Source organism: Eretmochelys imbricata, chromosome 1 (assembly GCF_965152235.1).
Source record: "Eretmochelys imbricata isolate rEreImb1 chromosome 1, rEreImb1.hap1, whole genome shotgun sequence".
In the NCBI taxonomy this organism is placed as follows: domain Eukaryota; kingdom Metazoa; phylum Chordata; order Testudines; family Cheloniidae; genus Eretmochelys; species Eretmochelys imbricata.
The window spans coordinates 360,179,346-360,250,283 of NC_135572.1; the positions used below are offsets into that span (position 1 = coordinate 360,179,346).

Consider the following 70,938-nt stretch of genomic DNA (forward strand, 5'->3'; position numbering starts at 1 on the left):
TACTCCAGCCCCCACTGTCAGGGCAGTGTGGCCCAATGGCCAGAGTCAATACTGTAGCCCTGCTGTCAGAGCAGTGCGGCCCAATGGCCAATGTCCATACTACTGGCGAGCTGGGCCACCACCCTGGGGTGGGTGGTGGCCAGGATAGGGGGATCCGGGCCCTCCCTCTCCACGGGTCCTGACCCAGGAGCCTGTCGGTGGCAGGTTTGCCCACCACCAGCTCAGCGGGGTCCGACCAAAACATGCCGAGCCTTGGTCAGGTTCTATCCCATTTCCCCACAAAACCCCACTGGGTCACTTCCTACCCGAGTCCCTGGAGTCCTCCATCTCTGGGGATCTCCAGTCTCGCCCTTCTCTGTGACATCCCGTGCCGGTGTGTTGGGGTCCATCTCCGACTGGCTGGCCTTCGTGTCTTTGAGTGCAGGCGGTCCTCCCTCGGGAGCCGGCGACACACCTCCTTCCCCACCAGTGGTCAGCCCAGACCAAGCTGCTCTGCTGGCTTTTATATCCTGCTTCCAGCTGGAGCACGCCCAGCAGAGCTGGGGTGTGTGTGGCCTCCTCAGCTAAAAGAGAAGGGTTAACCCCTGCTGTACCAGTGCGGGGCTGATACAGCCTGTCACAGGTCTCTCGGAATAAACATTTTAAAATCAGCAAGGCCAGATAATTTGTTCTAAAAGAGTTGGCCGAGGAGATCTCTGGCTTGTTGATGTTAATGTTTACTACATCTTGGAATATCATGGAAGTTCCAGAAGACTGGATGCTAATGTTGTGCCAATATTTGAAAAGGGCAAGCAAGATGACCTGGGTAACTACAGGCCAATTAATCTGACAGGAGTCCCAGGTGAAATTATGGAAAAGCTGATACGGGATTCAACTGATAAAGAATTATAGGATGGGAATATAATCAACAGCAGTCAACATGGTTTTATACGTAACCCCCTGCTTGCTTGGAATAGTGTGGTGTCCCCCTGTAGTGGTGGCTAGGCCAGCTAGAGATTGATGAGCCTGCTACGGCCTTGGCTAACAGAGACGTGTCTTTTAGTTAATGAAGGAGCAGCTTATGCCTTTAGTTCCAGAAGTCCCAGGTTTGACCTTGCTGCTGATGCCCCGTGTGGGTCGGCGTTGCAAGTTGGAAATTTCTCTCTTACATTCAGAATTAATTGGGATGTGAGATTCATTTCACTTTGCTTTCTGGATATTTTACAGAACTAGTATCCTACCTGGGACTACCTCTGGAGCTAGAGAGTGATGTTCTTGGCTAATGGAAATGTGTCTTTTATCTCAGGCAGTAGCCAGCTCATCAATCTCTGTGTCCAGGTGAGCAAAGCCAGATCTGCCTTGCTCCTCCCACCAGAAGTGGAAAGGCAGGACAGGAAGTATAAAAGGTGGAGCCTACAGCTCAGTTGGGGCCAAGACAGTGAGGGAGACAGAAATATCCTGCTCACTCCAGGCTGCTGACTTCGCTGCCAAGCCAAGAGACACCTTGCTCCTGGAGGAACCTACATCTGCAGGGGAGCTTCTGGGACTGCCACTGGCCACCTACCCTGGGGAGACAGAGGCCACCCACTGATCCAGCTACACCCCGAGGGGAGGGCCCAGGGACAGCCGGCTCCAGGCTGGCTGCATTGCTGCCTGAACCCAGGTGAGTGTGTTGTGGCTGGATTCCCCGCTGACCCAGTGGCGGGACACTCTGCCATTGTTAGGGCCCTGGGCTGGGATCTGGTGGAGTTGGGTGGGTAGAGATCCCCCTACCCCCTGCTACCCCACCCTAGGTGGCAGTCTCCCCACTGTAGCCCAGGAGGCTGGGGTTAGCCTACCATCTGATCTCCTTCTTTGAGAAAGTAACAGATTTTTTAGATAAAGGAAACGCAGTGGATCTAATTTACTTAGATTTTAGTAAGGCGTTTGATACGGTGCCACATGGGGAATTATTAGTTAAATTGGATAAGATGGGCATCAATAGGAATATTGAAAGGTGGATAGGGAATTGGTTAAAGGGGAGACTACAACGGGTCCTACTGAAAGGTGAACTGTCAAGTTGGAGGGAGGTTACCAGTGGAGTTCCTCAGGGATCGGTTTTGGGACCAATCTTATTTAATCTTTTTATTACTGACCTGGGCACAAAAAGTGGGAGTGTGCTACTAAAGTTTGCAGATGATACAAAGCTGGGAGGTATTGCTAATTTAGAGAAGGACAGGGATACCCTACAGGAGGATCTGGATGACCTTGTAAACTGGAGTAATAGGAATAGGATGAAATTTAATAGTGAGAAGTGTAAGGTCATGCATTTAGGGATTAATAACAAGAATTTTAGTTATAAGCTAGGGACGCATCAACTAGAAGTAACGGAGGAGGAAAAGGACCTTGGAGTATTGGTTGATCATAGGATGACTATGAGCTGCCAATGTGATATGGCTGTGAAAAAAGCTAATGTCGTCTTGGGATGCATCAGGAGAGGTATTTCCAGTAGGGATAAGGAGGTTTTAGTACCGTTATATAAGGCACTGGTGAGACCTCACCTGGAGTACTGTGTGCAGTTCTGGTCTCCCATGTTTAAGAAGGATGAATTCAAACTGGAACAGGTACAGAGAAGGGCTACTAGGATGATCCGAGGAATGGAAAACTTGTCTTATGAAAGGAGACTCAGGGAGCTTGGCTTGTTTAGCCTAACTAAAAGAAGGCTGAGGGGAGATATGATTGCTCTCTATAAATATATCAGAGGGATAAATACCAGAGAGGGAGAGGAATTATTTAAACTCAGTACCAATGTGGACACAAGAACAAATGGATATAAACTGGCCACTAGGAAATTTAGATTAGAAATTAGACGAAGGTTTCTAACCATCAGAGGAGTGAAGTTTTGGAATAGCCTTCCGAGGGAAGTAGTGGGGGCAAAAGATCTATCTTGCTTTAAGATTAAACTCGATAAGTTTATGGAGGAGATGGTATGATGGGATAACATGGTTTTGGTAATTAAATATTCATGGTAAATAGGCCCAATGGCCTGTGATGGGTTTTAGATGGGGTAAGATCCAAGTTACCTGGGAAAGAATTTTCTGTAGTATCTGGCTGATGAATCTTGCCCATATGCTCAGGGTTTAGCTGATCGCCATATTTGGGGTCGGGAAGGAATTTTCCTCCAGGGCAGATTGGAAGAGGCCCTGGAGGTTTTTCGCCTTCCTCTGTAGCATGGGGCACGGGTCACTTGCTGGAGGATTCTCTGCTCCTTGAGGTCTTTAAACTACAATTTGAGGACTTCAATAGCACAGATATAGGTGTGAGGTTTTTTTTTGTAGGAGTGGTGGGTGAAATTCTGTGGCCTGCGTTGTGCAGGAGGTCAGACTAGATGATCATAATGGTCCCTTCTGACCTAAATATCTATGAATCTATGAATCTGCCGAAGCTAGGACAGTAGCCTATTCACTGGTCTGCCCTGCCTTAGGACTGGAGCCCTAGGCTGTTTGGTGCCCTGCCCTGCCTAAGTGACTAAACCATCCACTGCTCTGCCCCTACCTGAGGGCCAGAGCCTATAGACTGTTTGGGGTTTGGCACGTTAGGGCAGTTGGGACACTAGTACCAGGGTTGATAATTCTCCTGAGACTAGGCAGTGACCCCAACAGCATAGTGAGAAAGTGTGGCCCTCCTCCGACCCAGAATGGGAGGGATGACCACAAGACCACTACATACCACTACAGGGGGACACAGCACCACTCTGAGAAAGCAGGATGTTACATATAAAAAATAGGTCCTGTCAATAAAACTGATTTCAAATTCAGGTTTGGTAGATACAAGTAACTGTTTCTAGATATAATATACTTAGAGAGACTTGACACGGCTACAGCAACCCTGCATATAATATACTAAGACCTTTGTGAGGCCTTTGACTTAATACCATATGAAATTCTGATTTAAAAATTAGCACTATACAGTATCAATAGAGTTCCTGTTAAGTGGATTAGAACTGGCTAACTGACAGATCTCAGAAAGCAGTTGTCAATGCAAAACCATCACTGAATGGGGTTCCAGAGTGGTAGCCATGTTAGTCTGTATCAGCAAAAACAACGAGGCATCCTTTTGGCACCTTAGAGACTAACAAATTTATTTGGGCATAAGCTTTCGTGGGCTAAAACCGACTTCATCAGATGCATGGAGTGGAAAATACAGTAGCAGATATATGTACACAGTACATGAAAAGATGGGAGTTGCGTTACCAAGTGGGGGGTCAGTGCTAACGAGACAATTCAATTAACAGTAGAATACCAATGGAGGAAAAATCACTTTTGTAGTGGTAATGAGGGTGACCCATTTCAAACAGTTGACAAGAAGGTGTGAGTAACAGTAGGGGGGGAATTATTATGGGGAAATTACTTTTTGTAATGACTCATCCACTCCCAATCTTTATTCAGGCCTAATTTGATGGTGTCCAGTTTACAAATTAATTCCAGTTCTGCAGTTTCTGAATGGGGTGTTTCTATAAGAGTCTGCAGGGATCAGTACTAGGCACAAAGCTGTTCAACGTTTTCACCAATGATCTCGGAGTGAAACATGAAATCACAGCTGATAAAACTTGTGAATGACACGGAGATTGTCCGTGTGGTGAATATTGATGAGGACATGGCAGTCATACAAAATGATCTGGATTGTTTGGTAAGCTGGGCCCATTCAAACAAAATGGGTCAAATGCAAATTCATATATCTAGGTATAAGAACTGCCAGCCACACCTAAAGCATGTGGGCCTGTGTCCTGGAAAGCAGAGACTCTAAAGGGATTTAGGGGCCATAGCAGACAAGCAACTCAACTCAAGCTGTGGCAAAAGGGGCTAAGGCAACCCTTAGGTGTATAAACAGGGGAGTAGTGGGTAGAAGCAAGGAGAGTGTTTTACTCTCTATATGGCACTGGTGAGGCTGATATTGCAACCAGTCCTGTGTTCCGTATGTTTAAAAGGATGTTGAAAAATTGGAGAGGGTGCAGAAAAGTCATGGGCCCCACAGGCACACCCCCCTCTTACCCTCAGTGGCCCCTCTCTGCAGCTCCCAGCTGTTTCCTGCTGCCTCTCCCCATAGTCACAACTCCCAGCTTGTCAGCTCCAGCAGCTGCTGTGCGGGGAGGGGGCCCAGCCACACCATGTGACCAAGAGGGGACAGCAAACCCTGGCAAAAATCTGGGGGGAATGTGACCCCATGCGTCACCTCTAACTGGCTGCTTTATGGAAGATGTTTTAGCCAAACACAAGTTGTTGGGTTCAGTCTGGGGGTAGCTACATTAAGTCACCTGGTGTGTGATATACAAGAGTTCAGACTAGATGATTAGGTGATTATCTGGCCTCATATGCTATGAGTCTCTTGACCTTAGTAAGGTAGCTAAGCATCATTTGTGACAGGTTGTCATCCTTGGGATGCAGTCTGGGAGCTGTTGGAACCACTGTGCCCCCTAACAATTCAGCTGGGTTAGCCTTTCTTATGCTGCTCCGCTGATGATACACAGCCAGCCTCTCCAGGGACTGTTATCACCCAACATGACAGCAGGTGGTGCCATACACCCAACTGAGTTACCTGAGTGCTTTACCTAAGCCACTTATGGACAAACAGAAGACACCAGCCAATTTCCCAGCTCCCCAGCCTTGCACCCCTACTGGAGTATAGACCCAGAATTATACCGTCTTGCACTGCACAGGGATCTATTCGGTGGAAGCTTATTAATATAGTTTGCTCCCCCCTTGATGTGGGGAAGATATGCAGCAAGTCTATGTTAACCAAGCTGAGATTTTCCCATACACTTCACTCAAAACACATTGGTTAAGATAAAACATAAAACAAGTAGATAGATTAGATTTTAAGTGATACAAACAGATCAAAGCAGATTACCTAGCAAATAAACAAAAACGCACGCTACTCCTAATATACTAGATAGATGGGGTTTGAATTAGCAATAGTTCATCCTGACTGATGATACAAGCAAGCTTGCATATTCTTAAGGCACAAGCTGCATCAGCCTTGCAGCTTGGGTTCCCCTCCCCTATTTCAAGTCCTTTGTCTTCCAGAGCTTCTTTCAGGTGTTGAATCATGGGGGAATGAAGACAAATCATGATGTCACTCCCCACCTTATATACTGTCTCCATATGGCAGGAACCCTTTGTTTCAGCAAGCCAGGTTCCCAGCCCAGTTTATGGAAAAATACAGGTACCAAAATGGAGTTCAGTGTCATGTGGTCTGGTCACATGCCCTGGCATGTCTTGCTGAGTCATAGCAGCTGTTATCCACAGGCTGTCTGAAGCATTCCCAGGAAGGCTACGTTCTTCCATGGTCCATTGTTGATGGCCCATCAGCACTGTCTAGCTCGGGGTGGGCAAACTTGTTGGCCCCAGGGCCACGTGGGTGTTGTGAAATGGTACAAAGGGCCAGGTCAGGAAGGCTGTGCCTCCCAAAACAGCCTGGTCCCTGCTCCCTCCCACTTCCCACACCCTGACTGCCCCCCTCAGAGCCCTCAACCTATCCAACCCCCCCTGCTCTTTGTCCCCTGACTGCCCCCTGCTGGGACCCCCCCACCCCGACTGCCCCCCGGGACCCCGCCTCCAATCCAACTCCCCCCCTGCTCCCTGTCCCCTGACTGCCCCGACCCCTATCCACACCCCTGCCCCCTGACAGGCCCCCCAGGACCCCCACATCCAACCCCCCGTTCCCCATCCCCTGACAGCCCCCCCAAAACTCCACCCTGTCCAACCGCTCCCTGTCCCCTGACTGCCCCCCAGGATTCCCTGCCCCCTTACCAGGCCACTCAGAGCGGCAGGACAGGCTTATTGGAAAGCCTGGGAGGTGGGCAGGCACAAGCCATGCTGCCCGGCAGGAGCGCCAGAGTGCTCCCTGCACGGTGGCATGGCTGCAGGGGAGAGGCGGGGGCTAGCCTCCCCGGCTGGGAGCTCAGGGGCCGGGCAGGATGGTTCCACAGGCCGGATGTGGCCCTTGGGCCATAGTTTGCCCATCTCTGGTCTAGCTTCTTCATTGTTGAACCTGAAAGGCTCATTGTGGGTGTTATGCAGAGTAAGCTCATTTGAAATACAGACACATAGTCAATATTCATAACTTCAGATACAAAAATGATACATGCATGCAAATAGGATAATCACATATAGCAAATCATCACTTTTCCATAAACACCTCACAGGGCACATTTTGTACAAGATGCATCATAACTTTGTAATAATCAGATCATAATGATACCAGTATGATGAATATGGGGTATAGTGTCACATCATTATCCCCATTTTACAGCTGGTTTGGGAAAGCACAGAGCCTGGCACAGCTGGATGAAGGGCCCCGTGGTCTGGTGGCTGAAACATGGGTCTGCCATGTCGGAGATCAGGGTCCTGTTCCCAGGTCCACCCCGACCTTCCTGAACAATGTTTAGCGAGCTCTCTGGCTCCGTGCCTCTGCTACTGACAGTGTCTGTACAGGGCTGGGTAGGAGGAGCTTGTGGGCGGAGAGGCAATTTCACCCCAGAATTTCCTTTGCGAAGTAGCCCTGGCCAGTTTAGAAGTTGACAATGAAAATCTTCTGCAGATTCTTAGCTCCATAAGCGTCCCGGAAAGATAATTGTGTCAGGGGTTCAGATAATATCAGTTCCTTAAGTGGTTTACTGGTTCTGCCCTTTAAAACTTCCTCTTACCTAAATCAATGTCAGAAATGGACCCGTTTCAAAGTGCCTGGTGTAATGGGACCTGAGGGCAGCTGGAAGGGTGAAAGGGAAACATTAGCCACTTTGCAAACATTCCGAGGAAGCCTCCTTTAAATATCCTTTAATCTCCAAGTATTTATTGCCATGCAAACATCCAGAAGACGTGCTAGAATCGATGAGGAAGAGCCCTCAACTTTCAAAATCAGCAGGATCCCAATTTGCAAATTGTTCCAATGCTTTTCTTAGCTCCTCTTGGCTCCATCGTGACTTGGACTCCAAACCCCAAACTTGTTTGATTATCTAGACCTGGCCAGGGAGCGTTTGGGTCTTTCTGGAGGTTAAACCTCAGTTTCCAAATCACTGCAGAGCCCTGCAGGGCTGAAAAGGCATAACCCCGCCTGTAATAATGTCCATGATTATCATGAAAACAAACTGATCTGTGTTTGTTATGGTTTGTGATGACTGATTATACTTCCAGCCCCACCTCCCTGGGTCAGGGCAGCCAATCCCGCTGGCTCCTGAGGGAGCTGGGGACAAAGAAGTGGGGAGCACTTGCCTCTGGGCATGGCTGGGGCCAGCACCGGCTGAGCAGAGTCCAAGGAACCTGCTCCTGGCACTAACCCCCACCCCACCCTGTGCCCAGCTCAGGGCCCACCGCATTCTCCCCACCCCACCCCTGTCGGGCAGGGGCTCTGTCTTTCTTCTTTCGTGCCTCCTGCCAGCACGATTGGCTGCTCTCCTTGGCAGGCAGGCCCAGGCGGGGAGTGGGACACAGCCACTTCTCGCAGGGCTGAAGCTGACGCCTGAGAGAGCCCGGCTGGAGAGGTGCCAATGGCAGACCACGGTCTCTGCTTCCCCCTCAGGCCCCGCTGCTGGGGACAGAGGTCGAGGGAGACAGAGGGCAGGTGTGGCGGGAGAATGGAGCCCCTCTCTCTCCCCCCGGCAGGCCGAGCACAAATCTCGGGTGCAATTGACCCTGCATGCCCCCGCAGATGCCTCACCTAGGTTGTGACCAGCCAGACCTGCTGTCAGTCCCAGGAGGTGACCGTGGTGCTAGGCAGCCTTTGCCCTGCTAAGCTGGTCCCTCTGCCTTTTGTCGACAGCGGTTACACGCCAGTGGTTGGACACAAAGTTGGTGGCATCCTTTGGTTAGCTTTCTGCCACCCCCTTTGGCATTCCAGTCCAACACACAGGGGAAGACACAGAAGAGAGACGACAACCAGCGCTCACACTCAGAACAGAGATTGCAGCTTGGCGAATATACATCCAAAGCGTTCGTCACTTACTATAGAACTCATTGACGGCACAGACAGACTCCCTGGCTCCTCACCCAGGCTCCTGGCCCAGCCCTAATGAAGGTGGGTGGCCTTGGGGTGAGGGCAAAGTATTGTCAGGATCAGGCACTGGCTAAGGGATGGGAAACCCAGAACAGGGTTAACTGGGCAACGTTCACCATGACAGCAGGGCCTCAGGGTTCCCGACTAGGTCCTGTGTTGTTTCCTACATTTCTTAATGATCTGGAAAGGGGGGTGCGCAGCAAGGCAGGAAAACGTGCAGACAGCACAGAGTTATCGCGGTTAGTCAGGAGAAGAGACTCAATGTGCAGCTGTGGCCAAAAAAGCAAAGGCTGCTGGGATGCACGAGGGATGGGATGGAAAATACTACGGAAACATTACAGTGCTGCTCTGTAGATCAATGGCGTAGCCTCGTCTGGACGCTGTGCGCAGTCTGGGTCAGCCCCGAGGGTGGAGCAACGTCCACATGGAGAGAGATTGACAGATTACCTGACAGAGGTGACGCATGACAGGAGACATGCAAAATATACAGAATAACAACAGCTCTAGAGAAGGGAGATTGGGAATGTCTGTTCAGCCCGTCTCCTAACACAAGCACACGGGGACAGGCCAGTACTGAAAAGCACCAGAAAGGAAATACTTTTCTCACACAGCATGTAATTAGACTGTGGAACTCACTGCCACAGTATATTATTGAGGTCAATAGCTTAGCAGGGTTCAGAAAATGTCTCGATATTTACCTGGATAACAAGAACATGCAGAGTTCTAACAGTGAGGCTAAAACTATCCCAGAGCTCAGGCTGGCCTATAAACCCTCCTGCTTCAGGGCATGAGCTGGGTGCTGAGCATTGCGGGTCAGGCAGTGTCTTCACCAAAGCAGGTTATCTCCCATGAGGCAGCTGGTCCTGGCCATGGCCAGAGACAGGAGACTGGGCTACAGAGCCCCGGGATGGGAAAGAACCGGCTACAGCCTGGCCGAGGGAGACGGTAGAGATGTGGGGGGGAAGAAGTATAAGTAGGGGCATAGCGAGCAGATCGAGGGACGTGATCGTTCCCCTCTATTCGACATTGGTGAGGCCTCATCTGGAGTACTGTGTCCAGTTTTGGTCCCCACACTACAAGAAGGATGTGGATAAATTGGAGAGAGTCCAGCGAAGGGCAACAAAAATGATTAGGGGTCTAGAACACATGACTTATGAGGAGAGGCTGAGGGAGCTGGGATTGTTTAGTCTGCAGAAGAGAAGAATGAGGGGAGATTTGATAGCTGCTTTCAACTACCTGAAAGGGGGTTCCAAAGAGGATGGCTCTAGACTGTTCTCAGTGGTAGCAGATGACAGAACGAGGAGTAATGGTCTCAAGTTGCAGTGGGGGAGGTTTAGATTGGATATTAGGAAAAACTTTTTCACTAAGAGGGTGGTGAAACACTGGAATGCGTTACCTAGGGAGGTGGTAGAATCTCCTTCCTTAGAAGTTTTTAAGGTCAGGCTTGACAAAGCCCTGGCTGGGATGATTTAACTGGGAATTGGTCCTGCTTCGAGCAGGGGGTTGGACTAGATGACCTTCAGGGATCCCTTCCAACCCTGATATTCTATGATTCTATGATTGATTCTATGAAGGACTCAGGTTCCTGCAGAGGCCCAGGATGGGCCCGTTACCCAAAGCCTCTGCCTTTGATCTCACCCTAACAAAGGCTTCCTGATGGTCCCAGTTCAGCTGATGGGCGGGTCACAGAGTCTCTGTTTGCTCTGGGTTGGGATCCTTGTATTTGCCAGCTTGGCTGATTTGCATTTTCAGCATCCTGCCCCCCCTTTTCTCCCCCACACCACACCCCCAGTATGTCTATAAATACCCCTGGGAGAGAGCACCCTGTACAGGCTGAGCTCCGATCCTCATCGCTCCAGACCCGCCACCCAGACAGACAGACAGGTGAGTCCCTGCCCCTCCCGTCCCTCCTTCCTCCTCGCTGGGTGGCAGCCGAGCCCCGTGATGGGGCCTCATGGCCGGACTTGCTCTGGGTGAGTCCCTGGGGCCGTCTCTGCCCCACCCCTTCCCCCACAGCGCAGCCCCCGCACCCTGTCCCCCTGGGTTGGTGCTGAGCATCCTCTCCCTGGGGCTCCGCTCCCCATGCCTCTGCCCTGCCCTGCCTTGCCCTGCGTGGCTGGAGAGGAGGGGCAGGGAGAGTCGCAGGCTGATGGGCCCATGGGAACCAGCCCAGGGAGACGGGCCCCACACAGCTCCCCTGCCCCATGGGGGGCTGTGAGCCTGGACCCCTGGGGCTGGGGGCTGGGATCCCTCAGGACCCTTCCTGCCCAGCCAGTCCCCTTAGCAAACAGCCCAGCTCTGGAGCGCTTCCCCCTGGGAAATGCCCCATGGTGGGATGGGGTCACTCCCAGGGTGTCTCAGGCTCTCATGGCCCCATCTCCCTGGTGTGTTTTCCCCCCAGGGGAAGCGAGAACATAGGGCCAGTCACCTACTTCAGCCTCTGCCTCCTCAGCTGCCTGATCTTTAGCCCCTCGCTGGCAGGTGAGTCCCTGCCCGGCCCTTTGGGAATTTAATTAATTTCCCTCGTCTCTCCCAGAGCCACTGCCCGTCTCCTGCTGCTGGGGGTCACTGCCCCAGGGGGAGCCCAGCCCTGCAGCCCCCTCCCCAGGGAGTGGGTGAAAGAAGGTGGATGAAATGCCCCCCAGGGTCGGCTTTTCCCATGAGGGTTGGGTGGGGCCAGTCCCTGGGCAACGGGCGCTTAGCCCCCGTCAGCTACAGGCTCCCACCCTGCCCTCCCGTGGTCCCCTGCCACTGGCTGGATGTGTCCCCACGGGGTCCCTTTCCAAGGGCTGGTCATGGCTCTGCTCCAGCCCCGGCTTCTCCCTCATCCGGCCTCTGATCCCAGCTGGGCTGTCTCATTCTCAGCACATCATCTGTCCATCACGTCCTTCTCCTCTAGACTGTCCCATTCCCTACTCTTGCTGGGATACAACTCTACCCCTTCCCTCTGTGACCCTGACCCTGAGAATCATAGAAATGTAGAACTGGAGGGGACTTGAGAGATCATCTAGTCCAGTCCCCTGCACACCAGGCAGGACTTAATAATAACTAGACAATCTCTGACAGGTGTTTGTTTAACCTGCTCTTAAAAATCTCCAGTGATGGAGATTCCACAACCTCCCTGGACAATTTATTCTAGTGCTTAGCCACCCTGACAGTTAGGAAGTTTCCATTGCTTCTTGTCCTGTCCTCAGAGGTTAAGAAGAACAATTTGTCTCTCCCCTCCTTGTAGTAACCTTTTATGTACTTAAAAACTGTTCTCATGTCTCCTCTTAGTCTTCTCTTCTCCAGACTAAACAAATCCAATTTTTTCAATTTTCCCTCATAGATCGTGTTTTCTAAACCGTTACTCATATATGTTACTCTTCTCTAGACTTTCTCCAATTTGTCCACATCTTTCCTGAAATGTGGCCCCCAGAACTGGGCACAATGCTCCAGCTGAGACCTAATCAGCACGGAGCAGAGTGGGAGAATTACTTCTCATGTCTTGCTTATGACACTCCTGCTAATACATCCCAGAATGATGTTCCCTTTTTCTGCAACAGTATTATACTGTTGACTCAGATTTAGCTTGTGGTCCACTATGACCCCCAGATCCCTTCCTGCGGTACTCCTTCCTGGGCAGTCATTTCCCACTTTGTATGTGTGCAACTGATTGTTCCTTCCTAAGTGGAGTACTTTGCATTTGTCCTTATTGAATTTCATTCTGTTTTCTTCAGACCATTTCACCAGTTTGTCCAGATCATTTTGAATTTTAATTTTATCCTCCAAAGCACTTGCAACTCCTCCCAGCCTGGTACTGTCCACAAACTTTATAAGTGTACTCTGTATGCCATTGTCTAAACCACCAATGAAGATATGGAACAGAACTGGACCCAGAACTGATCCCTGTGGGACCCCACTCATTATGCTCTTCCAGCATGACTGTGAACCACTGATAACTACTCTCTGAGAATGGTTTTCCAGGCAGCTATGCACCCACCTTATAGTAGCTCCATTTAGATAGTATTTCCCTAGTTTGTTTATGCGAGACGGTATCAAAAGCTTTACTAAAGTCAAGATATAGCACATCTACCACTTGCTCCCATCCACAAGGCTTGTTACCGTGTCAAAGAAAGCTATCAGGTTGGTTTGACAGGATTTGTTCTTGACACATCCATGTTGACGAATACTTATCACCTTATTATCATCTAGGCGTTTGCAAATTGATTGCTTGATTATTTGCTCCATTATCTGTTGGGGCATTGAAGATAAATTGACTGGTCTGTAATTCCCTAGGTTGTCCTTATTTCCCTTTTTATAGATGGACACTAGATTTGCCCTCTTTCAGTCCTCTGGAATCTCTCTCATCCTCCATGAGTTTTCAAAGATAATCGCTAATGGCTCAGATATCTCCTCAGTCAGCTCCTTGAGTATTCTAGGAAGTATTTCATTAGGCCCATGCAACTTGAAGACATGTAACTTGTCTAAGTAATTTTGTTCTTTCCCCTTTTAGCCTCAGATCCTACCTCATTTTCACCAGTGTTCACTACGTTTTTTCAACATCTTTATTAATGATCTGGATGATGGGATGGATTGCACCCTCAGCAAGTTCACATATGACACTAAGATGAGGGGAGAGGTAGATACGCTGGAGGGTAGGGATAGGGTCCAGAGTGACCTAGACAAATTGGAGGATTGGGCCAAAAGAAATCTTCTGAGGTTCAATAAGGACAAGTGCAGAGTCCTGCACTTAGGGTATGTCTACATTACGAAATTAGGTTGAATTTATAGAAGTCAGTTTTTTAGAAATTGTTTTTATATAGTCGATTGTGTGTGTCCCCACACAAAATGCTCTAAATGCATTAACTCGGCGGAGCGCTTCCACAGTACCGAGGCTAGCGTCGACTTCCGGAGCGTTGCACTGTGGGCAGCTATCCCGCAGTTCCCACAGTCTCTGCCGCCCATTGGAATTCTGGGTTGAGATCCCAATGCCTGATGGGGCAAAAACATTGTCGCGGGTGGTTCTGGGTACATGTCATCAGGTCCCCCTTCCCTCCCTCCCTCCGTCCGTGAAAGCAATGGCAGACAATCATTTTGCGCCTTTTTTCCTGGTTTACCCATGCAGATGCCGTACCATGGCAAGCGTGGAGCCCGCTCAGCTCACCATCACCGTACGTCTCCTGGGTACTGGCAGACGTGGTACTGCATTGCTACCCAGCAGCAGCAACCCATTGCCTTGTGGCAGCAGATGGTGCAATAGGCCTGAAAACCATCGTCATCGTGTCCGAGGTGTTCCTGGCTGCCTTGGTAAGGTCGGTCAGGAGCGCCTGGGCAGACATGGGCGCATTGACTGAAACAGGAGTGACTCGACCAGGTCATTCTCTTTAGTCCTGCTGGCAGTCCTTTTGCACCATCTTCTGCCGATCAGCCAGGAGATGAGGATGGCTAGCAGTCCTATTACACCATCTGCTGCCAGCCAAAGATGCAAAAGATGGATGGAGTGGATCAAAACAAGAAATAGACCAGATTTGTTTTGTATTCGTTTGCTCCTACCTCCCTCCGTGAAATCAACGGCCGACAGTTGTTTCGGTGAGGTCTAGTCAGGGGCACCTTGAAAAGTTTAATGGAGATTCAGTCCTGCCTGAAATACCTCGGGGAGGGATAGTTCAGTGGATTGAGCATTGGATTGAGCACTGGCCTGCTCAACCCAGGGTTTTGAGTTCAGTCCTTGAGGGGGCCATTCTGTGTGACAGTTGTTTTTGTTTCTCCTGGATGTAAAGCCACCCCCTTTGTTGATTTTAATTCCCTGTAAGCCAACCCTGTAAGCCATGTCATCAGTCGCCCCTCCCTCCGTCAGAGCAACAGCAGACAATCGTTCCGCGCCTTTTTTCTGTGCAGACGCCATACCACAGCAAGCATGGAGCCCTCTCAGATCACTTGGGCAATTAGGAGCACATTAAACACCATGCGCATTATCCAGCAGTATATGCAGCACCAGAACCTGGCAAAGTGAAACCGGTAGAGTAGGTGACGTCAGTGCGGTGACGAGAGTGATGAGGACATGGACACAGACTTCTCTCAAAGCAGGGGCCCTGGCAATGTGGGCATCATGGTGCTAATGGGGCAGGTTCATGCTGTGGAACGCTGATTCCGGGCTCAGGAAACAAGCACAGACTGGTGGGACCACATAGTATTGCAGGTCTGAGATGATTCCCAGTGGCTGCGAAACTTTCGCATGCGTAAGGGCACTTTCATGGAACTTTGTGACTTGCTTTCCCCTGCCCTGAGGCACAAGAATACCAAGATGAGAGCAGCTCTCACAGTTGAGAAGCGAGTGGCAATAGCCCTCTGGAAGCTTGCAACGCCAGACAGCTACCGGTCAGTCAGGAATCAATTTGGAGTGGGCAAGTCTACTGTGGGGGCTGCTGTGATGGAAGTAGCCAACGCAATCAAAGATCGGCCAATATCAAGGGTAGTGACCCTGGGAAATGTGCAGGTCATAGTGGATGGCTTTGCTGCAATGGGATTCCCTAACTGTGGTGGGGCCATAGACGGAACCCATATCCCTATCTTGGGACCGGACTACCAGGGCAGTGAGTACATAAACCGCAAGAATGTTGTTTGAACGCCAGCAAACATACACTGCAATGCTTTGTTCTGCAATGATTCCCGACTACGTGCTACTGGCCTGGCGTGGTAAAGTGTCCTACCATGGTGGATGGAATAAGGCTGCCCTCCCCAGAAACCTTTTGCAAAGGCTTTGGGAGTACATTCAGGAGAGCTTTATGGAGACGTCTGTGGGGGATTTCTGCTCCATCCCCAGACACGTTAACAGACTTTTCCAGGAGCTGTACTGGCTGCGAATGCCAAGGAAAATTAATCATTAAACACGCTTGCTTTTAAACCATGTATAGTATTTTAAAAGGTAGACTCACCAGAGGTCTCTTCTCCACCTGGCGGGTCCGGGAGGTACCCTGGGGTGGGTTCGGGGGGTACTGGCTCCAGGTCCAGGGTGAGAAACAGTTCCTGGCAGTCGGGAAAACCAGCTTCTCCGCTGTCACGGAGTCCCTGGGCAATGCTCTGGAACTGCTCCCCATGAAGCCAGTCAGGACTTTGGGGCAGTCGCCTTCCTGGGAGCAGCCTGTCTTCAGGACACACAGCTTCCACCTTCCTGGGTCTGACCTCGGAGCATTCAGCATCCTCTGCCCCTCCGTGCACTTCCCACAGCGAGTCCGCTCAGGTGGGGTCCTGGGGAAGCCAGAGGGTCCTGCCCCCCAACTCCGCAGTCAGACGTGACTCTCAGCCAGCCAGTAAAACAGAGGTTTTATTAGACAACAGGAACATGGTCTAACACAGAGCTTGTAGGTGCAGAGAACAGGACCCCTCAGCTGGGTCCATTTTGGGGGGCAGTGAGCCAGACAACCACGTCTGCCCTTCACTCCATGTCTCCAGCCAGCCCCAAACTGAAACTCTCTCCAGCCCCTCCTCCTCTGGGCTTTGTCCCTTTCCCGGGCCAGGAGGTCACCGGATTCCTTTGTTCTCCAACCCTTTAGCTCTCACCTTGCAGGGGGGAAGGGCCAGGTCATCAGTTGCCAGGAAACAGGGTGTCGGCCATTCTCTGTGTCCAGACCCCTGCACACACCTGCACTCTGGGGCTCTGCAATGATCATAGACCCTTATCCCACCACCTAGATACTTAAGAACTGCCTCGGGGAAACTGAGGCACCCCCACACTATTCAGAGGAAACATTAAGTACAGTCCCACTTCGTCACATCCACTTGCTTGCTGTGAGCTATCTTCCTCATCCCCAAAACCTTCTTCCGTGTTGCCTCCATCTCCATTGAAGGAGTCAAACAACATGGTTGGGGTAGTGGTGGCTGAACCCCCTAAAATGGCATGCAGTTCATCATAGAAGCGGCATGTTTTGGGCTCTGACCCAGAGCAGCCATTTGCCTCTCTGGTTTTCTGGTAGGCTTGCCTCAGCTCCTTAAGTTTCACGCGGCACTGCTTGGGTCCCTGTTATGGCCTCTGTCCTTCATGCCCTGGGAGATTTTGACAAATGTTTTGGCATTTTAAAAACTGGAACGGAGTTCTGATAGCACGGATTCCTCTCCCCATACAGTGATCAGATCCCGTCCCTCCCGTTCGGTCCATGCTGGAGCTCTTTTGCAATTCTGGGACTCCATCATGGTCACCACTGCTGATGAGCTCTGCATGGTCACCTGCAGCTTGCCACACTGGCCAAACAGGAAATTGAAATTCAAAAGTTCGCAGGCCTTTTCCTGTCTACCTGGCCAGTGCATCTGAGTTGAGAGTGCTGTCCAGAGCGGTCACAATGGAGCACTCTGGGATAGCTCGCGGAGGCCAATACCATCTAATTGTGTCCACAGTACCCCAAATTCGACCTGGCAAGGCCGATTTCAGCGTTAATCCCCTTGTCAGGGGTGGAGTAAGGAAATCGATTTTAAGAGCCCTGTAAGTCGAAAAAAAGGGCTTTGTCATGTGGACGGGTGCAGGGTTAAACCGATTTAACGCTGCTAAATTCGACCTCAACTCCTAGTGTAGACCAGGGCTTAGAACTGAAGAATCCCATGTACTGCTACAGGGGACCGACTGGCTAAGCAGCAGTTCTGCAGAAAAGGACCTAGGGGTTACAGTGGACGAGAAGCTGGATATGAGTCAGCAGTGTGCCCTTGTTGCCCCTCTATTCGGTACTGGTGAAGCCACATATGGAGTACTGTGTCCAGTTTTGGGCCCCCCACTACAGAAAGGATGTGGACAAATTGGAGAGAGTCCAGCGGAGGGCAATGAAAATGATCAAGGGGCTGGGGCACATGACTTACGAGGAGAGGCTGAGGGAACTGGGGTTATTTAGTCTGCAGAAGAGAAGAGTGGCGGGGGATTTGATAGCAGCCTTCAACTACCTGAAGGGGGGTTCCAAAGGGGATGGAGCTAGGCTGTTCTCAGTGGTGGCAGAAGACAGAACAAGGAGCAATGGTCTCAAGTTGCAGTGAGGGAGGTCTAGGTTGGATATTAGGAAAAACTATTTCACTTGGAGGGAGGTGAAGCACTGGAAGGGGTTACCTAGGGAGGTGGTGCAATCTCCATCCTTAGAGGTTTTTAAGTCCCAGCTTGACAAAGCCCTGGCTGGGATGATTTATTTGGGGATTGGTCCTGCTTTGAGCAGGGGGATGGACTAGATGACCTCCTGAGGTCTCTTCCAACCCTAATCTTCTATGATTTTATCATTCTAAGTTAGATGTCTGATTGCTACTAAACTTTTTGGTGAAAACTGAAACAAAAGACACTAAGCCATTTCCACATTTTTTGTTCTTGTCTTTCCCCCCAACTGTGAAGAGAAATGCCTTCACGAGTGTTCCCCTCCCCTCTGCCCCAGCACCACAGATCCCTGCTATTTCTCCTTTTTATGCCCCAATTGCATCTCCTTAGGCACCTCTCTCTCCTTTCCTCCTCCTACAATCCCCCAGCTCCTTCCATCCAGTACTGGGCTCCTGCTCCCAATTTCCAATCTGATCCCAGTCTGTGCCAACCCCATTGCTCCCTCAGCTTCACCCCTTGCTCCTGGCTGTTCCCTTCATCTTCCTGCCCCTCCCCCTCCATTCCAGCTTCCCTGCCCCCACTGTCCCGCGTGGCCCAAAGGGAGAGGGGGAGAAGCTCAGGGTGGCAGGAATTCCCTCTGCCCAAGGGCTGCACCAGAATGCGGGCCACTGTGGCTGGCAGCTACATATTTCCCCCCTTCCCTTGGGCTGAGAGTCCAAGGGGCTCCCTGGGGCAGGGGCAAGGGCAGGGAAAAGCTATCAGTCACCCCATAATATGGGGGCTCCTTCCTTTCTCCAGGAAGCCATGGGAAAGGAGCCCACCTCCCATTCTGACCCAGAGGTCCTGCCCTGCTGGGATCCCTGCTCAGGGCTGGGTTCCTGGGCCCCCGTTCTGCCAGTGTGGGGTCTGGGCAAACCCAGCTTCTTCCTGCAGCCCCAGAGCCAGGAGGGTCCTGCCCGCCAGACACAGCCCCAAATGGGCTCCTGATGTTTTTCGTGCTAATGGGAAAGCCACGGCTGTGCCTCTGAAACAGCCTCTAACCGCGGTGTCCTGTCCCCACCACTGCCCCCCTCAATCCCCTCTCTCTGCAGGGGCACGAGATGTGACCTGTCCCGAGGGCTGGCTGCTCTTCCAAGGCAACTGCTATGGATACTTCTTCCAAGAGAAAACCTGGATAGAGGCTGAGGTGAGAGGCGGCGACGGGGGTGGAAGCAGCGGGGCTCAGGGGCGCTGGGCTGGAGCCGGAGGCTGCGGGGTTGGGGAGGGTTAGGCTCAGTATCAGAGTCAGTGAGTGGGGCTGGGCTGGGGAATCAGCTCTGGTGGGAGGGGTGGGAGCCCAGGGCTGGCACATTTCACACTGCCCCAGCCAGAGCCCCGGGAACAGGCTGTGAGGGATCAACCTGCCCTGGCCAGGCTGGGGAGTAGAATGCAATGTAAACGTAGCTCCTGGTGGGGCGCGATCTCCTCTGGACCCAACGCGCCTGTCCTGTGCTGTGTCTGCCAGGGATGGCCTGGGCCAAGTGGGGTCCCGGCTCCAGAGGGGCTGCTCCTTACTCGGTGTTACCAAAGCAGCTCCCTTGGCTCCGGGGGCAGGGCTGTGCTGAAGGTCTCCGGTTCCATCCCCATTGCTGGCTGGCAAGTGGCCAGGGAGTCACTGCCCGGACCTCATGGCGGGGCTGTGGCCCCGTGTAATGCTGGGGGGCCCTGGGTGCATGTGGATGTGACCATGGGGCTGGGAATTCCCTGTGCTCGTGCTCTGGAGGGGCTGGGGAAACTGTGGTTCCTGTCAGCCACATTCACAGGAGGGAGGCTTCTCCTATTGGTGCTGGGGGTGGGGAGAGGCGCCAACAGGGGGTCCTGTCCCCTCACAGCCCTTGCTGCCCGGGGGAGGCAGGGCCCCAGAACAGGGCTGGACTCGCTCCTGCTGCTCCCTGCAGTGGGGCTGGGGGGTAACTGGTTTTGTTTCTTCTTGGCCCAGGTTGAGTGCCGGCACCATGGGAACGGGGCCCATCTCGTCTCCATTCACAGTACTGGAGAAAATAATGTGTTGGCTCTTTATGTCAAGCGGTACCACAGAAGGAACAGTCCCGTCTGGATCGGACTGTTGGATCTTGAGGAGGTGAGTGCCCGGTGCCCGCTGGGCCCCTGGCAGCCCCCCCGTGCCCCGGGTTCTGTTTCTCTGCTCAGTGAGGTGGTTGTTTGGGGCGGGGGTGCTGCCAGAGCAGGATTTCCATTGGAAAGGGGTGAAAAGGGGCTGTAACCGTCTGGGTTTTCAGTCACCGGATCGATCCCCAGCGCCCGGGGCAGAGTATAAACTGCTGGTATTAATATTCACATTCGTTACACGAGCGCCCAGGGACCCCCACACCGGCCCGCTGTGCTCAGACCGTACACGCCCGGCACGAGAGTCAGCCCCAGCCCCACACGGACGAGACGTCTAGACGAGGGCTCGTGGAAAGGGGCAGCCACACGGGCAGGGCGAACAATGCCAGGGCAGCCGAGCCCTGGGAGTGCTGTCACTCTGGGTGTATTCGTCCTCAGGGTGGGCTTAGTGATGGGGGGGTCCCCTGGCCAGAGGCGCTTCAGCTCCAGGCCTGTAGCGGGATCCCCGGTGGGGCCCGATACCCACCCAACACAGGTTCAGGACAAGGCAGGTCCTGGGGCTGGCAGGAACGGGAAGGTGGCAGATACCCCCTAGCTACAGAGGCTTAATCGCTTACAGTTCAAAGTGGGCAACCGCGGTTCTTGTTTGGCCCCTGGGCCAGGCCAGTTGCGAGTCAGGGCTCTGCAGGCCAGTGCCGGGGGGAGGGGAGCAGCGGGGGGAAGCGCTCCAGTCCAGTCTCTAGCCCAGCAAAGAGGCTGGTTTCCAGGACAGGATCAATTAGTGTCTCTCCCTGGGGCCCTGCCCAGCTGCTGCTGCTTCCCCATGGACTCGGGGCAGGACGCCGGCAGGGATGCTGTGTATGGTCATGTGTGTGACGTGGGACTTGCATGAGGACAAATCTTCTATGTAATCCACACAGCCAGCTGCGGAGGCTGGACGGGCCGTTTCTGAGAGCTCTGGGCTGGTGGCACGTGGTGGGTGCGGCTGGCCCTGCTGCCCGGCGGGAAGCCGGAGAGCAATGCGCCGGTGGTACCGATGGGAGACGGGGGAGCTCTGTGGGCAGCACTGCTGGGCCTCACAGACGGTCCCTGCTGCAGCCGCTCCTGTCTGGACCAGAGCACGGGAGAGGCTGGTGCTTCGGGGGCAGCGTCTGAGCAGACTCCTGCACGAGGCTCCCTGCAGCCGACAGGCTGTCACCTGCTAAACACGCCCGGCTGCTCTTGGCCTCCTCACTTCTCACTGTGATCAAATGCCAGAGACAGAGACCTCCTGGCCCATGTCGCAGCCTGTCGCCCCTCGGGGCGTTAACAGAGCCTGGGGCAATGTCAGCACGGCCTCTGCCCCTCGGCAGCTCCCCCTGTGCAGCTCCCCCTGCGCCCACCCACTGAGGAGCTGCCTACCAAGGGACAGGGCCCCATACAAAAGCCTGGGGAATTAATAACAGGGAAAGGTCAGGGTAAGGAAGCCAGGACCAGGAGCAAGCTGAGGCGGCCAGGACTGAGCAGGAGCAAGGCTGGGAAACAAGCAGGAGCAGGACATGGAGCAGGGCTGGAGCAGGACAGGAGCACGAAGAGGAGCAGCAGCACAGGGAGGATCGCGGCCGTGGCATGAACACACTGAGCAGCCAGAGAGCTGCTGGGCTAAGAGCCGGCCAGCTGCCCTTCCTGCCCAGGCAGGTGGTGCAGTGAGTCCGGTGGCCTGCAGCCGGCTGGCTGCGCTGGTTGGGTTGCCAGGTGACTAATTCTGCTGCAGGCCCTGATCCCCTACAGTGCGAACCCCAGCTTCATCCAGCACCCCCGTCCCCCAGAACTAACTCCGTGATCTCTGCAGCGGGGAGCAGAGTAACTCTCCTGTGGATGGGCTTTGGGAGCGTCGTCGTGTTGGTCGGTGCACACGGGAGAGAACGGGTCAGCAGCGTGGGTCTGCGGGACAGCGCGTGGGATGACGCTGCCGTGGTTGCCTGTCGGGCTGGGCTGGAGATGGACGTGGAAGCTGAGGGCAGGTCGGGGTGCGCTCCCCTCGGCGAAGTGGGGATGGCAGGGGCAGGGGGTGCTGGAGACTCTCCCTTCACTTGCTATTTTCATGCTTCCGAGGGCTTGGGCTGGTCCTGGTGTAACTTCAGCTGCCAGTAAGTGTAGCCCTGGTTGTCAGCGCTGACATTTCACAGCAATGATCAGTGTCTCCAGTGTCACTGGGCAGCCTCTGCCCGTGCCCTTCCCCTGGCCCCTCGGCTCCGGGACATGTCTCTAGCTGTGTAATCTTGGGTTTTACAGGGGCTCTGCTCTCCTTTGTCTCTGCAGAATCAAAGCTGGAGATGGGCCGATAAATCCCTGGTCAGCTTCAGTTCTTGGGATATCAGGCAACCTGATAATCAGAACCTAAACGAGGCCTGTGTAGTGTTAGAAAGTCCAGGTAAGTCGGTGGATCAGACCCACATGCACTTACAAGGGGAACCCTGGCAGTTCTGTGACCACACAGGTCCTGAGATACTGATTCGAGTTGTCCGCAGCGCGCTCTGGGGTGCCGATCCCTGCTCGTCTCTCTTCCCTGCCCCATGCTGGGAGGGCAGTCAGGCGAGAACCCCTTGTCTGACCTGGTAAAACTCCTACTTACCAGATCCCCTGCGTCAGTTCACATCTCTGCTCCAGTGACAGGCAAGAGAGACGTGTGTGTACACACCCCCCCTGGCCCCAGAGGGGGACTCTGCTGAGCTGTTAAAGGGGGATGGCTCTGAGTCACTGTTGCACCCCTGCTCTGCAAACACTGATCCACACAATGATGTGGGCACCGAGCTGCATTTGGCCCCCTTGCGGGGTCGTGTTCCTCACAAGCATTTGCACACATGCCGGCTGCTTGTGAAAGTGCTGCACCATCTCGGAATGTTCACAGACTGAGCACGAATGAAGGTTCCCAAGGAAACTGGCACCGGGAGGGGATCGTTCGCAGAAGCTGCAGCCAGGGAGCAGACCCCGTGGCAGTAGCGTACGTGACCGAGGGCTCACGGCGCCAGTGGGGAGGGGAAGAAGTTCCAAATAGCCCAGACGGCGGCAGCGACTAGCCCAGTGGTTTTCAACCTTTTTGTATTGGTGACCCCTTCTGCACCGCAAGCCTCTCAGTGTGACCCCCGTTATACGTTCACAAGGAGAGGGGTCAGTTAATGTAATGGGGTTCGGGGCTGTCAGCCCCACAGAGCTGACAGCTCCCTGCCGCCATGTAACCACCTTGCAACCCCATAAGGGGTCCGGATCCCAAGTTTGAGAACCTCTGGACTGGCCAGTGTTAGTGGATAACGAGGGGTCGCTTTGCAGACAGGTTCTGAACAGGAGAGGAGCGAAATACACAATGAATCCCCTGCCTGGCCCTGATCACTGAGTGCTGTGTCCGCACGGGGCCTGCAGTGCCAGTGGGTGTGGGGAGTGAGGGGCAGGGTCGGGGCTCAGACCAATTCCATTTATCACTGGGACAGGCCTGGGCTTGCCATAAGCCGGGTGTGGTAGACAGTCACACGCTATAGTAACAAGCAGCCAATTGACCATTGGGCTCTGTAATAATTGATTAACGTTTTACTAAAACATTAATTCTTTATTACTTTCATAAACTATTCCTAAATTGCACCCATAAAATTATGTTAAAGGAACATGGAAGTCCCAAAGCCAAGGAAAGTGCCAGACTAAGGCTGCCTATGTAACCTTAACGGAGCCCCTGGTACGTGCGCGTCATGATACGGTCTTGAGTTACAGGCCCCCCTGTCTGTGAGGCCTGATGCCAGCAGATGGGCACAGCCAGGGCCGCAGTCACTGGACGGGGCTAGAGTCAAACAGCAGCAGAAACCCGCACCCACGAGGAGCAGTAGCACATGGACCAGGCGTCTCCCCTTTCACGCTGAGCCTCGGCATCTCTTTCCAGTGTTATGCAGACAAAACCACACAGGATTGTTTCAGGGGACAAGACAAGATGTCACGTTTATTATAACACAATTTGATCTATAACCACTAGCTAATAGCTAACACTTTTACACACACACACACACACACACACACCCCCAAATGTTCTGCAGCTGCTGAATAGCTACCAGTCCTGAATGTAGCTTGGGCTCGTGGCGGCTAACTGGCCAGGAAAGCCGGGCACAAGGGAGGGCTGGGTCTCTATTGGGCATGCACCGATGCCCTTCCATGTTGGCAGCAGAATGTTACCCTCCAAAGTCTTCCATCTCCCCCATCCTTTTCGTAGGCTTTAGTTTGAATCCAGAATCTATCGGTCTTGCTGTGTCACTCTGCCTCTGGGTCCGGTGTGACTGATCCCCTGTCAACTGCAGACATGACTTGCAGCCTAGGACCTGGCTTTGATGTTTCTTCAATTGTACCTTTGTTCTTTTCTTTTGAGGGTGGACTCCTCTTCCTTTGTCAGGGCTGTTGTCTGCATCTTCAGCCGTTGGGTGTTTACACTTTCTTTCATCAGGACAGGCTGGGGCTGGAGGTTGATTCCATCATCCGTACATACCTCATTCCCACATCTAAACTACACTAATCAGATTACAGCAGGGTTTTGCAAAAATGGAGTGAGCATTTTAAAATGGAGTTTGGGGCAAGTTAAAGGAATGACAAACAGTGAGCAGAAGCTACAATGTTGAAGCAGTGCAAATTTCAGTGATTTAAGAAGCAATTGGATTGAAAGTGAAACTCAATTAGCCAGTTATTGGGGTAACCAATTAGCCAGTTATTGGGGTATGAATGAATGTTGTTTAATTCATAAACTTTGCTTATGAAGTTATATGAGTAAAGTGAACAATTAAAAACAATTTCATTGATCAGTTCTACAGCAGGATGGGGCTGCCCCAATCTGTGCACAGGAGCTGGGATCTTCTCCGAGGGGCATGGAATGGGGCAGGGTTGGGGTCACTGTACGAGCAGAAATGGCCCACCCTGCCCCACCCCATGGGTCATTTCTGTTTTTCTTTCTAGGTTTTCAGAAATGGCATGATTATCCCTGTGAACACAGACACTCTTTCATTTGTAAGCGCAAACCCTAGGGGAGGCAGCTTGCCTGCACCTGGGGATTCGGTCCCTCTGGCTGCCCTGGGGGACCAGGTCCTGTGTCCCCGGCTGCAAAGCACCTTTGGCAAAGCATCGCTGTGTTATGCTGTGTCACTCCCACTCTGCTGTGCCCCCTTCTCTCTCTGTCGCACCTGTGCTCTGCTCTTCTCAGCAATCTCAGCACAGTGACGTGATAATAAACTTTCCCTGGAGCATTCAGCTCAGTGTGTGTCTCCTTCCTCCTGTTCCTGATCCTGGCCTGGCCACTTCCATGTGTCGCCTGGCTCCAGAGCTAGGGCTTCAGGGGCAGGAAAGGGAATGAATTAAGAATGAGGAGGGCCTGGCCTTCTGGTGAAAACATCGCTACCCCTGAGACACGGCCCATTCATCCTGCTCCCCGCTCCCCCCCCTGCCCCCGGGGGCTCATCCCTTCTGTCCTGTTTTGGGGGTAAAAGAGAAGACGTTAGTGGAGATGGGCTGGAGCTGGAATTGCTCCTGTTCAAGTTTGGTTTGATCCCAGGTGGCGTTCGGAGTTGCCAGTGGCACTTGGGATGGTGTTTTAGGCCCACTCTGGTCAGGATGTTTTCAGGATGAGGATGACGAAGGCCAGGAGACGGTGCGGGCAGCAGCTTTGATGAGAAGGCTGGCATCGGTGCCTTTGTCTGCGTCCCCGGGATTCCTGCTGAAGTGTCTTTGTGGATAGCAGAGTCACTGGTCCGTCCGCCCGGCATTTTAAAGCCTGTGGAGAGAGCAGGAATACAGAACCGAAAAGACGGAGTCAGGACTCCAGGGTTCCAGTCCCAGCTCTGCCGGAGGCCTCTGCGTGACCTGGGGAACATCCCTTCCCCTCTCCCCTGCCATATTTATCTCTGTCCCTGACTGACGGGGGCCTCCTCTGCCCCCAGCCTTCATACAGCCTCTCTCAGAGCGTCCCCTTATTGTGCTGGCCCCAGGTCTTTCCTCCAGGAAAAGGGGCTCTCCTGATTCAATCCCATTCAAATAGCAGCTAGAATAGTCACCAAACTGGCAAACCAAGTTTGTTCGATTTCAGCTTTAAAACCTAACTGGCCTCCTGGCAAAGCCACAAACATGAGGCCTGTTCGGGGTACCAGAGGTAGGGGACCCCCACAGTACAGCTCCTTTCAAGGAATCCATTGGTTTAGCACAAGCTGGACAAACTCAGCCCTGTGTATGTGAGCGGGATCTGAATGGGCTCCCCTCTGCCCTTTGGGGATGAGCTGGGGGAGCAGACCTCAGGAGCAGACCGTATCTGACATGCCTGGGCTGCCTGGGTGCTCGGCAGACAGACCTGCTTTACCACAGTGCTCAGCTGGGCTGTTCCGGGTTAGTCTGGGACGCGGGGTGTGAAATGTTGTTATCCTCATTGTACGAATCCAAGGCGGCAGAACCGTACTCACCCTGCCTGATCGACCCTCACGCGCTGGGCGGGGCGAGTGACCCCAATCCAGGACGAGCCCGAGGGGGTGGGGCCAGGTGTTCTCTCCTGCCGGGGCTGGGGACTCTGTTTAAAGACAACGTGATCAAAGACAACACAGAATGCAGCAGCAGGGGGGTCCCCCACTCCCCAGGGAACGCACTAAGCGCCGGGCTAATTGGCAGAGCCTCAGAACTCAGCGTCGCAGCTCGAGGCAGAAGCGGGAAACAGCAAATGGGGCAGAGCCAGGGACGAGCCCACGGCAAAGGGGCCGGGACAGAGACAGCAGCGACAGTGTGAGCAGCGGCAGCCGGGCCATTGCGCAGCACCCCCGGGGCGGGAGGTGAAGCCACACGAAGACACCCCTGAACTGTGGGACTTCTCTGACGTGGGAAACCAATGGGGCGTGGAGGGGATGGGGCAGTGTGCATTCAGGGACATTTGTCCATCCAACAGCCAGACTGCAAGGTGGGAAACTGAGGCAAATGTACCCAGGGAATGGTCCCACTCTCGTGGGGAAGTTTCCTGGCTTCTCTGCTACCCTGATGGAATTGGACAGTGAAAGGATCTGAGTCCCCACCCCGGATGCCTGCCTGCCCTCATTGTGGATAGCTCTTTGAAATCATCCACTCAATGTGCAGCGGCAGTCAAAAAAGCGAACAGAATGTTGGAAATCATCAAGAAAGGGATCGATAATAAGACAGAAAATGTCACACTGCCTCTATAGAAACCCATGGGACGCCCACACCTTGAACACTGCGTGCAGATGTGGTCGCCCCAGCTCAAAAAAGATATACTGGACGTGGAAAAGGTTCAGAAAAGGGCAACAAAAATGATTAGGGGCATGGAACAGCTTTTGTATGAGGAGAGATTAATAAGACTGGGACTTTTCAGCTTAGAAAAGAGATGGCTAAGGGGGGATATGATAGAGGTCTATAAAATCATGAGTGATATAGAGAAAGTAAATCAGGAAGTGTTATTTACTCCTTCTCATAATACAAGAACAAGGGGCCACCAAATGAAATTAATAGGTAGCAGGTTTAAAACAAACACAAGAAAGTATTTTTTCACACAACACACTGTCAACCTCTGGAACTCCTTGCCAGAGGGTGCTGCGAAGGCCAACACTATGATGGGGTTCAAAAGGGAGCTAGATAGATTCATGGAGGACAGGTCCATCAATGACTATTAGCCAGGATGGGCAGGAATGGTGTCCCAAGCCTCTGTTTGCCCGAAGCTGGGATTGGGTGACAGGGGACGGATCACTTGATGATCACCTGTCTGTTCATTCCCTTTGGGGCACCTGGCCCTGGCCACTGTCAGAGGACAGGATAGTGGGCTGGATGGACCTTTGGTCTGACCCAGTCTGGCCGTTCTTATGCCCTCGAGGACTCCACTTCCCTCTCCCGTGCGGCAGAGTCCTTGTCACCCTGACAAGGCTGGGCCCAGATTCCCTGGGGTACTTGACCATGGGAGACTCAGGACGGAGCTAGCGTGTCCCCTCTGAGGGGTAATCTCTGCTCACCAGCCACTTCCCTGACCCAGCAATCGCTGCATTGAGTTTAAACCACACACAACTTATTAAACAGCAACTGCAAAAAAATGAGGGGGAAATGGAAAAGGTGGAAGGATCCAGGAACCCGCCTGATGGGCCAGGGGATACCACAGACTAGGGTCTCTGGGACTCTGGGATTCACAGCCTGTTCCCTACATTTCCAGGCCCTGGCTGCGCTGCGGTGACACTGCGGGTCAGACACCTGTTCTGGCAGTGCCCAGATGCCCTCAGGCTGCAGGTGCTGGGACCCTTCTCCCCAGCATTGCCCCCCCATCAGGTTTATCCAGCCCCCTTACCCCCCCCGAGTCTGGCCTGCCAGGGCCTCTGATCTGGTGACGTCTCCCTGTGCTGGGTCCACTGCCCAGGGCCCCTTCGCTCTGCCCAGCTGCTCACCGCACTTGGCTCCAGAGTTACTGGTGTAAGCTGAGTCTGGATGAGCTCTCCCCTGACATCGAGTGGTGAGCTGGGGAAAAGGACTTCAGGAGCTGATCTCCCTTGCATGGGCACTCCCACCCTGCCTAGGTGCTCAGCAGGATGGGATTGCTTGCCCAAATGGTCACTTTCGGCTGGTGTGCGATCCCCAAGCTCCTTGTTATTGGAGCAGGAGCAATAAAGCCTTGTTATCATTGTTGTGTGAACCAAGGGCAGCAGAACTGTACTTGGCATGTCCTGAGTGAGGGACTCACCTGCAACTAAATGGCACTCACAAGGCATGGGACACGGTTCCAACACTCCAGTGAGTTGAGTGTGATCTTCAGTTCTTGTGTAACCCTGCTGCCAGGCCAAGTTGATAGCAGCAAGGGCCGGGTTCAGCACACAGCGGTTCCCTCTCAAAGCAAATGCAAAACTGGCTTGAGCCCCCACCCAGTGACCTGGGAAAATCTTACACACCCCCTGGGCGCCTCAAAGAGGCAATACTTCCCCTCTTGCAAGCACGGCGTCTCGGTGTAGCAGAGACATGAGGTAAACGACATCAGCATTAAATTGGGGAAACACCCCAACTAGTGTTCATCAACCAAACCATGAGCAAAGACCCACCCCAGCAAATTGGGCCACGTCCTTTCCCTCGGGTTCTTGAGTCCCAGAACCCAAACGTCTCTTGAGTCCAGCAATCCACAAATCACCCAAAGTTCAAAAAGTCCAGCCCCAGAGTTCAAAAGTTCATCTGCAGAGTGTTGCTCCCCAGTCTGGCTAAAATGTGCCTGTGTGTGGGGGGGAAAGAGGTAAGGGGCATCTTACGTGTCCTGAAGCTGACTGCCCCACAGGGCTCTGCTCCACCACGACCGGCTCCGCTCTGCACAGCTCGCCGTCTCACGAACACTTCACTCCGCCGTCTCACAAACAGCTCTGCTCACCTCACCGTCTCACGAACGGCTCCACTCCACCACAACCAGCTTCGCTCTGCACAGCTCGCCTCGCCGTCTCACGAACACTCCGCCAGCCTAGCCACGAACAGCACCACTGCACTGTACTTCTTCCGGCTCCCCACTGCTTGACACAGCGCTCAGTGATTCCAGCTCTCAGTGACTCCAGCTCATGGGAGCCTTAGTGCTGGTGCACCATAAGGCCAAAGTGAATGCAGCACAGTACCTGTAGCAAGACTCTTAATAGCCCCAAAACTAGCTCTGACATTCCACAGTGGAGAGAGACAGACAGAGGTGCAACGGGTGTTTCAGGCCCCTACAAAGGGGCCCACACCACCAGGCACTAATACCTGTCTCAAGCCTCTCTCCATTCACAGAGTTTTGGAAACCATGTCCCTTGCCTAACAAGTGCTACTTAGTTGATGGCGAGTCCCTCCATCATAACAAAAGGCCCAGTACAGTTCCAAGCACAGTTCCCATAATCAGGGTAATAACAATTTATTCTTCCTGCCCCAATAACAGAGACACTGGGGATCCCACAACAGCCAAAGTGACCATTTGGGCAGCTATGGTCTCATTCTAGGCGGGGTGGGTGTGCCTATGCAAATGAGATCAGCCCCTGAAGTTCTCTTCCACAACTTGCCACACCTCACCACCACATGTCAGGGTGGAGTTCATCCTGACACTGCTTACATCCTCCCCCCAGCCGAGAATTTGGCGTCCCGACAAATCATACTCTCTTTATACCAACTCATTGGTTTCCTCCAAAGGGCATCAGAAAGCCCACTTTAGCTTCCACAATCCTGTGTGCTAAATGTATTGGCTCCTCACTAGTCACCCCAGGTGCATCATAAGTTAACCGTTTCACTGGTCTTATCACCCTGTCTCGTCTATTGAGAATCTCTGTTGCCGAGGTAGAGGGAACATCCTCTTGAGTGACGGATGGAGAGGCTTCCCTGGAGGATCCCTCGGCTGCTGGCGTAGGCCCCTGCACTCCTAGTTCTAACGCGGGAGGGTCCAAGGTGCCCAGGACATCCTCTACCTGTCTGTCCCCATTGTCCAATAACCTGTGTGTGTCATCACATGGGGGTCTCATCAGCGGCACAGGGGTATCAGAAATGGGCCTAAATAATTCCGCCATGGGGTTTAGGGCGGAAGAGGGAAAACTCTCATTTGGTTCAGCTGATCGAGACTGAAATCTTGTCTCCATCCCAGGATACACCAGGGTTGTGTCTTCCTCCTCAGACTCACTCTCAGATGTGCAGAATAGGGGTAAGTTAGCTGCACGGGGCCCACTGTCTGTGTTGGATGGCGGCTTTGGTCTAGCACTTCTGTTCTGCCCGGCTGCCCTGTCGTGGCCCATCTCATAAGGGGTGCTTACCAATTCCCCCACAGGGAGCAAAAGGTTTCTATGCACCGTCTTTATTTGCCCTGGACCGTCTTCAGGTTTGATCTTGTAGACCGGCAGATCTCCCAGCTTTTCCATCACCAGGTAAGGTATTGCCTTTCATCTGTCAGCTATCTTGTGTTTGCCAGCAATACCCAAATTTCGCAGCAGGACTCTGTCCCCTGGCTGGAGCTCCTGTGAACGCACTCTAGCATCATATCGATGTTTGTTGCGGTCTGCGTTCTTCCGAGCCGCAGCGGTAGCTAAGCGATAAGCATCCCGCAGCTTTTCTCTTAGTCGGGATACATATTGCTGATGAGTTTCATAGCTATCTCCATCCTCTGATACACCAAAGCACAAGTCTATGGGTAATCTTGGTTCTTGCCCAAACATCAAGAGATATGGGGTGACTCCCGTAGCATCGTTCTTTGTGGCATTGTAGGCATGCACCAGAAATGCGACATGCTGGCTCCAGGTTGCCTTCTGCTCTGGTCGCAAAGTTCCCAACATATCTAATAGGGTTTGGTTGAACCTCTCTGGCTGAGGATCACCTTGGGGGTGATAAGGCGTTGTCCTAGACTTTTTAATTCCTGCTATCTTCAGCACCTCCTTCAGAAGGTGACTCTCAAAATCCCACCCCGATCAGAGTGTATCCGAGCCGGGAATCCATAGACTGAGAAATATTTGTCCCACAATAGTCGAGCGACGGTGGTGGCCCTCTGATCACGTGTGGGATATGCTTGTGCATACCGTGTAAAATGGTCAGTCACTACTAGAATGTTCCCAGCATTCCTCTTGTCTACCTCTACAGACAAGAAAGCAATGCATACCAATTCCAAAGGTTTGTTGCTGGTGATGTTCTTGAGATATGCAGCCTTCGTGGGCAGAGTTTTCCTTTGAACACATCGAGCGCAAGTCTCACATTTCCTGCGAACATCTTCAGCCATTCGGGGCCAATAGAACCTACTACAAATAAGTTCCAGGGTCCGCTCCATCCTTAAATGCCCAAAGTCATCATGCAGGGCCCTCATGGCCAGGGCTCTGTACTTTTTTGGCAGCACTAGTTGTGCTCGTTGTTTTTGTGAAGGGTCAGTGGTCATTCAGTGTAGCACTCCCTGAATCAGTTTTAGTTTGGTCCATTCTCTCAATAGTAGTTTACCCTCTGGGTTAGGTGGGACAACCGCAGCTGGGCTTCCCCCCTCCCTTTTGGCAAGTAGTGTATCACGAATGTCAATATCTTGCCGCTGGGCTTCTTGCCAGTCAGCCACATTGAGCATGGGCAAAGGAGATTGGTCCAATGCAATATAGTTCACTGAAGCAGAAGGCATGCATTCAGGGGGCAGGCCCAAAGCTTCTGCAACACATCCCCTGAAGGCTCTCACGGGCCTCTAGCTCTCGGCGACTCACACTGCAAATAGCTCTCACTCCATCTGTGGGTAACACAGCAACTTCTGGAGCCTGCGGACTTCTGGACAATGCATCTGCGTCTACATTGCTTCTCCCTGATCGGTACTGAATGCTGAACTCATAGCTAGCCAAGGCGGCCACCCATCTCTGCCCTGTAGCATCCAGCTTAGCACTTGTTAACACATACGTCAGTGGATTGTTGTCTGTCCACACCTGGAACTGAGCACCATACAAGTAGTCTCGAAATTTCTCAGTGATGGCCCATTTCAAGGCCAAAAATTCCAGCTTGTGGGTGGGATAGCGAGTTTCACTATCAGACAATCCTCGGCTGGCAAAGGCTACAGGTTTACATTTGCCTTCCACTTCCTGGTACAGGACTGCTCCCAGACCCTCCAAACTGGCATCAGTATGCAGGATAAATGGTTTGCTTGGGTCAGCAAAAACTAGGACTGGAGCATGAGTTAGGCAAGTAATGATTTCTGGAAAACCCTTTCACATCTCTCATCCCACTGTGTCCCAAATGGTTCAAAGGGGCCATAGTGTCTCTGCACTGGAGACTTTGGGGACCTCCCCTTATTCTTGGTCTTAGATTTGTTCTTGCTGGACTGATGTCCCCTGGTAAGATCGTTCAGAGGCTTTACAATCGTAGCATAGTTTTTCACAAATCTGCGGTAGTAGCTACTAAATCCAAGAAAGGTCTTGAGTTCTCTGTAGTTACTTGGACGTGGCCATGTAGTGAGTGCTTCTATTTTATCAGGATCAGTACTCACACCCTCTTGGGACACAATGTGACCCACATACTTCACTGAGGTTCTGCAGAACTGGCATTTGTCAATTGAAAGCTTCAGACCATAATCCTCCAATCTATCAAGCACTTTAAGAAGTCTTTCTTCATGCTCCTCTGAGGTTCTTCCAAACACAATCAGGTCATCCAAATAAACTAACACTTGCAGTAAATTCATGTCTCCCACAACTTTCTCCATGAGGTGAAAGGTGGCAGGTGCTCCAGAAATCCCTTGGGGCATGCGTTCGAACTGATAAAACCCTAATGGGCAGAGGAAGGCTGTCTTCTCCTTATCTTCTTCTCCCAGAGAGATCTGGTAGTATCCACTTCGAAGATCCAACACAGAGAACCACTGGCTTCCCAGCAAACAGTCTAAGGCATCTTGCACTCGAGGCATAGTGTACTGGTCGACCACAGTACGGCTGTTTAGGGTGCGGTAGTCAATACACATCCGGATTTTCCCATTCTTTTTACGGACTACCACAATGGGTGAGGCGTATGGGCTGTGGGACTCTGTAATGATGCCATTCGCAGCCAGCTCCTGAAGATGATGTTGCACATCTTCCATCTCAGAGAGAGCAATCTTCCTAGATCTCTCCCTGAAAGATCGAGAGTCATGTAGTCTGATATTGTGCTCTACTCCTTTTGCACATCCCACATCCCACTCATGCAGTGAGAACACCTTGGATCTTTCACAAAGTTTCTTCCTCAGGCGATCTTTCCACTCCTTGGACACTGGTGAATCTCCAAAGTCAAACTTTGCTGGGTCTATCGTCGGAACTTGAGTTTCACACTGGGGTGCTACAATTGACTCGGGTTCAAAGAGGTCTGCTATCTTTTGTCCTCGCCTCACAAAAATATCATGACTTGTTCCATTAGCAATCAGTATAGTCACCCTTTCCTGGGCTTCAGCAGGTAGGGTTATGACTCCACTGGGGACCAGCCCTCCTTCAGGGAGCCCTCCCTCGGTCGGCTGCTCTACCACTGCTAATGTTCTCTTACTGCCTTTCAGGCAGGTACTCATGACAATCACCTCCTTTTCTGTCATTGCAGGCACCACTAAGGGGACCAGGCCTGCATACCTCAATGCTCCCACCGGCAAATCAGGCATCACTCTTTTTGTGTCCTCAATTTTTCTGTAGGCTGCAGCACAATGTGTGTGTATCACCAAGGTATTCAGGTATTGGTCCCCTGCTCGCTGTCTGCAGTAATCTGCAAGTACCTTAAAGAGGCTGGAGTTGGTCCCTATTAGCACGGACACCTCAGAGACACCTTTAGGGTCAGGGCATATTAAAGCTGCAGTGTCCACCTCCTGTCTTACCCCAGCGATCTCTTCTGGGAATTCCAGGTGTACAATGACATACCCCTGATATGGATATTCATTCATGCTGAGACCACACAGGCCAAACCCTGTCAAGGGCTGTATAGGCAGATGCGTAAGCGTCTGCTGGTAGAAAGACTGGAATATGATAGTCACTTGGGATCCCGTGTCAAGCACTGCTCTACATTCTGTCCCTTCAACCTTTACAGTGACCTCTGCTCGAGGTCCTATCAATCCTGGTGGGATTCGGGTGGCATGGTTCTTCGCAGGGGAGCCTCCAAACCCTGCAGGCCTAGGCAGCTCCCTTCCCAGGCCCTGGGGCCGTTTCCCGACTTTCCCCAGGTGGTCCTCAGCTTTTGGTATACTAGCGAGGGATTCTCTGCATTCTGACACCTGGCAGCAATGTGCCCATCCTGGCCACACCGGTAGCAGAAGAAGGATTGCCCTTTCCCGTGTTGCCGGGGTGGGGCAGAGATTCTAAATGTAGTCTTCTGGACCGTGGTAACGGGGGGTTCCTTGTACGCTGAAGTCTTTGCTGAATCGATAGTATTCTCTAGTTCAGCCACTTTCTGTGTCAGGACCTGCACTCGTTGGGTAAGTTCCTCTTGAGGATTCACCATCAGCGCCTTGGGCATTCGTATGGATGTTGTGGCAGTTGCCTGGTGTGGCTGAACCTCCCAAACCTCACCAGCTTCCTGCCTCTCTTCCTCCTCTCGGACCTCTTTTATCAGCCGAGAGTAACCCGGTGGATTGTCTTGGTGCTCCCTTAATCGAAGGTGGAGAAGGATTGGGTTCTGATATTGAATTCCCCTCACGATCTGAGCCAATCTAGTCCGGTCCATTTGCTCAACCACTATTGCTCCCCTCATGATGGCTCTCTGTAATAATTTCTCCAACCTCTGTATATAGGCAGAAACTTTCTCTCCTTTTGTTGCCTGGCATTGAGGAACTTGCAATAAACATCCTCTGAGCCCTCGGTTCTCCCAAAGGCATGATCAAGGACCTCTAGGCAGTCCTTTACCTTGACTCCAGGGTTACTGAGCTTCAGTGTGCGAATCACATCTAGGGCTGACCCCCTGAGGTACTCTACTAGTTGCCTTCTCTTTTCAGCATCAGGTGCTGCCCACTCCTGCAGCATTTCAGTGGTGTGTTCCAGCCAGGGTTCAAATGCTTCCTCCCCAGGCAGTGGGGTGGGACCCCCAGAAAACAACCTCAGTTTACAATAGGGGCCTGACTCAGGGTGGGGTGGCACAACCTTCTCTAATGCTTGCCCCAAAGCCTTCACCCACTCATCAGGTGATGGAGCAGCCTCCCGGGGTGGGACTCCTGGGTCAAGGTCCAACAGACCCGGCATATCAGCCAAGGTCTTCCCCTCTTTCCCCAAAAAGGCCAACATTTTCTTTAAAAACTCCACTTCTGAGGCAGGGGCCGGTGAGGGCTGGCTCCCAGTAGTTATTACCTTCCACTCACCATCTTCCACTGCTATCGTGCCTGGAACCTGTAGAGGGCCCACAGCCGTCAACGGCTCACACAGTACAGCAAAATCTCCATCCTCCCTCACAAACCTGCGCCCACGCATTTTACACTCACTCAGGTACTCAGTGGATGCCCTTAAGGCAGGCTCTATTGAGCCTTCATCAAACGCCTCCAGCACCCCGGTCATCAGGACACAGCTCCTAGGGTTAATATTCATCCCCTTGCACCAATCCTCTAGCAAGTGTAGGGCCATTATACAAACTGTAATTTCCTGGCTCCTGGGTCCCACACCACTGTGGTGCCTGGTAGCTCCAAGATCCCTTTGCTCATGGGGCTGGGCTGCTGTAGGGTCCCCTCACCCCCCGGGCAGCTGGTAGTTGCAGGGAGTTCCTGCTTCCCATTGTGGGCGGGAAGCTGCGGGGGTCCCTCACTCTTTGTGGTGGCTGGATAACTGCAGAGTCTGCCAGCCTCCCTGCCATGGCTAGGCAGATGCAGGGTCCACCAGCAGGCTTCTGACTAGGGAAATACAGTATATTCCAGAGGTGCAAGTCTGGTGGCTTGTGATATTTGCTGGTGCCCTTCTCTGTGTGATTTGTGAGTGGCTCAGGGAGCATTCACGCAATCTTGCTGTGTGTGGGACTCCACCTGCTGCTGTGTTAAGTGATAACTTGACCTGGAGGGGTTTGTTGTTTGTCACTATCAAAGCATTGTGAGAAGCAGCTCAGACTGGGGTCACAGTGGTACCCCAGTTCCAGGTTGTACCCCGGGGATCCCATCACAATGGATTCTTCATCAGTATGTTGGGTTGGTCGAGAGTAGGGGTGGAGCACTGCCTGTTTCCAGAAGAAACCAGCAGATGTATCTGATGAAGTGAGCTGTAGCTCACGAAAGCTCATGCTCAAATAAACTGGTTAGTCTCTAAGGTGCCACAAGTACTCCTTTTCTTCTTCCAGCAGCTAGTGTCATTCCTGTGACACAGCCATATCCTCCACCGCTGGTGGCCTGACAGTCATTGGATCACATTCAGCTGCTCTCTGCTAACTGATGAGCCCATTATTAGACATTTGTTCCCTATATAGATATTTAGAGACTGTAATCAAGTCACCCATTAACTTTGTCTTTGTTAAGTGAAATAGATTGAACTCCCAGAGGTCTATCACTCTATTGCAGCTTTTCTAATCCTTTCATCTTTTTAGTGGCTTTTCTCTGAACCCTCTCCAATTAATCAGCATCCTCCTTGTATTGTGAACATCAGAACTGGACACAGGATGGCAGCAGGAGTCACACCAGGGCCAAATACAGAGATAAAATAACCTCTCTACTCCTGCTTCAGATCTCCCTGTTTATACACCCCAGGATTAGAATAGCCCTTTTGGCCACAGAGTCACACTGGAAGCTCATGTTTGGCTAATTATCACCCATGACCCCAAAATCTCTTTTAGAGTCACTGCTTCCCAGGATAGAGTCCCCCACCCTGTAATTATGGCTGACATTCTTTGTTCCTTTTCCCTAGAGATCACGATGGCTGGAGATGGGGCAATGACTGTGGGTGGCCAGCGCTCCGGGGCGATTCTGAAAATTCTCTTTCTCAGGTCTTGTCTACACTGCAATGTTCTGCCAGCAAAAGTTTTGTTATTGATCAAAAGGCAGCATGAGAAAATCAGTATTGGATGTTCACAATACACTCCCTCTGTGGGCAGAGACCATCCACACTTAGCCAGGAATAGGGCACCTGGCTCAGAACCAGAAAAGGTTCAGAAAAGAGCAACAAAAATGATTTAAGGCATGGAACAGCTTTTGTGTGAGAAGAATTAATAAGACTGGGATTTTTCAGCTTGGAAAAGAAACGACTAAGGAGGATATGATTGAGGTCTATAAAATCATAACTGGTGTGGAAAAAGTAAATAAGGAAGTGTTATTTACTCCTTCTAATTGTAAGCAGAGTCAGGATGAGCTCCACCCTGACACCTGGTGGTGAGGTGTGGCAAGTTGTGGAAAAGAACTTTAGGGGCCGATCTCATTTGCATAGGCACACCCACCCCGCCTAGAATGAGGCCATAGCTGCCCAAATGATCACTTTGGCTGCTGTGGGATCCCCAGTGTCTCTGTTATTGGGGCAGGAAGAATAAATTGTTATTACCCTGATTATGGGAACTGTGCTTGGAACTGTACTTGGCCTTTTGTTATGATGGAGGGACTCGCCACCAACTAAGTAGCACTCGCTAGGCAAGGGTCATGGGTTCCAAAACTCTGTGAATGAAGAGAGGTTTGGGGATGGGTATTAATGCTTGGTGGTATGGGTCCCTGGATGAGGGCCTTATGTGCTAATTGCACTTCCTTCTCTCTCCACTGTAGAATATCAGAGCTAATTTTGATTCCATTAGGAGTCTAGTTACAGGCTGCTGAGCTCAGCTCACTTTGGACTAATGGTGCACCAGCACTGAGGCTCCCCTACTACAAGCTGAATTTACAAAAGAGCTGATCTGACCAAGAGCTGAAATCACTGAGCATTGTGTTAAGTAGTGGGGGAGCCTGAAGATATATTGTGGAGCAATTTGTGGGATGGCTGGAGCACCATGTGGACTGGCTGATGGAGTAGTTCATGGGATGGCAGGAACTGCTTGTGGGACGTGGAGCGGAGCGGAGCAGTTTGTGGGATGGCGGGAGCTGCTTGTGGGCCGCAGAGCAGAGCCGAGCGAAGCAGTTCATGGGGTGGCTGGTGAAGCGGAGCGGAGAGAAGCCCTACGGAGCTGCGGGGCGGTCAGCTTCAGATCATGTAAGGTGCCCCTTACTTCTCTCTCTCCCCCCCACCTCCACCCAGGTTGGGAGGTGAAACACTGCATATAAACTTTCGAATTCTGGGGCTGCCCTGACCAGGGACAGAGACTTTTGGGTCATTGGACTTTTGGGACTTTGGGTGATTTGGGGTTGCTGGACTCAAGAACCAAAGGGAAAGGGCATGCCCCAATTTGCTTGGGTTGGGTTTTTGCTCATGGGTTTTGTTCTGAATCCTGTTGGTGGTGTTTCCCCAACATAATGCCACCTTGTTTCTCTCTGTTATTAAAAGGCTTTTTGCTACAGTCAGACTCTGTGCTTGCAAAACAGCACAATAAAGATAATGGATTTCAAGAAGGCAGACTTTAGCAAAATCAGGGATTTAGTCGGTGAGATCCCATGGGAAGCATGAGGGAAAAACAGTTCCAGAGAGTTGGCAGTTTTTCAAAGAGACATTATTAAGGGCACAAGAGCAAACTATCCCACTGTGTAGGACAGGCAGGAAGTCTGTCCAGAGACCACCCTGGCTTAGCCAGGATATCTTCAGTGACCTGAAGTTCAAAAAAGAGTCCTACAAAAAGTGGAAACTAGGCCAAATTACGAAGGATGAATATGAAGAAACAACATAAATATGCAGGGAAAAAATTATTAAAGCCAAACTGCAATACAAAATTAATCTACTTGGAGACATAAAGGGTAACAACAAAACATTCTATAAATACTTTAGAAGCAAGAGGAAGATGAAGGATAAAGGAGTTTGAGGCGCAAGTAGTGTTCTCGTCCATCCTCCCCGTGGGAGGAAAAGGCTGGGGTAGAGACCGTCGAATCGTGGAAGTCAACGAATGGCTACGCAGGTGGTGTCGGAGAGAAGGCTTTGGATTCTGGAGAAGGCTGGGCAGAGACGGGCTCCATCTTACGAAGAGAGGGAAGAGCATCTTTGCCAGCAGGCTGGCTAACCTAGTGAGGAGGGCTTTAAACTAGGTTCACCGGGGGAAGGAGACCAAAGCCCTGAGGTAAGTGGGAAAGAGGGATACCGGGAGGAAGCACAGGCAGAAATGTCTGTGAGGGGAGGGCTCCTGCCTCATACTGGGAATGAGGGGCGATCAACAGGTTATCTCAAGTGCTTATATACGAATGCACAAAGCCTTGGAAACAAGCAGGGAGAACTGGAGGTCCTAGTAATGTCAAGGAACTATGATGTGATTGGAATCACAGAGACTTGGTGGGATAACTCACATGACTGGAGTACTGTCATGGATGGTTATAAACTGTTCAGGAAGGACAGGCAGGGCAGAAAAGGTGGGGGAGTAGCACTGTATGTAAGGGAGCAGTATGACTGCTCAGAGCTCCGGTACGAAACTGTAGAAAAACCTGAGTGTCTCTGGATTAAGTTTAGAAGTGTGTGCAACAAGAGTGATGTAGTGGTGGGAGTCTGCTATAGACCACCGGACCAGGGGGATGAGGTAGATGAGGCCTTCTTCTGGCAGCTCACGGAAGCTACTAGATCGCATGCCCTGATTCTCATGGGTGACTTTAATTTTCCTGATATCTGCTGGGAGAGCAATACTGCGGTGCATAGACAATCCAGGAAGTTTTTGGAAAGCGTAGGGGACAATTTCCTGGTGCAAGTGCTAGAGGAGCCAACTAGGGGGGGCGCTTTTCTTGACCTGCTGCTCACAAACCAGGTAGAATTAGTGGGGGAAGCAAAAGTGGATGGGAATCTGGGAGGCAGTGACCATGAGTTGGTTGAGTTCAGGATCCTGACGCAGGGAAGAAAGGTAAGCAGCAGGATACGGACCCTGGACTTCAGGAAAGCAGACTTCGACTCCCTCAGGGAACGGATGGCCAGGATCCCCTGGGGGACTAACTTGAAGGGGAAAGGAGTCCAGGAGAGCTGGCTGTATTTCAAGGAATCCCTGTTGAGGTTACAGGGACAAACCATCCCGATGAGTCGAAAGAATAGTAAATATGGCAGGCGACCGGCTTGGCTTAACGGTGAAATCCTAGCGGATCTTAAACATAAAAAAGAAGCTTACAAGAAGTGGAAGGTTGGACATATGACCAGGGAAGAGTATAAAAATATTGCTCGGGCATGTAGGAATGAAATCAGGAGGGCCAAATCGCACCTGGAGCTGCAGCTAGCGAGAGATGTCAAGAGTAACAAGAAGGGTTTCTTCAGGTATGTTGGCAACAAGAAGAAAGCCAAGGAAAGTGTGGGACCCTTACTGAATGAGGGAGGCAACCTAGTGACAGAGGATGTGGAAAAAGCTAATGTACTCAATGCTTTTTTTGCCTCTGTTTTCACTAACAAGGACAGCTCCCAGACTGCTACGCTGGGCATCACAAAATGGGGAAGAGATGGCCAGCCCTCTGTGGAGATAGAGGTGGTTAGGGACTATTTAGAAAAGCTGGACGTGCACAAGTCCATGGGGCCGGACGAGTTGCATCCGAGAGTGCTGAAGGAATTGGCGGCTGTGATTGCAGAGCCATTGGCCATTATCTTTGAAAACTCGTGGCGAACCGGGGAAGTCCCGGATGACTGGAAAAAGGCTAATGTAGTGCCAATCTTTAAAAAAGGGAAGAAGGAGGATCCTGGGAACTACAGGCCAGTCAGCCTCACCTCAGTCCCTGGAAAAATCATGGAGCAGGTCCTCAAAGAATCAATCTTGAAGTACTTGCATGAAAGGAAAGTGATCAGGAACAGCCAGCATGGATTCACCAAGGGAAGGTCATGCCTGACTAATCTAATCGCCTTTTATCATGAGATTACCGGTTCTGTGGATGAAGGGAAAGCAGTGGATGTATTGTTTCTTGACTTTAGCAAAGCTTTTGACACGGTCTCCCACAGTATTCTTGTCAGCAAGTTAAGGAAGTATGGGCTGGATGAATGCACTATAGGGTGGGTAGAAAGCTGGCTAGATTGTCGGGCTCAACGGGTAGTGATCAATGGCTCCATGTCTAGTTGGCAGCCGGTGTCAAGTGGAGTGCCCCAGGGGTCGGTCCTGGGGCCGGTTTTGTTCAATATCTTCATAAATGATCTGGAGGATGGTGTGGATTGCACTCTCAGCAAATTTGCGGACGATACTAAACTGGGAGGAGTGGTAGATACGCTGGAGGGGAGGGATAGGATACAGAAGGACCTAGACAAATTGGAGGATTGGGCCAAAAGAAATCTGATGAGGTTCAATAAGGATAAGTGCAGGGTCCTGCACTTAGGACGGAAGAATCCAATGCACCGCTACAGACTAGGGACCGAATGGCTAGGCAGCAGTTCTGCGGAAAAGGACCTAGGGGTGACAGTGGACGAGAAGCTGGATATGAGTCAGCAGTGTGCCCTTGTTGCCAAGAAGGCCAATGGCATTTTGGGATGTATACGTAGGGGCATAGCGAGCAGATCGAGGGACGTGATCGTCCCCCTCTATTCGACATTGGTGAGGCCTCATCTGGAGTACTGTGTCCAGTTTTGGGCCCCACACTACAAGAAGGATGTGGATAAATTGGAGAGAGTCCAGCGAAGGGCAACAAAAATGATTAGGGGTCTAGAACACATGACTTATGAGGAGAGGCTGAGGGAGCTGGGATTGTTTAGCCTGCAGAAGAGAAGAATGAGGGGGGATTTGATAGCTGCTTTCAACTACCTGAAAGGGGGTTCCAAAGAGGATGGCTCTAGACTGTTCTCAATGGTAGCAGATGACAGAACGAGGAGTAATGGCTTCAAGTTGCAGTGGGGGAGGTTTAGATTGGATATTAGGAAAAACTTTTTCACTAAGAGGGTGGTGAAACACTGGAATGCGTTGCCTAGGGAGGTGGTGGAATCTCCTTCCTTGGAAGTTTTTAAGGTCAGGCTTGACAAAGCCCTGGCTGGGATGATTTAACTGGGAATTGGTCCTGCTTCGAGCAGGGGGTTGGACTAGATGACCTTCAGGGGTCCCTTCCAACCCTGATATTCTATGATTCTATGATTCTATGATTCTTTGACCATGGGACGGTGTTCCAAGAAGGAGGAGTGCTAGGCAGAGACGGACTCCACCTAACGAAGAGAGGGAAGAGCATCTTTGCAAGCAGGCTGGCTAACCTAGTGAGAAGGGCTTTAAACTAGGTTCACCGGGGGAAGGAGACCAAAGCCCTGAGGTCAGTGGGGAAGTGGGATACCGGGAGGAAGCACAAGCAGGAGCGCGTGAGAGGGGAGGGCTCCTGCCTCATACTGAGAATGAGGGGCGATCAGCGGGTTATCTCAAGTGCCTATACACAAATGCACGAAGCCTGGGAAACAAGCAGGGAGAACTGGAAGGCCTGGCAAAGTCAAGGAATTATGATGTGATTGGAATAACAGAGACTTGGTGGGATAACTCACATGACTGGAGTACTGTCATGGATGGATATAAGCTGTTCAGGAAGGACGCAGGGCAGAAAAGGTGGGGGAGTTGCACTGTATGTAAGGGATCAGTATGACTGGTCAGAGCTCAAGTATGAAACTGCAGAAAAACCTGAGAGTCTCTGGATTAAGTTTAGAAGTGTGAGCAACAAGGGTGATGTTGTGGTGGGAGTCTCCTATAGACCACCGGACCAGGGGGATGAGGTGGACGAGGCTTTCTTCTGGCAACTCACAGAAGTTACTAGATCGCAGGCCCTGGTTCTCATGGAAGACTTCAATCACCCTGGTATCTGCTGGGAGAGCAATACAGCGGTGCACAGGCAATCCAGGAAGTTTTTGGAAAATGTAGGGGACAATTTCCTGGTGCAAGTGCTGGAGGAACCGACTAGAGGCAGAGCTCTTCTTGACCTGCTGCTCACAAACCGGGAAGAATTAGTAGGGGAAGCAAAAGTGGATGGGAACCTGGGAGGCAGTGACCATGAGACGGTCGAGTTCAGGAATCTGACACAGGGAAGAAAGGAGAGCAGCAGAATACAGACCCTGGACTTCAGAAAAGCAGACTTTGACTCCCTCAGGGAACTGATGGGCAAGATCCCCTGGGAGAATAACATGATGGGGAAAGGAGTCCAGGAGAGCTGGCTGTATTTTAAAGAATCCTTATTGAGGTTATAGGGACAAACCATCCCGATGTGTAGAAAGAATAGTAAATATGGCAGGCGACCAGCTTGGCTTAACAGTGAAATCCTTGCTGATCTTAAACACAAAAAAGAAGCTTACAAGAAGTGGAAGATTGGACAAATGACCAGGGAAGAGCATAAAAATATTGCTCGGGCATGCAGGAGTGAAATCAGGAAGGCCAAATCCCACCTGGAGTTGCAGCTAGCAAGAGATGTTAAGAGTAAGAAGAAGGGTTTCTTCAGGTATGTTAGCAACAAGAAGAAAGCCAAGGAAAGTGTGGGCCCCTTACTGAATGAGGGAGGCAACCTAGTGACAGAGGATGTGGAAAAAGCTAATGTACTCAATGCTTTTTTTTGCCTCTATCTTCACGAACAATGTCAGCTCTCAGATGGCTGCACTGGGCAGCACAGCATGGGGAGGAGGTGACCAGCCCTCTGTGAAGAAAGAAGTGGTTCGGGACTATTTAGAAAAGCTGGACGAGCACAAGTCCATGGGGCCGGATGCATTGCATTCGAGAGTGCTAAAGGAGTTGGCGGCTGTGATTGCAGAGCCATTGGCCATTATCTTTGAAAACTCACGGCGATCGGGGGAAGTCCCGGACGACTGGAAAAAGGCTAAGGTAGTGTCCTTCTTTAAAAAAGGGAAGAAGGAGGATCCTGGGAACTACAGGCCAGTCAGCCTCACCTCAGTCCCTGGAAAAATCCTGGAGCAGGTCCTCAAGGAATCAGTTCTGAAGCACTTACATGAGAGGAAAGTGATCAGGAACAGTTAGCATGGGTTCACCAAGGGCAAGTCATGCCTGACTAATCTAATTGCCCTCTATGACGAGATAACTGGCTCTGTGGATGAGGGGAAAGCGGTGGATGTTTTGTTCCTTGACTTTAGCAAAGCTTTTGACACTGTCTCCCACAGTATTCTTGCCAGCAAGTTAAAGAAGTATGGGCTGGATGAATGAACCATCAGGTGGATAGAAAGCTGGCTAGGTCGTCGGGCTCAACGGGTAGTGATCAATGGCTCCATGTCTAGTTGGCAGCCGGTCTCAAGTGGAGTGCCCCAAGGGTCGGTCCTGAGACCAGTTTTGTTCAATATCTTCATAAAAAGAAAAGGAGTACTTGTGGCACCTTAGAGACTAACCAATTTATTTGAGCATGAGCTTTCGTGAGCTACAGCTCACTTCATCAGATGCATACCGTGGAAACTGCAGCAGACTTTATATATACACAGAGAATATGAAACAATACCTCCTCCCACCCCACTGTCCTGCTGGTAATAGCTTATCTAAAGTAATCTTCAGGTTAGGCCATTTCCAGCACAAATCCAGGTTTTCTCACCCTCCACCCCCCCACACAAATTCACTCTCCTGCTGGTGATAGCCCATCCAAAGTGACAACTCTTTACACAATGTGCATGATAATGAAGTTAGGCCATTTCCTGCACAAATCCAGGTTCTCTCACTCCCTCACCCCCCTCCAAAAACCCACCCCCATACACACACAAACTCACTCTCCTGCTGGTAATAGCTCATCCAAACTGACCACTCTCCAAGTTTAAATCCAAGTTAAACCAGAACATCTGGGGGGGGGGGTGGTAGGAAAAAACAAGAGGAAATAGGCTACCTTGCATAATGACTTAGCCATTCCCAGTCTCTATTTAAGCCTAAATTAATAGTATCCAATTTGCAAATGAATTCCAATTCAGCAGTTTCTCGCTGGAGTCTGGATTTGAAGTTTTTTTGTTTTAAGATAGCAACCTTCATGTCTGTGATTGCGTGACCAGAGAGATTGAAGTGTTCTCCGACTGGTTTATGAATGTTATAATTCTTGACATCTGATTTGTGTCCATTTATTCTTTTACGTAGAGACTGTCCAGTTTGACCAATGTACATGGCAGAGGGGCATTGCTGGCACATGATGGCATAAATCACATTGGTGGATGTGCAGGTGAACGAGCCTCTGATCGTGTGGCTGATGTTATTAGGCCCTGTGATGGTGTCCCCTGAATAGATATGTGGGCACAATTGGCAACGGGCTTTGTTGCAAGGATAAGTTCCTGGGTTAGTGGTTCTGTTGTGTGGTATGTGGTTGTTGGTGAGTATTTGCTTCAGGTTGCGGGGCTGTCTGTAGGCAAGGACTGGCCTGTCTCCCAAGATTTGTGAGAGTGTTGGGTCATCCTTGATCTGGAGGATGGTGTGGACTGCACCCTCAGCAAGTTTGCAGATGACACTAAACTGTGAGGAGAGGTAGATACGCTGGAGGGCAGGGATAGGATACAGAGGGACCTAGTCAAATTGGAGGATTGGGCCAAAAGAAATCTGATGAGGTTCAACAAGGACAAGTGCAGAGTCCTGCACTTAGGATGGAAGAATCCCATGCACCGCTACAGACTGGGGACCAAATGGCTTGGCAGCAGTTCTGCAGGAAAGGACCTAGGGGTTACAGTGGATGAGAAGCTGGATATGATTCAACAGTGTGCCCTTGTTGCCAAGAAGGGCAATGGCATTTTGGGCTGTATAAGTAGGGGTATTGCCAGCAGATGGAGGGATGTGATCGTTCCCCTCTATTCGACATTGGTGAGGCCTCATCTGGAATACTGTGTCCAGTTTTGGGCCCCACACTACAAGAAGGATGTGGAAAAATTGGAAAGAGTCCAGCGGAGGGCAACAAAAATGATTAGGGGACTGGAACACATGAGTTATGAGGAGAGGCTGAGGGAACTGGGGATGTTTAGTCTATGGAAGAGACGAATGAGGGGGGATTTGGTAGCTGCTTTCAACTACCTGAAAGGGGGTTCCAAAGAGGATGGATCTAGACTGTTCTCAGTGGTAGCAGATGACAGAACAAGGAGTAATGGTCTCAAGTTGCAGTGGGGGAGGTTTATTTTGGATATTAGGAAAAACGTTTTCACTAGGAGGGTGGTGAAACACTGGAATGCGTTACCTAGGGAGGTGGTGGAATCTCCTTCCTTAGAAGTTTTTAAGGTCAGGCTTGACAAAGCTCCGGCTGGGATGATTTAGTTGGGGATTGGTCCGGCTTTGAGCAGGGGGTCGGACTAGATGACCTCCTGAGGTCCCTTCCAACCCTGATCTTCTATGATTCTATGAAGGACAAATGATACGGCTAGATTTTCGCTGGAACGTTTCAAGGGAGACTATGCCAGCCTGGGGAAGACGCTTAAGGAAATCGAGGCTCAGGTGATCTTTAGTGGGATTCTGCCTGTTCATAGAGAAAGGCAACAAAGATGTGACAAGATTATGACTATCAACAAATGGCTCAGGCACTGGTGCTATAAGGAGGGCTTTGGGATGTATGGCCACTGGGAGGCATTCATGGACAGAGGACTGTTCTCTTGGGATGGACTTCATCTGAGTAGGGACGGAAATAGACTTCTAGGATGGAGGCTGGCACAACTGATTAAGAGAGCTTTAAACTAGGAATTTGGGGGAGATGGTTGGGAGATGTCCAGGTAATCTCCACGCCGGATTTTAGCATTGAGAGGAAAGAAAACGAAGTAAGAAAGGATACAGCCATGGGTAGGAGAATGGACATCAGGAGGAAGGGTAGTGTACATACCAGTCTAATAGGTCATATTGGCTGCAGAATGTCTGTGCTAATCAGGCACAGAATGTGAGCGAGGCCAAACAGCAAAAATGAAGATGTTTGTACACTAATGTGAGGAGCCTAGATAACAAAATGGAGGAACTAGAGCTACTGGTGCAGGAAGTGAAACCAGATATTCTAGGGAGAACAGAAACAGGGTGGAATAGCCGTCATGACTGGAGTACGGGTATTGAGGGGTATGTGCAGTTTAGGAAAGACCGAAATGAAGGTAGAGGTGGTGGAGTAGCATTGTCTATCAATGAGGAGGTCGACTGTAAAGAAATAAGAAGTGATGGAATGGATAAGACAGAGTCCGTCTGGGCAAAAATCACATAGGGGAAGAAAACTACTAGAGCCTCCCTTGGGATAGAGCTTGGGGTGTGCTATACACCGCCGGGATCCGATGTGGATATGGATAAAGAACTCTTTAATGTTTTTAATGAAGTAAATATTAATGGGAATTGTATGATCATGGGAGACTTTAACCTCCCAGATAGAGACTGGAGGACGAGTGCTAGTAATAATAACAGGGCTCAGATTTTCCTAGATTCGATAGCTGATGGATTCCTTCAGCAAGTAGTTCCTGAACCAACAAGAGGGGATGCCATTTTAGATTTGGTTTTGATGAGTAGTGAAGACCTCATAGAAGTAATGGTTGTAGGGGACAGCCTTAGTTCAAGTGATCATGAGCTAACTCAGTTCAAACTAAATGGAAGGATAAACAAAAATAGATCTGTGACTAGGGTTTTTGATTTCAAAAGAGCTAACTTTAAAAAATTAAGGAAACTAGTTAGGGAAGTGGATTGGACTGAAGAACTTGTGGATCTAAAGGAGGAGGAGGCCTGGAATTACTTTAAGTCAAAGCTGCAGAAGCTATCGGAAGCCTGCATCCCAAGGAAGAGGGGAAAATTCATAGGCAGGAGTTATAGACCAAGCTGGATGAGCAAGCACCACAGAGAGGTGATTAAGAAAAAGCAGAAAGCCTACAGGGAGTGGAATATGGGAGGGATCAGCAAGGAAAGCTACCTTATTGAGGACAGAACGCATAGTGATAAAGTGAGAAAGGCCAAAAGCCATGTAGAGTTGGACCTTGCAAAGGGAATTAAAACCAATAGTTAAAGGTTCTATAGCCATATAAATAAGAAGAAAACAAAGAAAGAAGAAGTGGGACCGCTAAACACCAAGGATGGAGTGGAGGTTAAGGATAATCCAGGCATGGTCCAGTATCTAAACAAAATACTTTGCCTCAGTCTTTAATGAGGCTAATGAGGATCTTAGGGATAATGGTAGAATGACAAATGGGAAGGAGGATATGGAGGTAGATATTACCACATCCGAGGTAGAAGCGAAACTCGAACAGCTTAATGGGACTAAATCAGGGGGCCCAGGTAATCTTCATCCAAGAATATTAAAGGAATTGGACATGAAATTGCAAGCCCATTAGCAAGGATGTTTAATGAATCTGTAAACTCAGGGGTTGTATCATATGACTGGAGAATTGCTAACATAGTCCCTGATTTTAAGAAAGGAAAAAAAGTGATCCGGGTGTAACGATGCTGGTTCTGGCGGGACCAGCCAAACAGAGAGGACTTTGGTCTCATCCCACTGGCTAACCACAAGTCACACAAGCAATTCCCTTAGACACTCCAGTTTCCCAGTATCACCACCAGGGCCACTCGTTATGGGGACGAATGGTTATGAAAACCAACACCCCAGTAAAAGAACAAAGGTTCCCTCGATCCCAAAGGCCCAAGCCCCCAACCCAGGTCAATATACAAATCAGATCATACCCACAAATCATGCTGTTGCCAACCCTTGAGAATCTAAAATCTAAAGGTTTATGCATAAAAGGAAAAAGATAGAGATGGGAGCAAGAATGGGTTAAATGGAATCAATGACAGACAATGATGGCAAAGTTCTTGGTTCAGGCTTGTGGCAGTGATGGAATAAACAGCAGGTTCAAACCAAGTCTCTGGAGAACATCCCCAGCTGGGAGGGGTCATTCAGTCCTTGGTTCAAAGCTTCAGTGTAGCCAAGTCCCTCCAGAGGTAGGAAGCAGGATTGAAGACAAGATGGAGGAGCTGCAGCAGCTTTTTATAGTCTCTTGCTGTGTGGTCTCTGCTTTCTTTGTCCCAAAGACAAGCTGCCCATCGCACGGCCTGGAAACACCTCAGAGTTCGGTCCATAGGCAGGTCCCCGCACACCTTGCTGAGTCCCAAGGTGTGTCTGTCTTCTCTCAACGGGTCAATTAGCATCATAGAATATCAGGGTTGGAAGGGACCTCAGGAGGTCATCTAATCCCATTCCCCTGCTCAAAGCAGGACCAACCCCCAACTAAATCATCCCAGCCAGGGCTATGTCAAGCCTGACCTTACAAACTTCGAAGGAAGGAGATTCCACCACCTCCCTAGGTAACGCATTCCAGTGCTTCACCACCCTCCTCGTGAAATAGTGTTTCCTAACTTACAACCTAAACTTCCCCCACTGCAGCTTGAGACCATTGCTCCTTGTTCTGTCATCTGCTACCACTGAGAACAGTCTAGATCCATCCTCTTTGGAACCCCCTTTCAGGTAGTTGAAAGCAGCTATCAAATCCCCCCTCGTTCTTCTCTTCTGCAGACTAAATATCCCCAGTTCCATCAGCCTCTCCTCATAACTCATGTGTTCCAGTCCCCTAATAATTTTTGTTGCCCTCCTCTGGACTCTTTACAATTTTTCCACATCGTTCTTGTAGTGTGGGGCCCAAAACTGGACACAGTATTCCAGATGAGGCCTCACCAACGTCGAATAGAGGGGAACGATCACGTCCCTCCATCTGCTGGCAATGCCCCTACTTATACAGCACAAAATGCTGTTAGCCTTCTTGGCAACAAGGGCACACTGTTGACTCACATCCAGCTTCTCGTCCACTGTAACCCCTAGGTCCTTTTCCGCAGAACTGCTGCCGAGCCATTTGGTCCCCAGTCTGTAGCGGTGCATGGGATTCTTCCATCCTAAGTGCAGGACTCTGCACTTGTCCTTGTTCAACCTCATCAGATTTCTTTTGGCCCAATCCTCCAATTTGTCTAGGTCCCTCTGTATCCTATCCCTACCCTCCAGCGTATCTACCCCTCCTCCCAGTTTAGTGTCATCTGCAAACTTGCTGAGGGTGCAGTCCACACCATCCTCCAGATCATTTAAGAAGATATTGAACAAAACCGGCTCCAGAACCGACCCTTGGGGCACTCCACTTGAGACCGGCTGCCAACTAGACGTGGAGCGATTGATCACTACCCGTTGAGCCCGACAATCTAGCCAGCTTTCTATCCACCTTACAGTCCATTCATCCAGCCCATACTTCTTTAACTTGCTGACAAGAATACTGTGGGAGACCGTGTCAAAAGCTTTGCTAAAGTCAAGAAACAACACGTCCACTGCTTTCCCCTCATCCATATAGCCAGTTATCTCGTCATAGAAGGCAAATAGATTAGTCAGGCATGACTTGTCCCTGGTGAATCCATGCTGACTGTTCCTGATCATTTTCCTCTCCTCTAAGTGTTTCAGAATTGATTCCTTGAGGACCGGCTCCCCGATTTTTCCAGGGACTGAGGTGAGGCTGACGGGCCTGTAGTTCCCCGGGTTCTCTTTCTTCCCTTTTTTAACGATGGGCACTACATTAGCCTTTTTCCAATTGTCCGGGACCTCCCCTGATTGCCATGAATTTTCAAAGCTAAACCCAGCCCCACCCTTACTTCCCTCCTGCTTCTGGCTTCAGATCTGGCCCCCATTATCCAGGTGCCCAGCACTGAAGGCGGCACCCCCACGTGCAGCAGCGTGGACGCAAAGAGAGCGATACGTCCCGTACCACTCCTCTGTCCGTGCTGCTGGCTACAGCGCTGCCTTCAGAGGTGGGTGGACAGCCAGCAGCCACTGCTCTCCGGCCACCCAGCTCTGGGCGCAGAAGTCAGGGTGCGATATAATACCTCGCCACCTGGACGTCCGAGCTGTTGCTAATGGCAGCGCTGCCTTCAGAGCTGGGCAGACATCCAGCGGCCGCCACGCTCCAGCCGTCCAGCTCCGAGGAGCCCACAAATAAGGCTGGCGTGGCCTACCCGTGCTTCTGTGCGGCTGATGATGGCGGCGCTGCCTTCAGAGCACGGCGGACGGAGAGCAGTGGCTGCTTGCCAGGGCGTTCACGTTGTTTGCGGTGTGGGAGAACTATTCTTTTAATCCCATTCCCGTCCCATGGGGTGGAATGGCAGGATTAAAAAAAGGTCCCACTCAGGACTCTAGTCAGGGGTTCCAATATGGTTGCTCATCCCGGGTGCTAAAATCCCTAGTTATGGCACTGTTTGTGGGCACCCTGTCTGCGGGAGCTGGCAAAAGCCCCGTATCGTGGCCTTGATGCCATGGCCATGCCTGACTATTGCCGTCTCAGACACCTTAGCCAAAACCCGAGAGTGCTTTCGCTGGGAGAAAAGCACACGGAGATCCTGATCTTGAGCACTGGCCCAGACGCTTTAGAAATGTTGTCGGCTTTGACTCCAGCCAGGACCGTGGTCTGGGTGGCCGGTGGCTGAGAAGACTGTGCTGGGGTAGTTCACACAGCTCCTCCTGGCTGTGGGGCAGGAGTGGTTAGTGCGGCCTATCCCCAAGGTACTGGCTGATGTGGTGAGCCTGGTGGAGAATTATAAGGCAGCTGCTGAATCTCTGAGGCCTGAAGCCATGGTAGGGAATTCTGGGACATGTCCTGGAAGCCGCCAAAGCCAGCATAAGTCACGTAGTGTCTAGAATGACACTGTGTTGACTCTCTATGTCAACCTAAGTGCCACGCCCTCTGCGGAGGTGGAGTTATTAAGTCGGCGTAGTGGGTGAGTGACATCGCTGGGAGAAACGTTTTAGTGTAGATGCTTACAGGGTTAGGTTGACCTAAGCAGCCTTGCGTCGACCTAACTTGGTCGTGTAGACCATGCCTTATGCCATCACGGTTAACATAACCTGAGACCACGGGGTTCCGGTGTTCTCGGTAAGATTAATTCATGCAGCGTCCTACAAGCATTTCATAAAGTCTGAACACGACACACGTTCTTGTAGCTATAACACCTCGTGTAACAACACAAACCCCGGATGCGCCGGACTGGTTGCCAGCTATGCATTAGTCAGTGTTCAGTGGGGCCCGGAGCCGTGGCCTGAGTTGGCATCCGCTCTGCCTGCGTCACAAAGCCTCGTAGAAAAGGTGCCTTTCCCAAACTCTTGGTGTTTTGAACAACTATTTAAAGCCACCACTAAACACAAAGGCAGAAGCCAGCAGTGGCCTCGCCCTGCACAGCAGCAGCTGGCCAAGGCTAACGCAAAGGCCAAGCCATACTGAGCTATATTGGACCGCAGGGAGAGTCAGGGGAAGCTGGCTATCCCAGAGAGCAGCGAGATCCTCCCCCCTGCCAGGGGCAAGGAGCCAGCACTTTCTTATCTCAGCTCATTGTCCTCTCAGTCTATTGCTCACTCAGGGTCGGTCCTAACTGGCCACGACCGTTGCATGACTAAGGGAATTGCAATTGTGGCAGCAACTGTCACCTCTTAATGGGGCAATAAAATGGCACCTCCCATAAAGGTCTGTGCAGGGGAGCTCTGGGCCTGACTCCTCGGCCCGTATCCCTAGCAGCGTGGGGTGGGTGCTGATCAGGACGGGGAGAGGCTGGCTCCCTGTCGGATGTTCTAGAGGAGATGTGGGGCGCTGGGAGGGCAGGATCTGGTGCCCATCACAGGCCTGTGGCTGCTGCCTGAGAGGGATGGCGGAAGCCACCTCAGTGCAATGCCCCTGCCCCCTGCTCCATCTGGGAGGTGGGACAGCAGGACCCTCTGGTCAGTCGTACCTGGTGCTGGGGAGCAACTTGAGTATGGCTGGCCCTGGAGCCTGGCCAGGAAGAGATCGGCCCTCAGAGCTCCCAGTGCCAGGTGGTGGGGCCCTGGCCTGTCTGCATAATTGAATCAGCTCCCGAACTCTGGGGACCTTGGGCTGTTCCCACCACTAACCAGGACACCCTGGTCTCCTCAGCGACTCCCAGAGGGGCTGTTCCAGGAATCAATCCCTTATGGCTATGAGCGATGAGGGTGGGTGACATTTGCCTTGTAACACAACATGGGTGTCAAACAGCCAGCAAATGAATGACAGCTCCATGCAGAGGCAGAGCCTGAGCAAGTTTTTGGGGAGGAAAAGGTTTTCAGCAGAAACCCTGGGGCAGCAGGATATTACAGCACCTGACCCCTGGGACGGGAACTTTCCCATGTCCCCTTAGTTAGCCATAGGAACCACATTGATGTCATGAAACAGCCTGCTAGATGGAATTGTCTCAGCCAATAAGAGCCCAGATATACTCATCTCTTACATTGCTATAGAAATACCTGCTCTTCCATGATAGAATGTTAATTAGCAGCTGTTAAAGAGAATCATTTTTAATTCAGCAGCACTGGATAATTGGCACCCAAGAGTATTAAAAGACATGGCCAAGGAGCTGTCTGAAGCACTAATGTTGATTTTTAAGAAATGTTGAAACACTGAGGAACTTTTTGGAGGACTGGAGGAAAGCGAATCTTGTGCCAATATTTAAGAAGGGAAATGGGATGCCCTGGGTAACTATATGTCAGTTAGCCTGACACTGATTGGGGGTAAAATAATGGAAAGACTGATCTAGGGTGCAAACAATAAAGAATCAAGGCATGGCAGCATAATTACTGGCAATTAGAATGGGATTTTGTTAAGATTACAAATATGGTTGATAAAGGTAACTGTGTTGACATGATAGACTTCGACTGTGTAAGGTATTTGGCTTAGTCCCAATGGACATTCTGATTAAAAACCTACCACAATATAAAACCGTCAATGTCACTCATACTAAATATGGTAAGAACTGGCTAACTAATAGATCCCAGAAGGTAACTGTCAATGGGGATTCACCATCCACCAGGGGTGTATGTAGCAGGGTCTTGCAGGGATCAGTTCTCAACCCTATGACAATCAATATCTTCTGCAATGATCTGAAAGATAATCTAAAATCACTGCTGGTGATATTAGCAGGTGAGAGAAGAATTAGTGGAGCGGTAAATAATGGTGGGGACAGGTCAGTTCTACAGATCTGCTCTAGTGAAACCAGACGCTCTGGGCCGGACACAGAACTCACTGGTGGGGTCTCTGGCCCATGTGACGCAGGAGATCAGACGAGATGATCACAATGGTCCCTTCTGGCTGTAACATCTGTGAAAACCAAGGCTCCCAGCCTGCCCCAGGCCCCTCGCAGGCCTTTGGGTCAGCGACTCTGAGCCTGTGTCCAAGTCCCTGGATAACAGACCCTGAGTCAACAGCCTCTTCCCCAGCATGGTCTGTAACAGGCAGCCCCGGCTCCTCATTCCACTGGCGCCATCGCTGTACGGTTTGGGTTATCACCCCTCCCCCCATTCCCCACCTCCCGTCGTCGTTAGCAAACACAAGTGAACTGTGGGGAGAGAGACCCGGATTTACAGCACTTGGGGTGAGTCTGATTCCTGTCACAGGAGTCACTCAGGGCTTGGGGGCTCAGGGCAGGTGTATATGGTGGTGGCAGGTGCCTTGTGAGGGGTGCTCAGGGACACGAGTGGGTGGATGGGGGGGCTGTGAGACAGCTGTGCGGGGGTGGATTGCTCACCGCTGGGTGCTCAGGGACAGGTGTGGGTGGTTGCTGGGTGCTCACCTCTGGGTGCTTGGGAACGGGGGGGGGGCAGTGGGTCACTCAGGCAGGAAGTTAAACCATTGCTGTGTCCCCCCCCCATGCTGTCTCTGCAGGAATCCTGCCCCATGTGCCCCTCTGGGCCGTCCGTCTGCCTCAGCCCCTGCCCCAGGGCCCCCTCCCCAGCGCCAGGCAGTGACTCAGCAGAGATAACGCTGGCCCCACAAGCCACTCCAGGGCACCGCAGGGGGCAGCAGGAAGCTGAGCAGAAGCAGGGGGCAGATTGCCATCTCTTATCTGTGTCCTCACTCATTTTGAACTGTCACATCTGGTCCCATTTCCAAATTCACCCTCCTCCCTCCCCCCGCCCACCCCCGCTGGGCTATAAACTCCCCGGGGACCCAGCACCTGGCACAGTACCCCAGTGCTCTGGACCAGCTGCCTAGACCGACCGACAGACAGACAGACAGGTGAGTCCCTGCCCCCTCCTTCCTTCTCCCCTCCACGCTGGGTGCTGGGCACTCGGCAGCCAATCGCTGGGATGAGGCCTGGTGGCCAGACTTGCCCTGTGTGAGCTGCCTGGGCCCTGGGACAGGGTCCACCCGGCTCTCCACCACCCACAGCCCTGCCCCACACCCGACATGGACCGGAGCTGAGCATCCTGTCCCAGAGAGCGGTGCCAAGGGCCCCATGCTCCCCGGCTGGCACTGAACTGGGTGTCTCCCCCTTTGTGAGTCCTGGCACATCACCCCCTGCAGGGTGGCACCTGGCCCTCATCCCCCTTTGGCCCTCCCCCACCCCAGGGATGTTTCATAAGCCCTCCCAGCCCCCACTCCGATGGAGCAGGGAGGGTGGGGGAAACCCCCATAGCAGATCAGGGAGGGCAGGAAGGGTGGGAGAAGCCCCCACAGCTGAGGAGGCCTGCATGGCAGGGAGCTGACAAACAGTCTAATCTCCAGCTAAGCTCACCCTTGCTGCGGCCGTGCGGTAACACAGAGGCCCTAAATGCCGACATCTAGGAACACACAACACAGGCCAGACTTACAGGATGGGGGCCTCTGTCTTGGGAACCAGGAACTCTGTAAAAGATTTGGGGGTGGGGCTGGATAACCAGCTGAACATGAGCTCCCATTGCAATGCTGTGGCCGAAAGGACTAATGCAAACCTGGGATACAAAACCAGGGGAATCGGAAGTGGGAGCAAAGAGGTTATTCTACGTCTGTGTTTGGCACTGGTGCGACTGCTGGTGGGATCCTGTGCCCAGTTCTGGTGTCCATAGTTCAAGAAGGATGTTGATAATTTGGAGAGGGGTCAGAGAAAAGCCAAGGGAAGGATTAAAGAACCTGCCTTATCTGTTTAGCTGAACAAAAACAAGGTTAAGGGGGGACTTAATTCCAGTCTATAAGTACCTACATGGGGAACAGATATTTAGCAACGGGCTCACCAGTCTTGCAGACAAAGGTGGAACATGATCCAATGGCTGGGAGCTGAAGCTAGACAAATTCAGACTGGAAATGAGGCAGAAATTGTTACCAGTGAGAGTAACTGGAACAACTTCCTCAGGGTCGTGGTGGATTCTTCATCATGGGCAATTTTAAAATCAACATTGGATGTTTTTCTAAAAGCTCTGCTCTAGGCATTATTGTGGGGCAGGTCTCTGGCCTGTGTTTTACAGGGGGGTCAGACCAGGTGATCACAATGGTCCTTCCTGGCCTTGCAATCTATGCATAAAATTCACATTAGGAGTCAGCTGGTCCTTGGAATAGAGATGAGTGAAGTTGCCAGGTGTCATGCTTCAAAGAGTCGGTGCTATGCCCAGCCTATAAACAGTCTCAGTCGCCCCAGATACAAGCAGCCAAGCAACAGAAATGTGAGAACAGAATCACTTCGGGTGCAAGTCTTACGCGGCTTTCATTTGGCCATGGTCAGCACCTACATACCCTGGTAATGGGCTCCCTTGAAATGCAGCAGAGAGACAGACACGAGGGAGCGTGGGCAGCCCAGAACAGGGCCAATAGCTTGGACGCCGGCAGCGCCCTCAAGTTATAGTCCAATTCTCATGGGCCTGATTGTCCCTGGCACCACACATCACCATTTACACCAGCGTCCGGTACGTGTAAATCATCACCCAGGGAGGATGGTGCATTCCAGAGTCTCTTTGCACAGGTGTAAATGACAACACCCAATGCAGGGCACTGATGAGCCAAGCACAGGGTGCGTGATGGGCCAAGTGCTTCCCTGGGCTTGAGGGCCAGGAATTGGAAGTTGCCATTTTACCCTGCACTGATGAGGGCTTGATCCCGAGCTGGTGTTACGCCCATGGAGCTGCGGCTAGTTTACACTCGGTGCGGTTCTAGCCCCGGTGATTCTAACAAATCTGAGCAACGCCCACCCGCTGGGGGTCTGACCCCAGTGGACAGGTGTCACGGAGTCCCTGGGCGATGCTCTGGAACTGCTCCCCATGAAGCCAGGCAGGACTCTGGGGAAGTCTCCTTCCTGTGAGCAGCCTGTCTGCAGGACACACAGCTCACACAGCTTCCACCTTCCTGGGTCTGACCTCGGAGCATTCAGCCTCCTCTGCCCCTCCGTGCGCTTCCCACAGCGAGTCCGCTCAGGCGGGGCTCCTGGGGAAGCCAGAGGGTCCTGCACCCCAACTTCGCAGTCAGACGTGACTCTCAGCCAGCCAGTAAAACAGAAGGTTTATTAGACGACAGGAACATGGTCTAAAACAGAGCTTGCAGGTGCAGAGAACGGGACCCCTCAGCTGGGTCCATTTTGGGGGGCAGTGAGCCAAACAACCACGTCTGCACTTCACTCCATGTCCCAGCCAGCCCCCAACTGAAACTCCCTCCAGCCCCTCCTCCTCTGGGCTTTGTTCCTTTCCTGGGCCAGGTGGTCACCTGATTCCTTTGTTCTCCAAACCTTCAGCTTTCACCTTGCGGGGGGGGGGGGGGAAGGTCCCCGGCCATCAGTTGCCAGGAAACAGGGTGTTGGCCATTCTCTGTGTCCAGACCCCTGCACACACCTGCCCTCTAGGGCTCTGCAATGATCATACACCCTTACCCCACCACCTAGATACTTAAGAACTGCATAGGGGAAACTGAGGCACTCCCACAATATTCGGAGGAAACATTAAGAACAGTCCCACTTCATCACAACAGGACAAGGAGTAATGGTCTAAAGTTGCAGTTGGGGAGGTTTAGGTTGGATATTAGGAAAAACTTTTTCACAAGGAGGGTGGTGAAACACTGGAATGCGTTGCCTAGGGCGGTGGTGGAATCTCCTTCCTTAGAAGTTTTTAAGGTCAGGCTTGACAACGCCCTGGCTGGGATGATTTAATTGGGGATTGGTCCTGCTTTTGAGCAGGGGGTTGGACTAGATGACCTCCTGAGGTCCCTTCCAACCCTGATATTCTATGATTCTATGATTCTATGACAGGTTTCAGAGTAACAGCCGTGTTAGTCTGTATTCGCAAAAAGAAAAGGAGTACTTGTGGCACCTTAGAGACTAACGAATTTATTTGAGCATGAGCTTTCGTGAGCTACAGCTCACTTCATCAGATGCATACCGTGGAAATCACCCTACACCAGACCGTACCCACTAGGGATCCCGCCCACCGACTTCAGGGGTACTCCAGCTGATTTACACTCCCTGGGGATCTGCCCGGAACCTTTCAGTCAGGGCCAGGGCACGAGGGCTCCCTGCAGCCACACTGATCTCAGTCCTGACAGATGGGGTGAGGGGGCTGAGGGCGGGGGGGGGAGGAAATAGCTTTCATTTTATCTGTTATCTCAGCCCTGACAAACGCTTTCTCCTGGTCACAGGGACTGTCTCAGGTTCTTGTGGCCCATCTCCCTGGTGTGTTTTCCCCCCAGGGGAAGCGAGAAGATGCGGCCAGTCGCCTACTTCAGCCTCTGTCTCCTCGGCTGCCTGATCTTTAGCCCCTTGCTGGAAGGTGAGTCCCTGCCCGGCCCCCAGTGCTGGAGCCCCCAGGTGCTGTTTGCCCTCAATAGGAAGTGAATTCATTTCACTCAGGGGGCCCCAGCCCCACCATGTTGGAGAAGCCACCACAGCTGTGTCCCCAGAGCCCCTTCCCCACCAAGCCCATTAATCCAGACCCCACCCAGCAGCTCAGCACCTGCCCGAGGAGAGAGGCTGCTTCCTGCTGCCCCTGGCTTGAGTGCAGAGGGAATCCCTGAGACCTCCTGGGGCTGAGTGTGAGAGACAGGCTGGGAGCTAAACCTCGCCCCATCTCCTGCTGCTGCCTAGGGAATGACTTTCCTCACCGGGTGGGGGGTTGCGTCCTACCCAGGGAACAGAATGTGGGGAAAATGTCCCAAATGAGTCACTTCTCTTTTCACTGGGCTCAGAATGGTGCCTCTTCGTCAACTTGATCCCTCTGCTTTTGATAACCCAAAACCTTCCCTCTTTCTCCCCTCCAAAGAAAAATCTGGGGATCACAGACTATTGCTCTCCCCCTGAACCCCTTCCTTACATAGCCCCACAAATCTCTGCAGTTACTCCACATGCTGCTAATCCCTCCCACACCCATCTGTTAGTAGCTCTCTGCCTTCCCTTCCCTCTATGGGTCCTCAGCTATCAGAGAATCATAGAAATGTGGGGCTGGAAGGGGCCTCCAGAGGTCACCTAGTCCAGGCCCACCCCCCATACTGAGGCAGGACCAAGCAAATCTACATCATCCCTGACAGGTGTCTGTCCAACCTGGTCTTAAAAACCTTCAGTGACAAGGAATCCACAACCTCCCTTGGGAGCCTGTTCCAGAGCTTCCCTGCCCTGCGAGTTAGAGAGTTTCTCCTAATATCTGACCTAACTCTCCCTTGCTGCAGATTAAGTCCACTGCTGCTTGTCCTGCCTTCACTGGACATGGAGGCAATTGATCACCGTCCTCTTTATGACACCCCTGAACATACATGAAGACTGTTCTCAGGTCGCCCTTAGTCTCTTTTCTCAGGGCTAAACATGCCCAGTTTGTTTGACCTTTCCCCATAGCTCAGATTCTCTCAACCTTTCATCATTTCTGTTGCTCTCCTCTGGACTCTCTCCATCTTATCCACGTCTTTCTGAAAGTGCGGTGCCCAGACCTGGACACAGAACTCCGGCTGAGACCTCGCCAGTGCCGAGCTAAGCAGGACAATGACCTCCTGCGTCTTACACACAACACTCCTGTTAACACACCTGTGACAGTCCTCGCTCGGGGGTTAGTCGGTAGGGGAACGTTCCCTAGTGGTCAGGGCTTAGGCACATGACGTGCAGGGGGTTTGTTGGCAGGGGGGCCCAGGCCCTCCCTCTGCTCCGGGCTCCAACCCAGGGCCCTTTGGGGGCTCTCAGTTATCTGACAGCCAGGGCAGCTTAAGGCTGCCCTCCCTGGGCCAATTCCTACCACCCCCTCCCCGTGATTGTCCCCAGGACACTGTCTGGGTTTGGATGGTGTGAACAGTGTCCGTTCACCACCCAGCACCTTCTGGCGGCTGCGTGCAGGGGGTAGCTCTCTTCCTCCCTCACGCTGGCCTCTGCCTCCTCCTGCAATATGGCCCCCTCCTGGGCCCGATCAGCCCTAGGGCCTTCCCCTTCTAGGGCCGTCCAAGCCAAGTGCAGGGGAATTAGCAAAACTCAGAGTCCATGGGAGAGGGGAATACTCCGCTCCCAGGCTGCTTCTGTAATAGGTCCTCTCTCCCCTCAGTGAGGATATGGACAGTTGTCGAGGGGAGAGATTCTGCCTTTCCCTTAGCTCAGCTCCCCTCTGCTGGAGCGGCAGGTCACAGGTCTGCTCTCTTCCCTGGGCTACCACCAACTGAGCTGCTCCCCTTCCCTTTAACTCCTCCTCCAGTTGGAGCATTTCCTACAGGTGTGGTGGAGCCGCAAGTTCCCTAACCTCTGTTTGCGCACGGTGGGGTTTGTATACCCCGTCACAGCACCCCAGGGTGATATCAGCCGCCTTCTCAACTGCATCACACTGTTGACTCATACTCAGTTTGTGACCCACTCGAACCTCGAGATCCTTCTCAGCAGCGCTATCGCCTAGCCAGTTAGTCCCCATTCTGTGCTTGTGCATTTGATTCTTCCTTCCTAAGGGAAGAACTTCGCACTTGTCTTTATTGAATTTCATCTTGTCGATTTCAGACCAATTCTCCAACTTGTCAAGGTCATTTTTAATTCTAATCCTGTCCTCCGAAGTGCTAGCAACCCCTCCCAGCTTGGAGTCATCCATTGTGAAGTCCATTGTGATTATTCTGCTGCTGTAATTTCTACTCTTCCTTAGAATCATGAAATCTTTCATTTCATGGTCACTTTCACCCAATTATCTTCACTTCAGATTCTCAACCAATTCCTCCCCGTTAGTCAGAATTAAGTCTAACATGGCTTTTCTTCTTTTCACTTTCTGCGCTTTGGGAAATAGACGTTATCTCCAATACATTCTAAGAATGTTTTTTAAAATTTTATGTTTTGCCATATTGCTTTTCCAACAGATATCTAGGAAGCTGAAGTCTCCCCATTAGTACCAGGGGTCTTGTCTTTTGGATATTTCTGTTATTTGTTCTAGAAATACCCCATCCACCTCCTTCTCCCCCTGATTTGGTGATCTAGAGTAGATCCCTACCATGACATCACCCCTCTTTTTTCCCCCTTTTATCTTTACCCAGAGACTTTCAGTTGGTCTGTCTCTCACCTTCTGGACCTCAGAACAAGTATATACATTCTTGATGTCTAATACATAATCTCCTCCCTTTTTTCTCTGACTGTCTTTCTTGAACAAGCCATACCTCTCTATGCCAGTATTCCAGTCATGAGATCTATCCCACCAAGTCCCTGTGAGGCCAGCTAAGTCATGATTTAGCTTATATACTCATACTTCCTGTTCTGTTTATTCCCCATAGTCCTTGCGTTTGTGTATAGACACCTGAGATGCAGAGCAGATTCCCACCCTGTTATCCCTCTTGTTGCTCCTATGACCCCATTGTAATTTTCCATTTCCCCTCCCCCAACATTTAATCTTCTGTTAAGGTCACCTGTGGGATTTTGTCACTGCCCCTTTTCAGCCCAGTTTAAAGCCCTCCTCAGTAGGTTGGCAAATCAGTGTGTGGCGTCCCTTCATCCTCTAATATACTACAATGCCCCCAACCTCCCCTCTGCTCCCAGTCCCACCAGTGTCCCCATGACACCCAGTGCTGCCCACCTCACCCCATAACCCCCTGTATACTTTGACTCAACCCCCTTGCTACCCCGCCCCATCAGGTTCCCCAGTGCCCCTGCACAGAAGATAGGAGGCGACCATCTTCCTTGAGGGCAGCCCAGCTCCTGTCCCCCCGGGAAGGGAGACAGTGGTAATGTTCACTAGGACAGCCTCACTGCCACAGACAGAGGAGCAAGGGAGGGGCAGCTGGTTTCACTGAGTGGCTTCAGCTCCATGGAAAGTAGCAGGAGACAGTGGCCATTTTGAGAGAAGGCAAACGTTCAGAGGATTTTTGAGATCTGCAGGAGCTGGAATGATGGCAACTGACAGCTCCGATCCCATTCTCTTCTCCGAAACAGCCTCTCCCCGCCATTTCCTCTCTCCCCATCCCGCCTCCTCTCTCGGATCAGGAGCCGAGGCCAGGTCCTGTCCCAGTGGCTGGCTGTACTACCATCACCATTGCTACGGGTTCTTCCCCGGAAAAACGACCTGGGCAGAGGCTGAGGTACCAGGCTCCTCTCAGGGGCCCCTGGGGACGTGTGGGTTAGTTGGGGGGGGGGGCTGGAGGGGTTGGTGACGTCACCACTGGTCCCTGGGCACAGGTGCTGGAACGAGGTCTACGGGCGGTGCAGCCGCACCCCCGGCTTGAAGTGGTTTCCATCACACCCAGGGTTCGCGGCTTGGTTCGGTGGCTCTCAGCACCCCCACTGTGCAGCTGTTCCAGCTGTCCCTGTCCGGGGGTGTCTCTCTGCAGCGGTGGGGTGGGGAGGCTGCAGAGGTGACGTGGCTGGTGCCAGGCCCTGGGGCTCGGGAACAGGCACCGAGAGGGGGCTCTCTCCTCACAGCCGTCCCTGCTCCTGCTGCAGCCTGGTGGGGCAGGACCCCACACCAGTGCCAAACAGCGCCCCCTGCAGGGGGGTAACAGGCCTCACCGATGTCCCTGCCACAGGTGGAGTGTCAGCATCAACGCAAGGGGGCCCACCTCGCCTCCATTCTCAATGAGGCAGAAGGGAACGTGGTGGCCAGATACATCAAGAAGACACGCTCCAAGGATTCTGTGTGGATCGGACTCCACAACCCCCAGCATGTGAGTGCCCAGAGCCGGCTTTGGCCTCTGGCAGCTGCTTCTCCTATTGGAGGTTTCCCAGGCACTCTGCAGAGACCATGCTCCATGGACCCTTCATAGGAGCTGCCAGGATCTCCCTCCCCCATTCCTTCTCCCCTTCTCCCTGTCATGGGCACCAGCATCTCCCACTGCACTCCACCTTTAACCCCTGCCCTCCTGCACCCTTTCCATCTCCATCCTACGTTGAGGTCTAACTCCCCTTTGGCTTTTCCCTTCTAAATACAACCAGGCCCTGGTCTCCCTGGTCATCAAATGAACCTTTGACCTGAACCTGCCTCTCCAGCTACTGCCCGATTTCCCTTCCCCTCTCCCACTTCATGCAATGTGCAGTGCCCTCCTCCCACATCCCATCTCCACTCCACCCTCACCAAGTTTTTTAGCGACTTTTTCCTGCCCAAAACTTGAGTCTCTGCTCCCCAGTGACCTCTGGATTGCCCCTGACACTGCTGGTTGCTCCCTCATCTTGGGGATCGTGTCATCACCTGCTTCTCCTTAGGAGAGCCCCCAGCTCCTTAGGGCAGGGAGATGAAGGGGGAGCAGTCACAGGCTGGGAAGGAGGCCCCAGATGGGGACGTAGCAGTTGCAAGTGTAACGCTTCTGCCAGGTGGAGTTGACAGCAACCAGGCCTGGGTTCAATATGTAGGGGTTCCTCTTAACAATATAACACAGAACTGGCTCGAGCCCCCACCTGGTAACCTGGGACAATTACACACCACCCCTGGGCACCTCTAAGAGGCCATACTTCTCCTCTCATACCCACCAAGTGTGGGTGTAGAAAATAATTTTTTAATAGAAGGAGGGAAGGAACCCAGCATTAATTTGGGAAAACGCCACAAGCAGGATTCCTAAACATAAAACCATGAACAAACCCCCCACCCCATAGTGTGCTGGGTAGCACCCTTCTGTTTCAGGGTTGAGTCCAAAACCCTTTCATTTACCTGTGATGGGTTCCCCTCTAGGATGCCACCTGGAATTGGGGTACCACTGAGCACCCTGACTCACTAGCCTGGGCTTCTTCTCACACTGTACTGCTGTGACAAGCTGCAAAGCCCTCCAGTCTGCACTTTCACCAGCATTCACACAGGTAGGGACACACCCTGCTGCAGTTACACACAGGCTCTCTGACAACCAGCTTCCCAGCCTAGGACCCCAGAGCAGCACCGTCCTGCCCTGGTCAAATCTGGCCAGTGTAAAGGTTTATTACCCGGTCCGACGCTCCCTCAATGTGAAGAGGAAAACGCACACTTGTGGTAACCAAGCAGAGGCTTCCCCCAAGCACTCCAGTCAAAGCTCACTGGTTTAGAGTGAAACAAAAACAAGTTTATTAACTACAAAAGATAGATTTTACGTGATTATAAGTGATAGCAAACAGATCAAAGCAGATTACCTAGCAAATAAAGCAAACTAAGCTTAATATACTAAATAGATTGGATATGAATTAGCAGATTCTCACCCTTACTCATGGCACAGGCAGACTTTAGAGTCTCAAGGCACAAACTCTGCTTGCTTTACAGCTTGGAATTCCTAGGTGTTTCATACAGAGGCTAGAAATCCCGTTAGCCTGGGTCCAGCACTTCCCCCAGTTCAGTCTTTTTTCCTCAGATGTTTCCAGGAGTCTCCTTGTGTGGGGAGTGAAGAACCACAGATGATGTCACTCTCTGCCTTTAGCATAGGGTGGGAACCCTTTGTTTCAAAGCTTGGTTCCCAGAGCGGTTTGTGGAAAAATACTGATATCCCAAGATGGAGTCCAGCATCATGTGGCCTGGTCACATGTCCTTGTAGAGTCATAGCAGCCATCACTCACAGGCTGTCTCTAGCATTCTCAGGAAGGCTCATCAGGTGGGGGATAAGCTTCTCTTAAGGCCTATTGTTCTTTCTAATGGCCCATAACCCTGAATAAGCCCTTTACAACCAGCTATTTAGACTGAAAGCATGCTGTCTAGTGGACGATACCCAGGTGTAACTACATTTGAAGTACAGATACATAGTCAGTATTTATAACTTCAGACAGAGAAACTATATATGTATACAAAGAGGATAATCATATTCAGCAAATCATAACTTTTCCAGTCACACCTCACATGACTTATCTTGCATAAAATCCATCATAATTATGCTATAATCCTATCACTATGAAGAATATGGGGTGCAGTGTCACAGTACCCCTCCCTTCTCTGTCTACCGCACCCCCCTCACATTTGTTGTCCTTAGTCAGTGAACACCCCGAGTTCAGAGGTGCATCTGCGTGTTCACCTCACAGCCTCGTGGGATAGGGAGGAGAAGGCATCTTGTTCACTCCACCATCCGGGCCCTTGCTCTAGCATCATCTGCCCTGCCCGGCGGCCACCTCTCTGCTCCACTGTTTGCTGAGGCCCACCCGCTGTTTCCTGTGCCACTTGTCACTGACGCACACCGCCACTTTCTCTTGCCACCTGCCTCTCTTCTGTGATCTCTGCAGCTTGGTCTGCTGAGGTTCCACCCGGCGCTCAGTGACTTTCGGCTCTCCGTGGAGAACCTCATTGCTGAAGCAGGCTTGGCAGAAACGCTGTCCCACAGCAGACTTTTTCAGCTGTAGTGATCACTTAACAAAAAAAAAGACCCCTAATGGAGCCTTAATTAGCTCTGTCTTTGAACAGTAGGAGGGGCATTTTAAACCATGCCTAAGACTCTTAGGCAGAGCCCCTACCTCCAGGGAAGACACCTATCCCCACCCCCTCTCACCCTTCACAGGGTCTGGCATCTGAGCCGCCTGGTTAGCGAGTTCACTTCAGCTGAGGGTGACCTCCTCAGTCAGGGCAGGCTAAGCACCGTTCTGCTGCCCTTTCCTGATACAGTAAGGATAACAACATTTCATTAGCCTACGTTCAGTACTAAAGCGATTTGTAACCCAACACCAGCCAGAGTTGATCACTTTGCCAACCCAGCTCTGTCTGCTCATACCTAGCCAGACTGGGTTTGTTCATTTAATTACGGTCCGGTCCTGAAGCCCAGCTCTTCACTAGTTGTCAGGGCAGAGCTCATTCAAGCCTTGCTTACATGAACATAGGACTGAAAAGAACCTGCAGGCTCACCGAGTCCAGCCCCCGCTATGGCAGGCAACCCTGTTATATCATCCCCTTTGTAAACTTGTCAAGCTCCATCTGAAGCTTTGTCTCCATCAGTTTCCTTTCCATCCAAACTTTTCGTGGGGGCGCTGGGGTCAGGAGGCCCCCTGAACAGCACACACAGACACAGGCTATGGATCCCATTAAGAACGGCCATACAGTGTGTCAAGGTTCCTTCCCCACTCTGAACTCTAGGGTACAGATGTGGGGACCTGCATGAAAGACCCCCTAAGCTTATTCTTACTAGCTTAGGTTAAAAACTTCCCCAAGGTACAAACGTTGCCTTGTCCTTGAACCCTATGCTGCCACCACCGAGCGTTTTAAACAAAGAACAGGGAAAGAGCCCACTTGGAGACGTCTTCCCCCAAAATATCCCCCCAAGCCCTATGCCCCCTTTCCTGGGGAAGGCTTGATAATAATCCTCACCAACTGGTACAGGTGAACACAGACCCAAACCCTTGGACCTTAAGAACAATGAAAAATCAATCAGGTTCTTGAAAGAAGAATTTTAATTAAAGAAAAGGTAAAAGAATCACCTCTGTAAAATCAGGATGGGAAATACCTTACAGGGTAATCAGATTCAAAACATAGAGAATCCCTCTAGGCAAAACCTTAAGTTACAAAAAGACACAAAAAACAGGAATATACACTTCATCCAGCACAGCTTATTTTACCAGCCATTAAACAAAAGGAAATCTAATGCATGTTCCAGCTAGATTACTTACTAACTTAACAGGAGTTGTAAGGCTGCATTCCTGATCTGTTCCCGGCAAAAGCATCACACAGGAAGACGAACCCTTTGTCCCCCCTCCCCTCCAGATTTGAAAGTATCTTGTCCCCTCATTGGCCATTTTGGGTCAGGTGCCAGCGAGGTTCTCTTAGCTTCTTAACCCTTTACAGGTGAAAGGGTTTTGCCTCTGGCCAGGAGGGATTTTATTGCACTGTATACAGAAAGGTGGTTACCCTTCCCTTTATATTTATGACACAGGGTCAGACCAAAGGTCCATCCAGCCCAGTATCCTGTCTACTGACAGTGGCCAATGCCAGGTGCCCCAGAGGGAGTGAACCTAACAGGTGATGATCAAGTGATCTCTCTCCTGCCATCCATCTCCACCCTCGGACAAACAGAGGCTAGGGACACCCATTCCTTACCCATCCTGGCTAATAGCCATTAATGGACTTAACCTCCATGAATTTATCCATGATCAAACAGGTAATGATTCCTCAGACCTGAGGCTGGATTGAACCCAGAGCCGGAAATGTGTGAGGCTCTGTATCCCATTTTCTAGTCTCCTCATCCATCTAGCTCCCCCTGGCCTGGAAAGAGATTGGATCTAGTACTCTGACTCCCAAAGCCAGAGCCAGCACCCCTAGAGGTGAAAGGCCCCATGTCCCCTTCTCTGATTCTACTGAGCTAGCCAGTCCTGCTAACTTGGGGCCAGACTGGTGCTCAGCCCACTGCAGGAGAAAAGACCCTGTATCCCATTCCCTGACCCAACCAGCATCTCCATCACAGGTGCACTTTTCTTTTGCTTAAACAAGATGAGATCACCCAGCTTAAAACCACCAGTGCCCCATGGCAGGCTGTGCCCATGGGGTTTAGGGACTAGAACATACTCTAGAGCGACTCTGTTCCATTACGAGGAGTTTTGTTAATTCAGGCAAAGAGCTTGGAAGGCAGAAGGTAAAGTATATGTGCTAAGTGTTACTATTGGATCAGGGTCTCCAGGGCCTGTTCCCCTGAGCTGGCCTCTCCCCACCCACTGCCCCACGGACCTTCCCCGACTCCCTCTCACTGCCTGAGTAGGGCACATCTTTGTTGGGCTCAGGTGTTTCTATGGTGCCTTATCACCAAGGTCTCTTCTCCCCGGGACCCCACAACCTTTCTTCCCTGTCCCTGCAGAACAATTGCTGGAAGTGGACAGATGGGTCGCTGTATCATTACAGTGCTTGGAACCCTGGGGAACCAAACAATGTGCATAACGCTGAGTACTGTATCGAGCTGCTGAACTACAGGGGTAAGCAGACAGCTCAAACACACATTCACCCACAAAGGAGCCAAGACAGGACCTGGCAGAGATGGCCTCCTGTCCAGGCACCCTGCCTCTCTCTCTCAGCTCACACTGCTGCGCTCCAGAGATAATCCCCTCATCTCACCTGGGAACTCCTCCCCCACACGTCCCAGGTTGAGGCTCGGCTCAGCTCCAGTCCGGGGCAGGCCAGGCCGTACATTTGGCCCCAGATGCTCAGTTAAAGGGAAAGACCAGAGCAGAGGAATTGCCCACTAGGGGCCACATAGGTGGGGCATGGGTTCTTCAGTTGGTGCCTTGGTGGCTTTTGCCACCCTGATTCCGGAGGCAACCAGGGGGCTCTTTGGGCCCCAGGGCAATTTAGAGCAACCTCAGGGCTGCTCTGACTGTGGCAGTAACAACCTGGATGGCCAGAGCTCAGTGGCTTCCGCCACACCCTGCCTGTCCCTTATGCTGCGGGGGCCAGGACTGGGCAGGGCAGCTGTCTCTGCTGGGTTTCCCTACGCACAAGGAATCCCCAGCTGGCCGTTTAAGCCAGCTTCCAGCTATCTGTGTTGCTGGAGTGGCCTGGGGGGCGGAGAGGGGCTGAGGGTCTCATCCCATTCGCTGGCAAAAGGACAGAGAGCTGGGTGAATAGGGAAAGCTCACTCACTAATTCATGAGTGACTCATTGTTCATGAAAACAACCAGGAGTCCGGTGGCACCTTAAAGACTAGCAGATTTATTTGGGCAGAAGCTTTCGTGGGTAAAACCCCACTTCTTCAGATGCATGGAGTGAAAATTACAGATGCAGACATAAATATACTGGCACATGAAGAGAAGGGAGTTACCTCATAAGTGGAGAACCAGTGTTGACAGGGCCAGTTCGGTCAGGGTGGATGTAGTCCACTCCCAACAATAGATGAGGAGGTGTCAATTCCAGGAGAGGCAAAGCTGCTTCTGTCATAAGCCAGCCACTCCCAGGCCCTATTCAAGCCCAAATTAATGGTGTTAAATTTGCAAATGAATTTTAGTTCTGCTGTTTCTCTTTGAAGTCTGGTTCTGAAGTTTTTTTGTTCAAGTATAGCTACCTTTAAATCTGTTACAGAACGTCCAGGAAGATTGAAGTGTTCTCCCACTGGCTTTTGTGTGTTACCATTCCTGATGTCCAATTTGTGTCCATTTATTCTTTATGTAGGGACTGTCCGGTTTGGCCAATGTACATGGCAGAAGGGCATTGCTGTCAGAGGATGGCATATATCACATTAGTAGCCATGCAGGTGAAGGAGCCCCTGATGGTGTGGCTGATGTGGCTGGGTCCTCTGATGGTGTCACATGAGTAGATATGGGGACAGAGTGGGCAACGAGGTTTGCTGCAGGGACTGGTTCCTGGGTTAGTGGTTCTGTGGTGTGGGGAGTAGTTGCTGGTGAGTATTTGCTTCAGGTTCGGGGGCTGCCTGTAAGCGAGGACCCAGAAATCACCTACTACAGGACAGGCGCCACAAGGAAAATAACAGACCGCCACTGGCCGTCACCTTCAGCCCCCAGCTAAAACCTCTCCAGTGCATCACCAACGATCTACAGCCTATCCTGGAAAACGATCCCTCACTCTCACAGACCTTGGGAGACAGGCCAGTCCTTGCTTACAGACAGCCCCCCAACCTGAAGCAAATACTCACCAGCAACCACACACCACACAACAGAACCACTAACCCAGGAACCTATCCTTGCAACAAAGCCCGTTGCCAACTGTGTCCACATATCTATTCAGGGGACACCATCATAGGGCCTAATCACATCAGCCACACCATCAGAGGCTCCTTCACCTGCACATCCACCAATGTGATATATGCCATCCTGTGCCAGCAATGCCCCTCTGCCATGTACATTGGCCAGACCGGACAGTCCCTACGTAAAAGAATAAATGGACACAAATCAGACATCAAGAATTATAACATTCAAAAACCAGTAGGAGAACATTTCAATCTTCCTGGACACTCAATAACAGATTTGAAAGTAGCTGTACTTGAACAAAAAAACTTCAGAAACAGATTTCAAAGAGAAACAGCAGAACTAAAATTCATTTGCAAATTAAACACCATTAATTTGGGCTTGAATAGGGACTGGGAGTGGCTGGCTCATTACAAAAGCAGCTTTGCCTCTCCTGGAATTGACACCTCCTCATCTATTGTTGGGAGTGGACTACATCCACCCTGATTGAATTGGCCCTGTCAACACTGGTTCTCCGCATGTGAGGTAACTCCCTTCTCTTCATGTGCCAGTATATTTATGTCTGCATCTGTAACTTTCACTCCATGCATCTGAAGAAGTGGGGTTTTTACCCACGAAAGCTTCTGCCCAAATAAATCTGTTAGTCTTTAAGGTGCCACCGGACTCCTGGTTGTTTTTGTGGATACAGACGGATACGGCTCTCCCCCAATCATTGTTCATGGGCCATGCTGGTCACGTGACTCGCCCAGCCTCAG

General features: G+C 51.5%; 2 protein-coding genes across 2 annotated transcripts in view; both read left to right on the forward strand.

Annotated features, from left to right (window-relative positions):
- The first annotated feature begins 4,545 nt into the window (after nt 1–4,545).
- LOC144259255 (C-type lectin BpLec-like) lies at nt 4,546–25,185 on the forward strand. Its single transcript, XM_077807452.1, has 7 exons — nt 4,546–4,647; nt 8,678–8,820; nt 11,411–11,490; nt 19,144–19,238; nt 20,031–20,171; nt 22,457–22,568; nt 25,118–25,185. The coding sequence occupies exons 1-7, from the start codon at nt 4,546–4,548 to the stop codon at nt 25,183–25,185; spliced, it is 741 nt and encodes a 246-aa protein (XP_077663578.1).
- Nucleotides 25,186–55,456: 30,271 nt separating this feature from the next.
- LOC144259652 (C-type lectin-like) overlaps nt 55,457–70,938 on the forward strand; it is a 17,130-nt gene continuing 1,648 nt past the window's right edge. Inside the window, exons 1-5 of the mRNA XM_077807958.1 lie at nt 55,457–55,491; nt 58,897–58,976; nt 62,573–62,718; nt 63,163–63,300; nt 68,347–68,461. Of these exons, the coding sequence (XP_077664084.1) occupies nt 58,910–58,976; nt 62,573–62,718; nt 63,163–63,300; nt 68,347–68,461 (466 nt within the window). The 5' untranslated portion in view covers nt 55,457–55,491; nt 58,897–58,909. The remainder of the gene's footprint in view (nt 55,492–58,896; nt 58,977–62,572; nt 62,719–63,162; nt 63,301–68,346; nt 68,462–70,938) is intronic.

Coding starts and splice junctions, on each gene's coding strand:
- LOC144259255 (XM_077807452.1), top strand. CDS start 4,546: ATGAAATCACAGCTGATAAAACTTGTGAATGACACGGAGATTGTCCGT. Junction 8,821..11,410: donor AAAGTTGGTGGCATCCTTTG/GTTAGCTTTCTG, acceptor TTTTCCCCCCAG/GGGAAGCGAGAACATAGGGC. Junction 20,172..22,456: donor GACTGTTGGATCTTGAGGAG/GTGAGTGCCCGG, acceptor TTGTCTCTGCAG/AATCAAAGCTGGAGATGGGC.